Source organism: Sturnus vulgaris, chromosome W (assembly GCF_052056855.1).
Source record: "Sturnus vulgaris isolate bStuVul1 chromosome W, bStuVul1.hap1, whole genome shotgun sequence".
Classification (NCBI taxonomy): Eukaryota; Metazoa; Chordata; class Aves; order Passeriformes; family Sturnidae; genus Sturnus; species Sturnus vulgaris.
Window position 1 is genome coordinate 37908529 of NC_142282.1, and position 72089 is coordinate 37980617.

General features: G+C 45.2%; 1 long non-coding RNA gene and 2 pseudogenes across 1 annotated transcript; all 3 read left to right on the forward strand.

The window, feature by feature from the left end:
• The first annotated feature begins 9711 nt into the window (after positions 1 to 9711).
• On the forward strand, positions 9712 to 34185 carry LOC148220122 (uncharacterized; annotated as a pseudogene).
• A 7176-nt stretch (positions 34186 to 41361) lies between these two features.
• Positions 41362 to 46130, forward strand: LOC148220123 (uncharacterized). Its single transcript, XR_015798969.1, has 2 exons — positions 41362 to 41459; positions 43872 to 46130. It is a non-coding gene; the product is annotated as an uncharacterized LOC148220123 (long non-coding RNA).
• LOC148220124 (endogenous retrovirus group K member 5 Gag polyprotein-like) lies at positions 42039 to 43487 on the forward strand (annotated as a pseudogene).
• Positions 46131 to 72089: the final 25959 nt, after the last annotated feature.

A 72089-nucleotide genomic window follows, 5' to 3' on the forward strand; every position in this document is an offset into this window, starting at 1 on the left:
TTGTGGCCTTTGAATATGTAAAGAGGGTATAAGACAAATGGAGAAAGACTTTTTAGGAAGGTTTGCAGAGACAGGACAAAGGGCCATGCTTTCAAACTGAGACTAGGTTTAGATTGGCTGAAAGGAAAAACTTTTCTACAATGAAGCTGGTGAGACACTCAAACGGGTGTTCCAGAGAAGTTGTGGATGCCCCATCATTGAGAGTGCTCCTTATCAGTTTGGCTAGTCTAGAGCAATTTGATCGACTGTAAGATCTACCTGGCAAGGAAGTTGGACTAGATGATCTTTAATCACAGACTGTTGTATGATTCCGTGAAAGACCGAATGCAATAAAGTTCATATTTCAGATTTTGGCGCAGACATATGTTGGAGGTTGAATTGTTTCCTTTTTCTTTCTGTGGAATCTTCTCCCATTGTTATGCTAAGTAATTGCGGCTACACCTTAAAAAGACATAATGTTCTCTCGTAGGGGGGTGGCTGGAGGGGGAGGGACGGGGGGAACCGGAAAAGGAAAGGTGGAAGGGGGGCTGGAGCAGGGGGCTCTCTCTCGCTTGGCTAGTGGAGTGGGAGGACAGCCTGGGCACCGATCTGGCATCTCCCCTGCCATCCCCAGCACTGAGATCCACACTCCCTGCCATTGGACATCGCTCTGCTGCTCTCCCACCTCACCCTACTACCACCGGGCACTCTGCTGAGCACCACGACCGACACCATGAGGGGGGAGTCAGTTTCCCATCCCTCTCACACCTGGACTGCCGCCATCACCCAGCCCTCTTCAACTGCGCGGGACCTGCCCTGCCCCCACAGCACTGGTAACTGAGCACAGGGAGACGGCCTGCGGCCAAAAGGGACTGGAGATGAGCTATACGGTTCTGTTCTGTTTACAATTTTTACACCTGTTTTTTTTTTTCTGCCTTGTTGTATATCAGTAAAGAACTGTTACCCTTATCCCCACACCTCCTGCCTAAACGCTTCTGACTTGGACCTAAAATGATTAACAGGGACAGGGTTGCACTCTGTATCGCAGGAAAGGGGCTCTTGCCTTTCCTTAGCAGATACCTGTCTTTCAAACCAAGACAGATTTTGGCGCCCGGAACGTGAGGCATTGCCTGAGGGCATTGCGAGAGGGGTAGAAAAGGGGATAACAGTTCTTGAATTACCCAAGCTTGTGGTAGGTGACACCCTGCTGTCCAGCATACCCTGGATTGGCCTCCATGTGGTCACTGCTATATCTCTCCCATTTGCAAGGCCTTTTTTAAACATGAGTGTCATAACCTAGGTTACTGTGGGTATTATCCGGTTCATTTTGTGGGTTGATCAGTTGAGGAATTCATGGATTTTTAATTTTCTCTGGAAGATGGCTACATGGATTCAGAGCTATCACACTCTAAGTGTGTGTTTCTGGGGCTACTTCAATAATGGTACTTACTGTGAGGAAGTGGCAGCAGGTGAAATTTTTCCCCAACCCATCACATAGTTTTTAAAGTTCACCCCACCAGTCTTCAAGGGGTTCCAATCCGCTTTAAATGCTAATGACATTATATTGTGGCTAGTGTTGCTTATATCCCTGTTAAACCTATCTAACATTCAGAGATAAGGGGAGATTGACGTGGATAACAACCCTGATACCTACCCCAGGGATTAGTGATGTAACCCCAGAGCCTGATCCTGTCCCAGAGACTAGGAAGGTTACACCAGAGCCTGATCCTGTCCCAGAGACTAGGGATATTACCCCAGCGTTTGACCCTGCCCCACAGCCCACCTCGGAAAGGAACCACCCAGAATGCGTGGGGTTGCTAGCGAAGGAGATACATGAGATGGGCCATATGCTGAAGGAGTACCTCTCTCCAGCTGGTGAGAAACCCTCCCCCTATCTTAAAGTGGGAGACTCTGATGGTGCAGCAGTGGGACCCACAGCTGTTACATCTGTCCAGGTTCCAGCTGAACTGCAAGGGCACTCAGCAGCAGCAGTTGCCCCTGTGGAAACTAGGAAGTCTAAGATGAAAACAAGGCACCCAGATAATAAGGGTCAGGAAGGGGGCCCCTCACAACCAGCAGGGGAGCCAGAAGTTGAGATCATCACTGAGTCCCTGTCATATGAGAGTCTCCATAACCTGCGAAAAGACATTGTACGATGGGGCCGTGAGCCTTTTACAATCTGGTTACTGTTGGTCTGGACCTTATGGGCACAGGTGTGCAACTGGATGGTACTGAGGCAAGGAATTTGGGAGCCTTGACCCAGGACTCAGGTGTGGACCAAGTACTTGTAAGGGAGACAGGTCTCCTTTCCCTCTGGGTGCGACTTTTAATGAGTGTGAGAGAGAGATTTGTCCACAGGGAAAGAATGCAGGAGCACCACCAGAGAACGCGTTGGAATACCCTTGAGGAAGGGATCCAACAGCTGAGAGAAGTGGCAGTACTGGAGGTGCTCTTTGGGAGGGATGGACAGCATGACAATGACCCTGACAAGGTCAGGTGCACAGGGCAGAGGTTGTGGAATCTGGCAAACCTGGGCCCATCTCAATATACCCCCTTTATTGCAATGATTAATGCTGATACCAACCAAGTGACAGTGGGTTCTCTTGCCAACAGGCTCAGGAATTTTCAGAGTATGATGGCTGGCCCAATGCAGGCTCATGTCTCTGCTGTGGTTAAGGACCTCAGAGAGGAGTTTAAGGAGGAGATGAAGGAGATAAGGGAAGAGGTGAGGAAGATCAATGCAGCACCAGTGCGAGTCATGGACCCCAAAAGTAGAGCCCAACGCCCCCCAGCTAGGGAGAGAGGGTACACCCCACGTGCTGACCTGTGGTTTTTTTCTACGTGACCACGGGGAAGACATGAGAAGGTGGGATGGGAAACCCACTTCTGTCCTGGCAGCATGGGTGCGCCAACTCAGAGAGGGGAACACTAACAGAGGGAACTCCACTAAAGTGAAGGTAGCCTCAGCCTCCCATGACCAAGGTGCAGGGTATTACAGAAGGGAAGATGATCTGACAGATCCCCTTGAAGGAACCTCCACTATGTATGCCCAGGAGAGAAAAAATAACCAGGGCTAGAGGGGCCCTGCCTCTAGCCAGGGACAGGCACGGGAAAACCGGATCTTTTGGACGGTGTGGATCCGATGGCCTGGCACATCAGAGCCACAGGAACACAGTGCATTGGTTGACACTGGTTCACAGTGTACATTAATACCATCGGGGCATGTCAGGAAGGAACCTGTTTCAATTGCCGGGGTTATGGGGGGATCTCAGGAATTGACTTTGCTGGAGGCTGAGGTGAGCCTAACTGGGAAAGAGTGGCAGAAACACCCAGTTATGACTGGCCCAGAGGCACCATGTATCCTAGGCATAGACTTCCTCAGGAGTGGCTATTACAAAGACACAAAGGGACTCAGGTGGGCTTTTGGAATAGCTGCTGTGGCGGCAGAGGACATTAAGAAGTTCAACACCCTGCCTGGGCTATCAGAAAACCCATCTGCAGTGGGACTCCTCAGGGTGAAAGAGCAACAGGTGCCAATTGCTACCTCAACAGTGCACCGCCGGCAGTACCGGACGAATCGAGATGCCGTGATCCCCATCCACAAGATGATCAGTGAGCTGGAGAGTCAAGGGGTGGTCATTAAAACCCACTCACCCTTCAACAGCCCCATCAGGCTTGTGCGTAAATCTGAAGGAGAATGGAGATTAACCGTGGACTATCGTGCATTGAATGAAATGACTCCACCACTGAGCGCTGCTGTGCCGGACATGCTGGAACTCCAGTATGAGCTTGAGTCCAAGGCATCAAAGTGGTACAACACCATTGACATCTCCAGTGCATTTTTCTCCATTCCTCTGGCAGTAGAGTGCAGGCCTCAGTTTGCTTTCACCTGGAGGGGTGTGCAATACACATGGAACCGACTGCCCCGGGGATGGAAACACAGCCCCACCATCTGAAATGGAGGTATTTCAGAAAGGAGAAAAGATCATTGAGATTCTGCTGGGAGCCGGCTTCGCCATTCAAAACAACAAAGTCAAAAAGCCTGCCCAATAGATCCAGTTCCTGGGAGTAAACTGGCAAGATGGACGGCGCCAGATTCACAGTGAGGTCATCAATAAGATCACTGCAATGTCTCCACCAACCAGCAAGAATGAAACACAAGCCTTCGTAGGTGCCATAGGCATTTGGAGAATGCACATTGCTGAGTACAGCCAGATTGTGGGCCCTCTTTACCTGGTCACCCGAAAGAAGAACGATTTCCACTGGGGCCCTGAGCAGCAGCAAGCCTTTGCCCAGATCAAGCAGGACATCACTCATGCAGTAGCCCTTGGCCCAGTCAGGACGGGACCAGATGTGAAGAACGTTCTCTACTCTGCATCCGGGAACCATGGTCTGTCCTGGAGCCTGTGGCAGAAGGTGCCTGGTGAGACGGGAGGCCGACCACTGGGATTCTGGAGTCGAAGCTACAGAGGGTCCGAGGCCAACTATACTCAAACGGAGAGGGAGATCTTGGCCGCCTATGAAGGGGTTCAAGACACCTCAGAGGTGGTTGGCACGGAAACACAACTCCTCCTGGCACCCCGACTGCCCGTGCTGGGGTGGATGTTTAAAGGAAAGGTTCCCTCAACCCACCATGCCACTGACTCCACATGGAGCAAATGGATTTCCCTCATCACACAACACGCCCACATTGGAAACCCGAATCGCCCTGGGATTTTGGAGATAATTGCCAACTGGCCGGAAGGGGAAGACTTTGGTCTTGGCGACAAAGAGGAACAGGAACAAGTGACCCGGGCTGAAGAAGCCCCACCATATAACCAACTGCCAGCAGAGGAAACATGCTATGCTCTTTTCACTGATGGTTCCTGACGCATTGTGGGGATGAACCGGAAGTGGAAAGCAGCCGTATGGAGCCCCACACGACAGGCTGCACAAGCTACCGAAGGAGAAGGTGGATCGAGTCAACTTGCTGAACTCAAAGCTGTTCAGCTGGCCCTGGACATTGCTGAAAGAAAGAAGTGGCCAAAACTCTACCTTTACACTGATTCATGGATGGTAGCCAATGCTCTGTGAGGTTGGCTGGAAAGGTGGAAAAAGGCTAACTGGCAACGTATGGGAAAGCCAATCTCGGCTGCCGATGAATGGAAAGACATTGCCACCCGGGTAGAGAAGCTGCCTGTGAAAGTCCGTCACGTAGATGCCCATGTCCCCAAGAGTCAGGCTAATGAGGAACACCGACACAATGAGCAGGTAGATCAGGCTGCACAGATAGAGGTGTCGAAGATAGATTTAGATTGGCAGCACAAGGGAGAGTTGTTCCTGGCTCGATGGGCCCATGATGCCTCAGGTCATCAGGGCAGAGATGCCACCTACAAGTGGGCACGAGACCGAGGGGTGGATCTAACCATGGACAGTATTTCTCAAGTTATCCATGAGTGTGAGACGTGCGCTGCCATCAAGCAGGCCAAGCGGGTGAAGCCCCTCTGGTATGGGGGGCGATGGGCCAAATATAAGTATGGAGAGGCCTGGCAGATTGACTACATCAAACTGCCTCAAACTCCGCAGGGCAAGCGCTATGTACTGACCATGGTGGAAGCCACCACTGGATGGTTAGAGACCTACCCTGTGCCTCATGCCACTGCTCGGAACACCATCTTGGGCCTGTAAAAAACAAGTTCTTGGGTGGCATGGTACCCCTGAGAGAATTGAGTCAGACAATGGGACTCATTTCAAGAACAGCCTTATACACACCTGGGCTAGAGAACACGGCATTGAGTGGTTGTACCATATCCCCTACCATGCACCAGCTGCATGGAAAGTTGAAAGGTTCAATGGCCTGCTTAAAACCACCTTGAAAGCACTGGGTGGGGGAACTTTGAAGAACTGGGAGATTAATCTACAAAAGGCCACATGGTTAGTGAGCACCCGAGGTTCCACTAATCGAGCAGGCCTTGCCCAATCTGAGCCCTTGGGAATATGAGATGGAGATAAGGTTCCAGTGGTACACATGAGAGGTATGCTAGGAAAAACTGTTTGGGTGAATCCTGCCTCCAGCAAAGACAATCCCATCCGTGGAGTTGTATTCGCTCAGGGACCAGGTTGCACCTGGTGGGTGATGGAAATAGTGGGGAGACCCGATGCATCCCCAAGGAGATGTTGTTTTACGGTGAAATACCTATAGTATTGTGCCTATGTCTCTAACTGCATGTATGTATATATAATGCAACGGTTTAATTTGATATAGCATATTACTATGGGAGAAATTCAGGGGTGGATAATGTTGGGGGTTGAATGCTTCCTTTTTCTTTCTGTGGAATTTCTCCCATTGTTATGCTAAGTGGCTACACCTTAAGGTAATGGTGGGTGGAGGGAGGAGGGGGGGAAACCGGAAAATGAAAGGTGGGACAGGGGGTCTGGAGCGGGGGACGCTCTCTCTCGCTTGGCTACTGGAGTGGGAGGACAGCCCGGGCTCCGGTCTGGCATCTCCCCTGCCATCCCAGCACTGAGATCCACACTCCCTGCCGTTGGACATCGCTCTGGTGCTCTCCCACCTCAGCCTACTACCACCGGACACTCTGCTGAGCACCACGACCTACACCGTGACCGGGAGTCACTTTCCCATCCAGCTCACTCCTGGGCCGCCAGCATCACTCCAGCCCTCTCAGACTGCGCGGGACCTGTCCTGCCTACAGAACTGGTAACTGAGCGCAGGGAGACAGCCTGAGGCCAAAAGGGACTGGAGATGAGCTATACTGTTCTGTTCTGTTGTCAATTTTTATATCTGTTGTTGTTTTCCTGCCTTGTTAGACATAAGTGAAGAACTGTTACCCTTATCCCCACATCTCCTGCCTGAAGGCCTCTGATTTGGACCTAAAATAATTAAAAGGGAGGGGGTTGCATTCTGCATCTCAGGAAGGGGGCTCTTGCCTTTCCTTAGACCACACCTGTCTTTCAAACCATAAGTAGACACTCATTGCAAAAAGGATCAGGGAGATGCCTAGGAAGAGTCTCTGGTGAATCCAGGAGACTATAGTGGAGGACTATTCAGTTTTCCAATCGCTTTCCTTAAAAAACTCTACAAAACCGTAATAAAAAAACAAACAAACAAAAAAAGCAGACCAAACCAACACACAAAAAACCCCAAACAATTATCCCCAAAGGGACAAAAAAAGCCCAAAAAAAGCCCACAAAAAACCCCACCAAAAACTGAAAAAAAACCACAAAACCAACACATCAAAAAATCAGGGTGAAGGTTTTTAGTAATTTTAAAAATAACAAAACAAAACAAAACAAAAAAACCCAGAAAGTCACATTTCCAAAGGTGCTGTCCCAACCTCTTCTCTCAGCAGGGAGGACATCCTGAAGTGGAGCCAGTTGGAAGAAAGCGGGACAGGGCAGCACCTGGGCCATTGTCACAGGACTGCCCTGTGGCTGCCCCATTGCCAAAACCTGGACACATAAATCAAACACAGGTATGCACATGTGCTTAGACACAGCAAAAACATATTTGTCTGAAAAGAACACAGGTCCATTTAAATCACTGGAAAGAGCATAATGCCTCGTCTCAGCTTTCTTTTCAGTCATTACAAATGTTTCGAAAATATAGGTGTGCAGAAAATGGAAATATCCAAGATCAACATGAGGACCAATAAGAAAGATTCCATTTTTGAAACTGCATTGGGAATCCTCTGCAGAAATTGACTCAGAGCTCTAAGATTTATAAAAAAGACCAAGAGTATTGGAGTCAATACAACACAGTGTCTGGAGGCTTCAGCTGGTTGCCTTGATTTCTCAAATATGATGGAGGAAGCACCTTAGCAACTACAGCTGCCAGTTCTCTCAGGACCCTGACATGCCTCTGGGTGGGTCCCATGGTCTTGCATGTTCAGGTTCCTCAAGTGGTCTGAAAGCTGACCTGCTACTATGGCTTAGAATCAAGTCCACCAGTCCAATAACCTGAGACATGTGGAAATGGTTACTGGCAGTAAAAATTGAGACCAACACTTGTTGAGTACCTCAGCCTTCTCCTTGTCTGTTGTCACTAGTCCTGTCTGGCTTATGGGGGTGGGGGGGAATAGGGTAGGTGTGATAGGTTTCTTTTCATCTCCCTCTTCCCACTGAAATACCCGTAGGTGCCTTTATTATTCTTAATTTTGGCATGCTTTTCCAAATTCAACTTCAACTGAGCCTTAGCTATACTGATCCCGTCCTCACACACTCATGTGTCACCACGGTATTTTTCCCATGATTTGTCTCCCTGTGTATTGTCTGCATATTACCTTCTTGCATCACATCTATTAATTTTCAATAACCTTCTGGCTTTAACTTGTTTTCAAAAAACCCTTTTTGAACCTTTTCACCTCAGAAATTCACCTGGGAAACCCAAAGTCCCCAAAATTCACCCCGAAGTCCCCCCTGGGATGCTGAGCACTCACCTGGCAACTCCCAAAATTCCACAAGTTCACCCCAAAATTCACGGGGGACCACCAAATCCCAGGACTTCACCCCAAAATCCCACCTGCAACCCCCAAAATCCCTCAAATCACCCCCAAGACCCAGTCCCCCCAACACCTCCCAAATTCACCCCAAAATGTCTCCAATCCCCCTCAAAACCCACCCAGATCCCCCCAAATACACCAAATTCACTCCAAGACCCAGCTGGGACTCCCAAAAATCACCAAAATTCCCTGAGAACCCTAAAATTCTCATGTATACCCTAAATTTCACCAAATTCCTCCCAAAATTCCACTGAGATCACTAAAATTCCACAAATTCCCCCTACAATTCAACTGGGACTCCCCACATTCTACAAATTCACCCCAGTCCTGGGGTACAATGCAAAAATGTGTATTCTATCATCATCTCTTAAAATGTGGGAGGGGTGGTGATCCATATCTCTGTGTGAGATATACTATGCTGATGTATTGGGAATCCATATCGCCCTGGGATTCTGGAAATAATTACAAACTGGCCTGAAGGTGAGAGTTTTGGATTATCTTCTGAAGAAGAAGAGGAGCAAGTGGCACGTGCTGAGGAAGCCCCACCATATAATGAGCTACCGGAGACTGAAAGACGATATGCCCTCTTCACTGATGGTTCCTGCCGAATTGTAGGCACTAACCGGAAATGGAAAGCTACAGTATGGAGCCCCACACGACAAGTTGCACAAGCTACCGAGGGACAAGGTGGATCGAGTCAGGTTGCAGAGCTAAAAGCCGTCCAGTTGGCTTTGGATATTGCTGAACTAGAGAAGTGGCCGAGGCTTTATCTCTACATTGACTCATGGATGGTAGCTAATGCTCTGTGGGGATGGCTGGATTGCTGGAAAAAGGCCAACTGGCAGGGCAGAGGGAAACCCATCTGGGCAGCTGAGATTTGGCAGGACATTGCTGCCCGAGTAGAGAAATTGACCATAAAGGTTCAACACGTGGATGCACATGCACCCAAAAGCCGGGCTAATGAAGAACATCACAAAAAAGAGCAGGTGGACCGAGCTGCCAAAGTGAAAGTATCACAGGTGGATCTAGACTGGCAGCACAAGGGAGAAGCATTCCTAGCTCTTTGGGCCCATGATGCCTCTGGTCATCAGGGGAGAGATGCAACATACCGATGGGCCCGTGACCGAGGGGTGGACCTTACCATGGACAGCATCTCACAAATCATCCACGACTGCGAGACCTGTGCCGCAATCAAACAGGCCAAGCGGGTGAAGCCTCTGTGGCACGGTGGATGATGGTCAAAGTACAGGTATGGGGAAGCCTGGCAAATTGACTACATCACCCTTCCCCAAACCCACCAGGGCAAGCGCAACGTACTGACCATGGTGGAAGCAACTACAGGATGGTTGGAAACCTACCCTGTGCCTCATGCCACTGCCTGGAACACCATCTTGGGCCTAGAAAAACAAGTCCTTTGGAGGCATGGTACCCCTGAGAGAATTGAATCATACAACGGAACCCATTTCAAGAACGGCCTTATCAACACCTGGGCCAAAGAACATGGTATTGAATGGATATATCATATCCCTTACCACGCGCCAGCGGCCGGGAAAGTTGAACGGTCTAATGGACTCCTTAAGACTACTTTGAAAGCACCAGGTGGTGGAACCTTCAGAAATTGGGAAATGAACTTGGCCAAAGCCACCTGGATGGTTAACACCCGAGGGTCCATCAATCGAGCTGGTCCTGCCCACTCTGAACCCCTGCAGAGAGTGGATGGGGACAAGGTCCCTGTGGTACACATGAAAGGTATTTTAGGAAAGACTGTTTGGATTAATCCCACCACAGGCAAAGGCAAACCAATCCGTGGGATTGTTTTTGCTCAAGGACCTGGTTGCACTTGGTGGGTAATGCAGAAAGATGGGGAAACCCGTTGTGTACCGCAAGGAGACCTAATTTTTAGTGAGAACTGTATGTAAGGTTTCATTTTGTATTATATATCTGTAAGAGGGTATTGGTTTGGGTGTGATGTAGATGGTAATAGAATAAGGGGTAGATTATGTCCTGGGGTACAATGCAAAAATGTGTATTCTATCACCATCTGTTAAAATGTGGGAGGGGTGGTGATCCTTATCTCTGTGGGAGATATCCTCTGCTGATGTGCCATCTGATAAAATCAGGGGGATGATCATCGTTATCTATTCACAACCCATCCTTCCTCCAGAAGATATATTCCGTTGATGGGCCATTAAGTCCTATTGTGTGACTGATAAGATTACATCACCCCATTGGGAGATGCCCCAACCAGGGGCAGGAGCCAAGCCTTTCCTACCTAGATAAAAAAACTGGGGTTTGGGACCCGAGGGCAGACCTTTCTACTGGATCCCAGAGGAAAGTCGGACCTTTTCCACATCATCGCTGGATCTTTGGAGGAAAACTGCACCTTCTACAGGAGCACTGCTTCAACTGAACCACATCTGTCATCCAGGAGGACTGCAGCCACCATTTATACGGACTGCTACCAACACCCTGACTGACAGGGTGTCAGGTTGTATTTCTGACTGTGTTGATGGTTGTTTCTTTTATATTATTGCATGTATTTTATTTTTTCTCTTTTCTCCTATTAAATTGTATTACTGACTTGGAGTCTCGCACTGGTTTTACTTTCAAACCAACACACACGTGTAGATGAAGAAGGAGCTCTTGGCAGAACTCACACATAAAAAAATAAGTATACAGAGGGTAGAAGCTGGGACAGGAAACCTGGGAGTAATAGAGAGATGTTTTGCAGGCAAGGGATGTTGAAGACAAGAAGGGCTTCTATAAGTATATAGGTGACAAAAAGAAGGCTGGGGGAAATATGGGCCCACTGTTGAATGGGACAGGGGCCTTGGTAACACAGGACATGGAAAAGGCTGAGGTACGGAATGCCTTCTTTGCCTCAGTCTTTACAAGCAAGACCAGTCTTCAGGAATCCCAGGTCCCAGAAATCATAAGCAAAGTCTGCAGCAAGGAAGACTTACCTTTGGTGGAAGAGGAGCAGGTCAAGGAATACAAGCTGCATTATGCTGTGCCATTCTGCACTATGGTGTACATACAGTGTGGTCTTCAGGCCTGTGTTATGCTGCACAAATCCCTTGGCCACGAGACAGCAGGCTGAACTCAGCTCATTGTAACAGAGGATCCTGCAGGCAGCTCCCAGTTGGTACTGGTGATTATGCCACTTGTGTGGCTTTGCCTTTATCTACAAGCATAGCAAGAAGTTCTTATGTGAACTCCCTCTTTGCCAGTAGAAATTATAGTTGTTTCCTTATAAGAAAATCCTATAATGGCTTGAAAGACAAAAAGGGGATAATCTCAGATATGGATAGGGTCTACATGGCATGCCACACAGAGGTTGGAGTCCTGTTCAATGCTACGCTGCTCAGGGTTCCCAGCATCTAAAGGGATGATATTCTCTCCTTATATAATTAGTTAAATGACATTTTAAATAAAACCTTACAGATTTTTACAGTCTAAGTGCTTTTCTTACTGGAATCATGACAGACCAGAACCTCACTGTGCAAAACAGGGTGACTAAGACGATTAAAAGACTGAAGCATTCCTGCTATGAGGAAAGGCTGAGACAGCTGGGACTGTTTAGCCTAAAGAGACGACTTGGGAGAAAAGTCCTCAATGAAGGGAGTGTTAGGGAGTGTTTGACTATCCAGAACTTGACAATGGTGATGAAAGGGTTGAGTGTTTATAGATAACAATCAGGCAAACAAGGCAGATATCCTGGTGAAAGTCAGTTATAGATCAACCAACCAGGATGAAGAGGCAGACAAAATATTCTATAATCAGCTGGGAGAACTCTCATGATCATTGCTAGCTCTAGTTCTCATGGGGGACTTCAATTCACCAGATGTCTACTGGAAGTACAAGACAGCCAAAAGGAATCAGTCCAGGAGGTTCCTGGAGTGTGTGGAAGAGAACTTCCTGACACAGTTGGTGACTGAGCCAACTAAGGGTGGTGCTCTGCTAGAGCTGTTGTTTGTGAATGGAGGAGGACTGGTGGGTAATATTATGGTGTCTTACTTTGTGATGCTTGTATCCCCAAATCGTCTGTTCTGTTAGTGCTGAATATTAAGTTCTGCAGATTTAAGACCGGTTCAAAGAGTAAAGAAGAGAAAAAAGAGGTGCAGAGTTTGTTATCAAAGACTGCACCTGCTCCCCCACATCCTTCTCACAGACTGTGTTGTCTGCAGTGAACAGCAAAAAAAACCTCTCTTTTGCTTTTAGTTAATTTTTGTAACTAGCTAAAACAAAATGTTCTCTGAAGTGTTTTTTTTTTTATTCTCCCTTTTTCTTAAAATTGTTCAAACCTGCTCTGAACTGAAAACCCAGAAGAGCACTGGGAGCTCATACCTGTGGCCCACCAGGCCTGGCCTGGACCGCGGCATTTCCCAGCACCAGAAGGACTGAAAATAGAGTAAGCCGGGCTGCAACCCACAGAAGGCACTCCTCTAAATTTGTCACCTCTTCAGAGCAACAAAAAGTTTTGATGTTTAGTATTGTTCATTTTTGTGCTGAGAAGTGTTTTGCCTGTTAAATAAACAGGTTTTTTTCCACTTATCTCCAAGAAAATGTTTTCCCCCTGTCCTGGGGTACAATGCAAAAATGTGTATTCTATCACCATCTGTTAAAATGTGGGAGGGGTGGTGATCCTTATCTCTGTGGGAGATATCCTCTGCTGATGTGCCATCTGATAAGATCGGGGGATGATCATCGTTATCTTTTCACAACCCATCCTTCCTCCAGAAGATAATATTCCGTTAATGGGCCGTTAAGTCCTACTGTATGACTGATAAAATTACATCATCCCATTGGGAGATGCCCCAGCCAGGGGCAGGAGCCAAGCCTTTCCTACCTAGATAAAAAAACTGGGGTTTGGGACGCGAAGGCAGACCTTTCTACTGGATCCCAGAGGAAAGTCGGACCTTTTCCACATCATCGCTGGATCTTTGGAGGAAAACTGCACCTTCTACAGGAGCACTGCTTCAACTGAACCACATCTGTCATCCAGGAGGACTGCAGCCACCATTTATACGGACTGCTACCAACACCCTGACTGACAGGGTGTCAGGTTGTATTTCTGACTGTGTTGATGGTTGTTTCTTTTATATTATTGCATGTATTTTATTTTTTCTCTTTTCTCCTATTAAATTGTATTACTGACTTGGAGTCTCACACTGGTTTTACTTTCAAACCAACACACCCCCAAACCAGTTAAAGAAAAAACTGCTTAAATCTGTTTCCTAAAAGAACCTCATTTAGAGGTTTCCTCCCAAATTTGCCCTAAACCAAGACATGGTCAGAGGCTGTCTTGGGCACAGCAACCACAAAATGATAACGTTTTGCATTTTTGGAGAAGTAAGAAGGAGGGATCAACAGAACTTCTACCTTGGACTTCTGGAGGGCAGACTTTGGCCTGTTTAAGGGACCTGGTTAACAGAAACCCTTGGGAGGCAAGCCTGAATGACAAAGAAGTCCAGGAAAACTGGACATTCTTCAAGAAGGGGATCTTAAAGGTGCAGCCTTATGTGCTGAAAGACGAGCTGTCTTGGTTTGAAAGACAAGTATTTACTAAAAGAGACAGGGGACTCTTTTTGAAAACGAGAGTATAAACCCTCCTCCCTTCACTTTACTACGATTTTGAAATTAAAGGGCTCTCAGGTGAAGATATTGGGGGTAGGAATAATAGTTCTTTACTGATATATATGTAACCAGGGAAACAAAACACAACAATAATAACTGCGAGATCAACAGCAACAGAGCAGAAAACCCAGTTGTACCGGTTTGAAAGCAAAACCAGTGAGAGACTCTAAGTCAATAATACAATTTAATAAGAAAAAAGAGAAAAACATTAAATACATGCAATAATACAAAAGAAAACCACTGACAGAGTCAGAATACAACCTGACACCCTGTCAGTCAGGGTGTTGGTAGCAGTCCGTATAAATGGTGGCTGCAGTCTTCATGTAGAAGGTGCAGTTTTCCTCTGAAGGTCCAGTGATGATGTGGAAAAGGTCCAGCTTTCCTCTGGGATCCAATGGAAAGGGCTGCCTTGGTGTTCCAAATCTCAGTTTTTATTTAGGTAGCAAAGGCTTGGCTCCTGCCCCTGGTTGGGGCATCTCCCAATGGGATGATGTAATTTTATCAGTCATACAGTAGGACTTAATGGCCCATTAACAGAATATATTTTCTGGAGGAAGGATGGGTTGTGAAAAGATAACGATGATCATCCCCCTGATTTTATCAGATGGCTCATCAGCAGAGGATATCTCCCACAGAGATAAGGATCACCACCCTTCCCCCTTTCAAGAGATGGTGATAGAATACACATTTTTGCATTATAACCCAGGACACCAGTAAATAGTTCTCTCGGTTGTGGACACCTTTCCTCTGTGGTGCAGTTACTGTTCTGGCTCTGCGTGCCAGCTCTCGGTGAGCAGGGAAGAGATGTTATGATCTCACGTGTCTGGAGGGGCACTGTGGTGAATGGCATCTGTGTCCCAGATGGGAAGGGCAGAGGGGAGATGCTGCTCAAGGATCCCGATGCTCCAAAAAGATGTCTGAATTCGGCAGGAGATGCAGGAGAGAGAGAGCATCCAAGCAGGGAGGTTGCGGGATCCCACAGCCAAGGAAGGCAATTCCCCCGCGTCGGGATGGCAGAGCGTAGTTTCTAGCGACCATCCTTCTCTGAGCCAGACGAGCGAGAGAGCGCAGCTGCCCCCCTGATCTCTCGGTGTTCCTCCTCTTCCTCCCCCTGCCCCCATCACCAGCCAGGGTGTAGTCCGCAAACCTCTCAACATTACACTGGGGAAAATTCCACTGAGACACCCAACCCCCAACATTATCCACCCCTAATTTTTCCCATACCAACAAGCTGCATCAAATTTAAACCTCTAAATTATATACATACATGCAGTTACAGATACAGGCACAGTATCATAGGTAGTTCACCCTAAAACAAGGTCTCCTTGGGGTATGCATCGGGTCTCTCCATCCTTTTGCATCACCCACCAGGTGCAATCTGGTCCCTGAGTGAATACACGAGCCAACAGGGAAGACTGGCCTGGCTGAACAGAGATCTTTGGCTCAAACTCAGGAAAAAAAGGAATTTGTGACCATTCTGAGAGGAATGTTGAATTTGTCTTTACAAATGAGTTGTGGATCAGCCTATAGATAAGGCTAGCACTGAGAGATAAAAGAAACAATGGGATGGATTCCACTGATTGATGAATGGAAAGAGATATTTGCCTTTACAAACAAACTGTAGGGCTGCTGATAAATGAAATTGGATATCGAAAGATGAAAGAAGCAACGGGGGGGAAACTATGAATTCTGTAAGAATTAAAAATTAAAAGGGAGGGTTATACATTAGAGGGGAATTTCAGGTATCAGGCGTTCCGGGAAGTCTGTGCCTCTCAAGTACCTAAGCCAATGGGGAAAGAGAGAGGGAAATGCGGCCGGGAAAATAGGATAAAAAGGAGGCTGCATCCTCCAAAAATTTGAGAGATCCCAGGGGAATGTCCCATGGCCTCTCCCTTTATTCAAATAAAGCAAAAAGGACTCCTCTGTCTCCTTTTTGGACATAAACCTCTGGTATTTGTGGATTAATTTTCCTGACAATTCGAAGAAGAAGCAGGGTACTCAGGAGAACTACAAGGCTGTCATGAGGTTATGCAGGGAGAAATTTAGAAGGGACAAAGCCCAACTAGTTCAGCTTAATCTGGCTACTGCTGTAGAAGGCAATACAAATTTATCCTAAAAATACATTAGCAACAAAAGCAGGGCCAAGGTGAATCTTCATCCTTTATTGGATGTAAGGGGAAAGATTCAAAGGATGAGTAAATGGCTGAGATACTTAATACCTTCTTTGCCTCAGTCTTTAACAGCCTGACCAATTGTTCTCAGGGTACCCAGACATCTGAGCTGGAAGACAGGGATAGGGAGAAGAAAAAGGTCCTCATAATCGAAAGAAAAATGGTCAGTGTGATATAGGGAACTTACAACTAAACTCAAAACAGACTATAGTATGCTGTGTAATCAAAAACAGATGGTGCTTTGCTATACAACAGGATTTTACCTAATTGTTTAAGATTGATAAGCAGAAAAACTGGTAAAAACAGGATATGTGTTTTGGACTATGGCCAGAAGCCTTGGAGGACTGCCAGATACCAAGAGAGCCTGCACAAGGACCAGGTTCATCCAGAGGATAATATGAGGAAGACTGCTTACTCCTGCTTACTTCATCCAACGACCCCTGCCCAGGACCACCAGAAGACAGTGTGCAAGCGCAGACCGAAGAAGAGCTGATTAAAATACGAAGCAAGAGTAGGCGGGGATAGGTTATGACTATGTATTGGTGATGTTGAAACTTTCATAAATATATATGAGCTTAGGTGTATATAAACAGTGTCTGCTCTGTTTGACACACGCGTGTGGTGGAGCTATCCCCCTGTGTGTCCAGCGCTGAATAAACATACCTACTTTTACAACCCCTTGCTGGTTGTGGAGTTTTTCCTCCACATGTCAAGTGACCTGCTACACCACTGTGATAGGTTGACTTAGGAAGAAGAAACTCAGAGAGAGGTTCTCTCTAAGGGAATTTCCTCTGTGGGGGTTGGGACACCTGCAACAGACAATTAGAGAAAGTTAGTTCGCTCGTGAACACACAATTTGAAGGAAGTAATCCGGAACTGAGTCTCTTTGTCTTTCCAGCGGCTGAGCAGGTAACATCGACCCGAGCTTCCCCCTCCCCCATGCGGGGGGGGAGGCTCAGGAGGCCACTTGGGCCCTGTTTGCAAACGAGAGGACCCAATGGCCGGGGGGAGAAAAAGTTCTGTGATAAGACCTTCACAGCTTCCTCCTCCATGAGCCTGCGGCTCTGGCGTGGGGGGGGGGGGCGGCGCCTGCTGCTGTTGGACGGGCCGGGCCTGCCCGGGTGGCCATGAGCACTGTGGGGCTGCAGCCCAGCCCCAGAAAGGCTGATTAACACCTCAGCTGCCCCCCCCAGCACGGCCTGAGCCTGGCCCAACTTTTGTAGTTGTGTTAAACTTTAACTCTTTAGTGCTCAGATTAGATTTGCAAAGCCTCCAGCCTTTCCTTTGAATATGAAAGGGAATAAGAACATTTCTGAAGTCAGTGACGTAAGAGCTAAGTTTTTGAGATGGAAGGAGAATGAGAAGATGCTGAAATGGCTGAAAATCTTTTTGTAAAATTGTAGGGATGAACTGATGCACTGAATATTCCTATAAACCATGGAAAGAGGCATGGGGGGATGGAAATGTTCCATTTAATGGATAATTTGATCAAAGAGCACCTGTGTTAAGAATGTCTGCCCTGAGAAAAGAAGGGGATTTTAATTTTCTGAAAATGAAGCCTGAGCAGAGAGAAAGAAGACAGAGAGAACCTTTGCTGTCGAACATTTCATTCTTAAAAGTAATACCCCATGAGACAGACATGGTCCACATCTACAGCTTTGGGACGGCTGTGGAATTGGGAGGAGTGCCACGGTTGCAGGTTCCCGGGCGGATGCAAATCGTGAAAGATAAAACCACAAGAGGACTGTCTTCTTCTTCTTGTGGAAAAAAATCCCTACAGCTTTCAACAAAAGGAGGCTTCTGTCTCCAGAAGTGAACTGAAAAAGACTAAATTGGGGACTGACCAAAGTATTTGTTCTATGTTTGTTTTGTTGTTATGAAGACTGGGAGAGGGAGGGAAGGAGTGATCTGAAAAATCTTATTCTAAATTTTTTTTCCTTTCTCTTTGTTTGTGTAGTTAATAAATTTTCTTTTATACTCTCTCAAGTTTTAGGCCTGCCTTGCTGTTTTGCTCCTGGTTCTGTCTCACAACAGGAAAAATAAGTTTATTTAAATTGGCAACTCAAAACAAAAACATTAATTTGGTGCGTTGGCCAGGAAATCGAAATTAAACCAAGACAACCACTTAGACATGCACAAGTCTATGGGACCAAATAGGATACACCCAAGGGTACTGAGGGAGCTCGTGTAAGTGCTCATCAAGCCACTTTCCATAATTTATCAGCAGTCCTGGCTAACTGGGGGGTCCCAGGTGACTGGAGGTTAGCAAATGCCATGCCATCTAAAAGAAGGGATGGAAGGAGGATCCAAGGGACTACAGGCCTGTCAGTCTGACCTCAATGCCTGGGAAGGTTATGGAGCAGACTATCTTGAGTGCCATCACAGGACATATACAGGATAACCAGGAGATCAGGCCCAGCCAGCATGGATTTATGAAATACAGGTCTTACTTGATGAATCTTATCTCCTTCTACAACAAGATGACCCACTTGGCGGATAAGGGAGAGGTTGTGGATGTGGTTTACCTGGGCTTCAGTAAAGCCTTTGATACCATTTCTCACAGCATTCTCCTGGAGAAGCTGGCTGCTCATGGCTTATTTGGCTGTACTGTTCACTGTGTAAAAAGTTATCTGGATGACTGAACCTAAAGGGTTGTGGTGCATGGAGTTAAATCCAGCTGGTGGCTAATCACAAGTAGTGTTCCCAGGGGTCAGTTTTGGGGACAGTTCTGTTTAGTATCTTCATAAAAAATCTGAATGAGGAGATGGACTGCACCCTCAATAAATTTGCAGATTACACCAAGCTGGGTGTGAGCACTGATCTGCTGGAGGGTAGGAAGGCTGTGCAGAGGGATCTGGACAAGCTGGATCAATGGCCTGAGGTCAACTGTATGAGGTTCAATAATGCAAAATACCAGATCCTGCACTTGGGTCTCAACAACCCCATGCATCACTAAAGACTGGGGATGAGTGGCTGGAAAGCAGCACAGTGGAAAAGGACCTGGGGTGTTGCTCGACAGCTGACTGAACATGAGCCAGCAGTGTGCCCAGGGGGTCAAGAAGGCCAATGGCATTCTGGCTTGTATCATCAATGGTGTGGCCAGCAGGACCAGGGAAGCAATTGTCCTCCTGTACTGGGTACTGGTGAGGCTACACATCGAATCCTGTGTTCAGTTCTGGGCCCCTCACGACAAGAAAGGTGTTGAAGTGCTGGAGCATGTCCAGAGAAGGGTAATGAAGCTGGGGAAGTGTCTAGAGACTAAATCAAATGAAGAATGGCTGAGGGAGCTGAGGTTGTTTAGCCTGGAGAGAAGGAGACTCAGAGGAGACCTTATCACTCTCTACATCTCCCTGACAGGAGGTTGTAGCCAGGTGGGGGTCAGCTTCTTCTCCCAGGCAACTAGTGACAGGAAAAAAGTACATAGCCTCAAGCTGTGCCAGGGGAGGTTCAGGTTGGACATCAGGAGGAATTTCTTCACAGAAAGTGTTAAACATTGGAATGAACTGCCCAGGGAGGTTATGGAGTTGCCATCCCTGGAGGTGTTCAAGAAACGACTGGACTTGGCACTTAGTGCCATGGTCTAGTTGACAAGGTGGTGATCAATCAAAGGTTGGACTTGATGATCTCAGAGGTCTTTTCCAACCTAAGTGATTCTGTGATTCTGTGAAAGTAAATGTCACTCTTATCTTCAAGAAGGCTGAGAACAGTTGTGGTGAATGGAGTTAAATCCAGCTGGCAGGTTGTCACTAGTGGTGTTTCCCAGGGCTCTGTATTGGGGCGAGTTCTGTTTAATATCTTTATCAATAATCTGGATGAGAGGATCCAGGGCCCCTAACCACAAGATAGACAATGGTGTGCTGGAGCATGTCCAGAGAAGGGCAATGAAGCTGGTGAAAGGAGTAGAGCACGTCTTATGAGGTGTGAATGAGGAGACTGGGGTTGTTTAGCCTGGAGGAAAGGAGGTTTGGTGGGGACCTCCAACTATCTGAAAGAAGGTTGTAGTGAGGTGGGAGCTGGTCTCTTCTCCCAGGTAACAAGTGGCAGGATGAAAGGAAATGGCTTCAAGTTGCACCAGGGGAGGTTTAGATTGTATATTAGGAAAAATTTCTTCACTGAAAGGGTTGCCAAGAAGTGGCACAGGTTTCCCAGGGAAGTGGTAGAATCACCATCCCTGGAAGTGTTCAAAAAAGGTCTAGAAGTGGCACTTGGGGACATGGTTTAGTGGTGAAGATGTCAGGTTAATGTTGGTACTGTTCGCCAGAAAATGCACAACCCATTCTGATGCCCAAAATAAGGAGTAAGAGACAAAAGAGACTCGGGGTAGAACTCACAACCCTCAGAGTCACCGCACAAATGCTACGCCACCTTCTGGCTTTAGATAAGAGGTGCTGCAATTTAATCCACAGACCCTCCTAGCACCTAACCCAGATGCTAAACCCTTTTATTCGGTCACTCACGTGTCTCTGTCCCCAGGGTTCTTGGCTCTGATACCTCTGGACCTCTGCTGGGCCTTTTCGGGGCTGCTGGCAGAACTTCAGTCCAGGGGGTTTTCCAGATGCCTCCACTGTCCCATCTGGGGTGCCAGCTCTGATGCCTTGAGGAGCTGGAACACAGATTGCACACAGAGTTAAGGGGAACAAATGGGTATTTATTGTGAGGCCCACGAAAGGCCTACAAAAGCCACACCCCAGCAATACAAGTGCCACAGTCGTGGCCCCTTGCCCGGATGGCTCCAAGATGGAAGGAAAGGAGGGGTTGGTCACGAGTTCTCACACCTTTATAGGTTTCAGTCCATTTGCATGCAGGAGTCAACTGTCCAATTAATAGTCTCAAATAGGGAAGTTTCATCCTCCTGCTTGCTTGTGTGTCCGCCCTCCTCTTTTCACGTTGTTTATGCTTAGGGCTTGAAGTTTAAAGATACTGTCCTTGAGTCCCTGGGTAGAATCAGACTGTTTTGTCTTCATCACCCAAGCAGAACAGAAAAGCACATCCAAGCAGAACAGAACAGAAAACTTAAACTTAGAGGTATTCCAAGGGATAGCCCCTTGGGGTTAATATTGAAAAATTGGGCGAATCTAATCGGGGAAGAGTCTATACTTTCGAAACCTAAACTTATCAGACTCTCGGAGAAAATCTGGCCAATATATGAACTAGATGATGGAGAAACGTGGCCTAAAGTTGGTAGTTTAGACCGAAAATTAATATCAAGTTTAATATCCCGAATACACGGAGATAGATTCTTTGAAGAATTAGAGTATGCCCGACTTTTTATGGTATTAGCATGTGAGCAGGACCAAGATAAAAAGAAAGTACATATATTAGTCTTAAAAGACGAAAAGAAAGAGCTACCTTTCAGTAGTACCTATAAAACCCTAGAGGAGGCAGAGACAGATCTGGTCGCTCCTGCCATGAGGACAGGATCGGTCCCGGCTGCGCTGGGCGCGGGCTCAGGCCGGGGCACTGCCGCAAAGGGGGGCTGGGGCCGACACAGCTCAGGCGGGGCCCTGGTCAGTGAAGAAGGAGGAAGGCGGGCCGTGGCAGCAATGGACACTGCCCCCGCCGCCACCTCCGGCAGCAGCCCGAGGGGTGGGGAAGGGGGGAGGAGATAGCCAGTGGGTGCAGCCTCCGGCACCCTCCCGAGGGGAGAGGCTGGGGGACAGGGCCTTTTACAGGGAAGGCGGAGAGGGAACCTCCCATGGGGGGAGCGGTGCCCCCTCCGTTCTCAGGCCTGTGAGGTTCCATGGCAACGCCGAAGGTCAAGAAGCTGCCTCGGAAGGTGACATCATCAAAGATCGCAGACACACAGCCCGGCAGCAGAGTCGCAACAGGTCCTGTATGATGCTTTCTAGGATTGGGACCAGCCGAGATCGACTCTTGGTTACAACAGAAACAGACAGCTCTTGCTCGAATGAGTCCGAGGAGGAAGAGGAGGATGAGGAAATGGACGAGATTATTGCTGCCTTAAACAGGCGGAGAAGTGGAAAGATAGCCAAAAAGGTCCTCAGAGAGCGTAGCCCAATTGCCCACCGCACTAGATCAAAAAGAGAGAGAGACAGAGAACCAGTTTTGCAAGCCCCTTTATGACAGGCAGTTGGTAATCAGGGGCCAGTATATGTGAAAGTACCGTACTCCCTTATAGAGTTAGAACAGTGGAAAACTACTGTATAGGAAAATAAAGGGGTTGCCTCAGTCTTCAACAGAAAGAAGGTTTATCCTCAGGGCAACCAGCCACCTGAACTGATAGAAAGGGATGGGGAGCAGAATAGACCCCTGAAATCCAGGAGGAGGTAGTTACTGACCTGCTGTGCCACTTAGATGCTCAGAAGTTTATGGGTCTGGATGGGATTCATCCTAGGGTGATGAGGAAGTGTTGGGGGTTGAATTGTTCCCTTTTCTTTCTGTGGAATTTTTCCCATTGTTATGCTAAGTATTTGTGGCTACACCTTAGTAGCAATAGTTTTCTCTCGCAGGGGGGTGGGGGATAGGAGGACACTGGAAAAGGAAAGGTGGGACAGGGGTCTGGGGCGGGCTCTCGCTCTCTCGCTTGGCTTGTGGAGTGAGAGGAGGATGGCCCGTGCTCCGATCTAGCATCTTCCCCGCCATCCCAGCTCCGAGAGCCGCGTTCCCTGCCGTCGAACACCACTCTGCTCCTCTCACACTTCGTCCTACTACCTCTGGACACTCTGCAGAGCACCACGACCGACACCATGAGGGGGGAGTCGCTCCTCCATCCCTCTCACACCTGGGCCGCTGCTGCCATCACTCCAGCCCTGTTCGACTGCGTGGGACCTGCCCTGCCCACAGCACCAGTAACTGAGCACAGGAAGAGGGAGCCTGTGGCCAGAAAGGGACTGGAACTGAGCTATACTGTTCTGTTTCGTTGACAATTTTTATAGCTGTTGTTGTTTCTAATATTTTGCCTTGTTAGATATCAGTAAAGAACTGTTATTCCTATCCCCATATCTTCTGCCTGAAAGCCTTTGATTTGAAACTATAATAATTAGAAGGGAGGGGGTTGCACTCTGCATCTCAGGAAAGGGGTTCTCGCCTTTCCTTAGCAAAATACCTGTCTTTCAAACTGAGACAGGAAACTGGCAGAACAGCTCACCAAGCCATTTTCCATCATTTATCATCAGTACTGGCTAACTGGGGAGATCCCAGGTGACTGGAGGTTGGCAAATGTGATGTCCATCCATAGGAATGGCCAGAAGGAGGATCTGGGAAACTACATGACCAGGTGACCCACCTAGTGGATGAGGGAAAGGCTGTGGATGTGTCTACCTGGACTTCAAAGCCTTTGACACTGTGTCCCACAGCATTCTTCTGGAAAAGCTGGCAGCCCACAGCTTAGATGAGTGTACTCTTTGCTAGGTTAAGAACTGGCTGGATGGCCAAGTCCAGAGAATGGTGGGGAATGGTGATGCATCCAGTTGGCAGCCAGTCACTAGTTGTATCCCCCAAGGATCAGTGTTGGGCTCAGTCCTGTTTAATATCTTTATTGATGATCTGGATGAGGGGATCGAGTCTGACATTAGCAAATTTGCAGACGATACCAAGTTGGGTTGGATTGTCAATCTGCTGGAGGGTAGGAAGACTGCAGAGGGATCTGGACAGGCTGGATTGATGGCGTGAGACCAATGGCATGAGGTTCAACAAGACCAAGTGCCAGATCCTGCGCTTTGGCCACAACCACCCCCTGCAGGGCTACAGGTTTGGGGATGAGTGGCTGGAAAGCAGCATAGTGGAAAAGGACCTGGGGTACTGTTTGACAGCTGACTGAACATGAGCCAGCAGTGTGCCCAGGTGGCCAAGAAGGCCAATGGCATCCTGGCTTGTATCATCAACGGTGTGGCCAGCAGGACCAGGGAAGTGATTCTTCTCCTGCACTCAGCACTGGTAAGGCTCCACCTTGAGTGCTGTGTCCATTTCTGAGCCTCTCAGTTCAGGAAGAAGATTGAGACGTGCTGAAGCAAGTCCAGAGAAGGGCAAAGAAGCTGGTGAAGGGTCTGGAGCACAAGTCTTATGAGGAACAGCTGAGGGGGCTAGGGGTGTTTAGCCTGGAGGAGGCTCAGGGGTGACCTTATCATTCTCTTCAACTACCAGAAAGGAGGTTATAGACAGATGGAGGTAGGTCTCTTCTCATAGGCAAGTAGGTGTGAGAACCTGAAGAGAAAGGCTTCAAAAAGTGCTTTGTCATTACATCTGCTTATCATAATCTTTTTTGAACACTTGAAAACTATGTGGGGGATGGACGGATGGATGGCCCATAAAAAGGAAGTCAAAACCTGTGCAAATATGTGCGGAGGGGAAAGAGAAGGGCAGAATCCCTGACCTTTGCCTCCCCCCCCCCTCCCCCCCCGGCCAATGCCTGATACGAGACACCCTAGGGCCTCCTAGAGCCGATGCTGCCAGCTTGAGGAGAACCCCCCAATCCCGCATCCTTGGACTGAAGTCACGAGTGAGTTGTGGAAACTCCCCTACCCCTGCTCCTGCGTTCCATGGTGAGAACACCTCGAGTGGACAGAGGTTCAGGCACCACACCTGCATTTCAGAGGAGGGGCAGTTGCATTCCAGCCAAACTGCTCCCGAGATCGGAAAAGGCAGATAAGAAACTTCAAAGGACAGAAAAAAGAAAAAGGTACTAACTGCTTTGCCCCCCCCAGCAGCAACTAAGGTAGCACAGTGTAGTGGTGGCCTATCCTATGCTCCTATCCTTTTTAAGGTAACTGTAGCTTTTTCTAACTTTTCTCTTTTTTAAATCTTTCTTTCTCCTTGCCTCTTTTGCTATTAAATAATATATATAAACATTTTAATATCAACATCCAACGTCTATTGGTTTTTATCTTGTTTCGGGGAATACTTTGAACCTTCAGGGTTCTTTCTGTCTTATTCACAGAGAGCTCTCTTTGCTCCTCTGTGATTAGAGCTGATTGCAACAGTAGTGATAGGACAAGAGGACAGTCTTAAGCTCTACCGGGGGAAGTTGAGGTTGTACACTAGGAAGAATTTCTTTACAGAAAGGGTGATGAGACACTGGAATGGTCTGGCCAGGGAGGTAGTAGAGTCACTGTCCCTGGAGGTGTTTAAGGAAAGACTGGACATGGCATTTAGTGCCATGGTCTAGTTGAAATGGTGGTGTTTGGTCATAGGTTGGACTCAATCTCAGAGGTCTTTTCGAACCTAATTGATTCTGATTCTATGATACAATGATGAAATGACTGGTCTGGTAGATGAGGGGAGAAAAGTTAAACATTTTCTACCTCAATTCCAGTAAGGTCTTCAACAGTCTTCCAGAAGATACTCATAGAGGAGCTGCTGAAGTTTGGACTGGATGTACAGATAACTGGCCAAACAGCTGGGCCCAGAGGGTAGTGACTGGAGGCAGGAAGTCTAGTTAGAGGCTAGTAACTAGCAGGGTATCCCAGGGGTCAATACTGGGTCTGATCCTATTCAAAACCTTCATTATTGGTCTGGATGATGGAGCAGAGTGTACCCTCAGCTAGTTTGCAAATGCTGGTGACTAATATACTAGAGGGTCATGTTGCCATCCAGCGGGACCTCATCAGGCTGCAGAAGTGGGCTGACAGAAACCTCATGCAGTTCAACAAGGGTGTCTTGGTTTAGGGCAAATTCGGGAGGAAACTTTTGAATGGGGTTTTTCTAGGAAACAGACTCAAGCGGTCTTTTTTTTAACTGGTTTGGGAAAAAATATTTTCTCAGACAGAAGTGGATAAAGCTGTTTATTTAACAAGTAACACACTCTTCAGCACAAAATTGAACAATATTAAACAGTAAAACTTCTCACCATTTTGAAGAGATGACAGATTTAGAAGAGTTCTTTTTGTGGGTTGCAGCCCAGCTTACTTAGTCTGTTTTTAGTCCCTCTGGTACTGGGAAATGCTGCAGCCTAGGCCAGACCTGGTTGGCCATGAGTGTGGGCTGGTGCCCCCCTGGGTTTTTAGTCTAGGGTAGGTTTGAACAATTTTAAGAAAAAGGAGGGAATTGAGGGAACTTCTTTGCTTTAATTGGTTAGGAAATAAAACTAATTTAAAAAAACTAAAAGAGGGCTTTCTTCAGCTGTCTACTGCAGACAAACACAGTTTGAGAGCAGGAATGCGGGGGAGCCAGCTATCTCTGATAACAAAACTCTGCACCTCTTCTTTCTCCTTTCACTTCTGAATTAGTCTGTCTTAAAGCTGCAGAATTCAATATTTAATATAATATTCAACGCCAACAGAACAGATGAACAGACGATTTGGGGATACAAGCATCATATAGGCACCCTAAGACAAAGGAGAAGTGCCAAATCCTGCACCTGGGGAGAAACAACCAGTATATGCTGGGGGCTGCCCAGCTGGAAAGCAGTTGTACATAAAAAGCCCTGGGGTTTATGGTGGACACCCAGTTGAACATGGGACAGCAGTCTGTCCTCGTGGCAAAGGTAGATAATGGTATCCTGGGCTGCATTCGACAGAATAATGACAGCATGTTGAAGGAGGTGATCCTTCCTCTTGAGAGAAATGACGGATTTGTCTTTACAAACAAGCTGTGGGTCTGCTGGTAGATAAAACTAGCACTGAGAGATAAAAGAAACAATGGGAAGGATTCCACTGATTGATGAATGGAAAAAAAAAAAAGATATTTGCCTTTACAAACAAACTGTGGGTTTGCTGATAAATGAAATTGGATATTGAAAGATGAAAGAAACAATGGGGAAAAACCATAAATTCCATAGGAATTAAAAAATAAAAGGCAAGGTTATACATTAGAGGGGAATCTTAGTTATCAGGCATTCTGGGAAGTCTGTACCTCTCAAGTACCTCAGCCAATGGGGAAAGAGAGAGGGAAATGTGGCCGGGAAATTAGAATAAAAAGGGAGGCTGCATCCTCAAAAAATTCGAGACACCCCAGGGGAATGCCCCATGGCCTCTCTCTTTATTCGAATAAAGTAAAAGGACTCCTCTGTCTCCTTTTTGGACATAAACCTCTGGTGTTTGTGGCTTCATTTTCCTGACACCCTGTACTTAGCACTGGTGAGACCACATCTGGGGTCCTGTGTCCAGTTCTGAGTTCAAGCCTATGCTATGCTTCAACTGGCTAGCTATGCTGTGCTTAATGCACCCCAGGTGTCCCGTCCCGCTGTAAAAGAGGGAGTCAGGGAGGATTCTTTTTGATAGATTTCTCGGACGAAAATCAAGCGCAAACGCGGAAATATTATAGCTGAGAACCGTTTATTGATAAAGAAGAGTAAGTGTTCCTACCTACGGGGGATAGAAAAGAGATCAGAGCGGGAAAAAGAGAGATGGAGAGAGAAACAGAAGACAGGGACAGCGTTACTGCAAGAGCCCCAGGCACTCTATCGCCATCAGCTCAGCAGACGGAGCGTGCGTACTGTGAACCCCTGTGTGTCTGCGTGGCTCCCATGGAGGGTAGGCGCGACTTCCAAACAGCAGCAGGCTGCGTGTCTCTTCCGTTGCCGAAGAACCGTTGCTGTGGCTATGGGCGCGCTCCTGCAGTAGCTGCGGGCTGTCAGGGTCGGGACGCCGCGACTGCGGGCGGCGGCGGCTGCGGCTTTTGGCTGGGTGCCGCTGGCTTGTGCTGCAGGCTGTTGCCGGGCAACGCGAGGAACACGGCGGCAGCGGCAGTCGTGGACAAAGTCGGGGGCAACACTGGAAACACGGCGGCGGCAACGAGCTGCCTCGCGGGAGCGGCTAAGCCAGGCAGGACGGGTGCGGACAAGGAAGCAGGATCGCAGAGAGGAAAAGGAGAGGGAGGGAGGAGGGCCTAACCTACCATACAGGCGAGCCCCTGCTCCCTCCAAGAAACTCAATGAAAATGGCTTCCATTGTGTCGCAGTTAACTGCTTTTATCTACTAACGCCCCTCCCATTTCTCAGGAATTTTCCCCCGGGCATCCGGGGCATCTGCCCCACCGGCAAGTCGCTCACAGCCCGATCCCGGAAGCTTTTTCTGCCCTGATTGGCTGCCAGGCGAAGCCTTCCCGGGGACAGGGCTGCCAGCACATGTACAGATGTACACCCCGTATAGGAATAGAACATGTGTTGAGGCATAAATAAAAATCAGATTGGTCCCTCTCACCAGGACACAGTTGTCCCTCCTGGCTGCCAGGGTGCACTGCTGACTCATATTCAACTATGCCTAGTCCTTTCATTAGTCGAAGTCTCTCTGCAGGGCCTCACTGCCTTCGAGGGAGTCAACAGCTCCCCACAATTTACTATCATAGGCAAACTTCATCTTCCTTCCAGCCCCGTGTCCACGTCGTTTATGAAGATGGTGCCCAGTGGCAGGACAAGATGCAATGGACACAAAATGAAACGCAGGAGGTTTCAGGTAAACATCAGGAAAAACTTTCACTGTGAGGCTGACTGAGCACTGGAACAGGTTGTCCAGGTTGTGGAGTCTCCCTCATTGGAGGGCAATGAGGTGCTGGAGCATGTTCAAAGAAGGGCAACAAAGCTCGTGAAGGGTCTAGAGCGCATCTTAAGAGGAGCAACTGAAAGAACCAGTGTAGCCAACAGGTCAAGGGAAGTAATTCTACCCCTCTACTCCACTCTAATGAGACCCCACTCAGTGCTGTGTCCAGCTCTGGGGTTCTCATCACAAGAAGGAGATAGACCTGTTGAAGCAAGTCCACACGAGGGTCACCAAGATGATTAGAGGGCTGGAGCACCTCTCCTATGAGGAAAGGCTGAGACAGCTGGGGCTGTTCAGCCTGGAGAAGAGAAGGGTCTGGAGTGACCTTATAGTAGCCTTCCAATAACTAAAGAGTGCCTACAACAGAGCTGGAGAGGGACTTTTTACAAGGGCCTGCAGTGATAGGACAAGGGTGTTATAGATAAGTAATGTGATGGATTGGGTCTCGGAATTAAAGGATGAATATTGTGTATATGTTAAGAGAAGCTTTATTGATGTATAGTTATGTTATTGTGATTTGTTGTTTAGACATCCTCTGTTCTCCCCATAGTTCCCTTTCCCCTCCCCCTTGTATTGTTGCCACTGGATGGCCTTAGTAGTTGGAACATGTGTGAGAGGGGAGTGTACCTGTGCCCCTTGCATGGGGTATCTGGGTAGAGGGCAGGCCTGTTACTAGGAGGCGCGGCATGACAACACCTGACTTCCAATCAAGTTGCAAGTGAAACATTAATTTTAGAAAAATTAAGATTTTAATTAAAAGTTAGTTTTTTACTAGAATTAATTAAAAAGCAAATGGATAGATAGGCCTTGCTGAAAATAATTTAAAGTTAGACGTTACCAAAAACCAGGCTTGAGATAGTTATCTGAAACTTAAATAATTGATTGCCTGTCATTTTATGTTTGCTCAGCTGTGCTTTCAATGGGAAAAGATGAAACTAGTAAGTAGATCCAAAGAAACACGAACAATGCAACCAGAAACTTATTCTTCTAAACACTGGACTTCCCCCAAAAGCCATTTGTATTGTCATCGATAAAAACAGTCGAGAGTTCAGGGCGAGGAAGACTCGCCTTACTTCCTCTTTTTAAGACCCTTCCCCACAAAAACGACCCCAGACTTAATTCAAAAAGCCAACCACGCATGCGTAATAGCTATTCAAGTTAATTACCATAGGAAGTGGAGAATGAGAGGTACTGTTATTATGAATATGTATTTGTTTGAAGTTTTTGTCAATAATTGACTCTGTGATCACCTGTAATTTTCCAGTGCGTATTGGAGGGTTACCTAAACATACACTTTCTAACTTTAAATTGTTAGAGAGTCTTTTGTCTGTCACAGTTGAGTATGGGTATTAGACCAATACTCATATTTTGGTAAATCACAAGAAAGCAGTCTCCACCAATGGACGGTGAAGAAGAGTTGACGGAAAGACTTTGGGAGGGGTCAGAATTGGCTGACGCAACTCTAGGGGTATAAAAGGTGGAGCAGCCATTTTGTAGACGAACACATGGCAGATGGTCATATGCTCCCAGCGCAGTGTCTCTTTCCTTATTCAGTCCTTCTGTTGTATTTTGTTAAGGTTTAATAAACCTTTGAAAATTTTAAAAGGTCAGTGTAATTTCTCACAAGGGGGAATGGCTTCTAACTGAGAGTAGGTTTAGATAAGATATTAGGAAAACATTTCTTACTGTGAGGGTGGTAAGGCACTGGCAAGGGTTGCCCAGAGAAGGTTGTGAATTCTCCACCCCTGGAAGTGTTAAAGGCCAGGTTGGATCAGGCTCTGAGCTACCTGGTCCACTGGAAGGTGCCCCTGCCAATGGTGAGGGGTTTGGAATGAGATGATCTTTAAGGTCCCTTCTAACCCAAGCCATTCTCTGATTCTATGATTCTATAAACTTGGGTTGTTTAGTCTGGAGAAAAGGAGGCTGAGGGAAGACCTTATTGCTCTCTATTACTACCTGAAAGGAGGGTGTTGGTATCTTCTCCCAAGTAACAAGTGATAGGACAAGAGGAAATGGGCTCAAGTTGTACCAGTGGAAGTTTAGAAAAATTTAAGAAAAAATTTCTCCACTGAAATGGTTGTCAAGCATTGGAACAGGCTGCCCAGGGAAGTGGTTGAGTTACAATCCCTGGTGGTATTGAAAAGACTTGTTGGTGTCATCGCCACTTCCAGAGGGCAGACTTTGGCCTGTTTAGGGGCTTGGTTGGCAGAATCCTTGTCCTAGGGTGATGTTATGGTGTTTGTATCTCCAATCGTGTGTCCTGATTATGTTTGGTATTATGTCCTGTGCTTCCAGGACTGACTCTGAGAGTGAAGCTTTGTTTTGTCTTGTTATCAACCGGCTCACCTCCCCCATGGTCTATGTTTAGGAGAGGTTTTAGCTCGGCTTGCTTGCTTGCTTGCCTGCTTGCTTGCCTGCTTGCTCGCTTCTGCCTCTTTTTCTTTCCTTCGCTTTGCCCTTGCTTTTTGCTTATTAGTTAGTTCAGCTAGGCAGTCCAACTTTTTCCCTGGACTGTTTTCTCTTCCACCCCGTTCCCTCCCTCTCCTGGATACCATCTGAACCTGTTCCGGGCGGGGACCTGGGAAACCCCAAGAAACACCGGGAGTCTACACTCTGTCACCTGCAGCAGTCATCCCCAGCGCCAGAGACTGATAACTGAGCGACCACTCGCCAGAGAGACTGAACTTGTCATCCCTTCAGAACGGTGAAAGAGTTTTTTTGTCAGCTGGTGTTGTCTTTTTCCCTATGCTGGGGAGTGTCTTGCTTGTTAAATAAACAGTTTTTTTCTCCCACTCTTCTCTGAGGAAATTCTTCCCGAACCCGGTGGTGGGGGGGAGGAGTTGTGGGGTTTGCTGTCTGGGGGCTCCTTCTGGAGGTTTTCCCCCAAATTTGCCCAAAACCAGAACAATCCCTTAGGAGGCAAGCCTCTAGGGCAAAGGAGTACAGGAAGGCTGAACATTCTTCTAGAAGGAGATCTTAAAGGCACTAGAGCATTTCGACCCTATCTGCCAAAGGACAACTTGACAAGGAAGAATTCGTGCCTGGCTGAACACAGAGCTTTGGCTTGAACTCAGGAAAAAAAAGAGTTATGAAATTTTGTGTTGGTTTTACGTGGCCTGGTTTTTGGTAGCAGGGGGGCCACGGAAGTGGCTTCTGTGAAAAGCTGCTAGAAGCTTCCACCATGTCCAGCAGAGCCAATCCTTGATGACTCTGAAGATGGACATGCTGCTGGCCAATGCTGAGCCAATTAGAGATGTTGGTAATGCCTCTGTGATTAAATATTTATGAAGAAAATCAAAACAAAAGCAGCAGTTTTTTCCTAGCCAGAGCAGGGGAGGTGAAAACATGAGGGAAACAACATGGAGACACCAAGGTCAGTGGAGAAGGAGGGGAAGAGGTGCTCTAGGTGCTGGAACTGACATTCCTTTGCAGGCCATGGTAATGACCATGGTGAAGCACATTGCCCCCTGGTAGCCCATGAAGGTGCATGGGGGATAGAGACATCCACCCGCAGCCCATGGGGGAAGTGCTCACGCTGGAGTGGGTGGATGCCTGGAGGAGACTGGTCCAGTGGAAGACCCAGTGGAGAGAGAGGAACCTTGCTTCCAGGCTGGAGCAGGCTGTCCTTGGAGGACTGCACCCCGTGGAAGTGACCCACGCTGCAACAGTTTTGGGAGAACTGTCTGCCAGTGAGAGGGACTCATGTTACAGCAGTTTTGAGAGGACTGCTGCTCATGAGATTGGAACCACGCTAGAGAAGTTAACGGAGAACTGTGTCCTGTGGGAGGAACCTCACGTTCTCACAGGGGAATGACTTGTCTCCACGCACAGTGGAAGAAGCCCTCAGGTGATGAACTGACCAAAGCCCCCATGCCTTGTCTCCCTGCACTGTTGGTGGGAAGGAGGGAGGGATTGGGGGAAAAAAGGTGTTTTTAAGGACTTATTTTACTTCTCATTATCCTCCTCTGACTTTGTTAGTAATAAACTCACTTTGTACCTCTAAGTTGAGCTTTTTTTTGCCCTTGGAGTCCTTAGCTCATGAACCCTTCATTAATTTTTTCTCTCCTCTGTCCAGCTGTGGCAGGGGAGGGTGAGTGAGCGGCTTTTGTGGGTGCCTGGTATTTGGCCAGTGTTAAACCATGACATAGTCTTGGGTGACAATGTGAGTTGTAACCAAAAGTAGGTATTCTAATACCATCTACATGAGCTGTTAAAATGGATGGAGCAATGTTCTCCATAACTCAGCCCTGATAACTCCCTCTGGGGAAGCAGCAGCCACCCTGAGGGGGCATCTCCGCTAATGGGCCGTCAGGGTCTCATAGAATTACATCATCCCATTGTAAGGTGCCCTGCTCAGGGGGAGGAACCGAACATTTCTACCTGTATATAATCTGAGGCTTGGAACACGATAGCACCACCACTGGATTCCCAGAGGACAGGACCTCTCAATAACCACCACTGGACATCCAGAGAAGGATCAGACCTTTCTACAGGATCACTGCTTTGATAAGACCACATCCATCACTCCAATGGGACTGCAACCACCATTTAATCGGACTGCTACCACCACCCTGACCAACAGGGTCTCAGGTTGTATTCTAACTTTGTCAGTTTAAGCCAGTTTTTCCGTACTACTGACTTTAATGTAATTTTCTTATTCAATTGTAGTTCTGACTTGGAATGTCTCAAGATATTTGTGTGGAGTTAATTTCTCTGCTGGTTTGCCCTCAAACCAGCACATTTTTTGGCTCCCAATGTGGAGCACTGAGAGGAGTCAGAACTACAATTTTGCATTATGGAAACTGCCTATTCACCATGATGCTTAGCATGTTTACATGGGTATTGTACCTTGCTCTCTACGTTTTTCTGCACATGGGGCACTATTTGCCAGTCATGATGCTCCTGTTGAGACCAGGGAATGGCATGAAAATTGCTTTGTTGGTTTATTATGTCTGTTGCATGACAACCTCTGAGGCAATGAATGTCATTCAGAATATATATTCAATTTTATTTGCCTGTCCTAGTCTGGGCTGATACCTCTGAGGCCTCCTTAATAATTGCACACAACCCCTTGGGAGAAGAATAGAGAATGTTTTCCAGCTGCTCAGGCCAGACACAGCAGTTTTTGAAAATACTGAGTTCCCTCTGGATGTCAGGGACAGCATAATCTTGTTAGTTCTGCTTGGAGTCAGGACAGTGCTTGGTGTGGTACAGCATCTTCAAGAGGAGCAGGAGAAGAAAAGAAGCAAATCAGCAGACACCATGTCTACACAAAACATCATCTAGTCAGTAGCTGTTACCTCCATTCAGAAAAAGAAATTGAAGACCAAATCAGCCTGCATACTGACTTATGAGAAGGCAGTGGGACCTTCGCACCCAGCAGAAGAGCTGGAAGCCATGGTGCAGCAGCAAAGCTATGATGTAGTCGCCATCACAGAAACATGGTGGGACAACTCGCATGACTAGAACGCTGCACTGGATGGCTACAAGCTCTTCAGAAGAGAAAGGGAAGGGAGAGGAGGTAGAGGAGTGGCCCTTTATATTAGGGAGGCTTTTGATGCCATGGGTATTGAAACTAGTGACAATGAGGTTGAATGCCTATGGGCAAGAATTAAGGGCAAGTCTAACAAGGCTGACATCCTACTCGGAGCCTGTTATTGACCACCGAACCATGAAGAAGAGGTGGACAACTTATTCTATAAGCAGCTAGATAATGTTTCAGGATCACCAGCCCTTGTTCTTATAGGTGACTTTAACTTACCAGACATCTGCTGGGAGCTTAACAGCAGAAAATATGAAGTCCAGGAGGTTCTTAGAGTGTGTGGTGGACAACTTTTTGTCACAGCTGGTGAGGGACCCGACAAGAGGAGGGACTATGCTAGACCTGCTGTTTACAAATAGAGATGGGCTGGTGGGAGATGTGGTGGTTGGAGGCTGTTTGGGGCATAGTGATCATGAAATTATAGAATACTCGATATTTGGGGAAATAAGGAGGAGCATCAATAAAACTTTCAGACTGCACTTCCGGAGGTCAGACTTTGGCCTATTTAAGACTTATTTGGAGAGTTCCTTGGGAAGCAGCCCTTAAAAACAAAGGAGTCCAGGAAAGGTGGGCGTGCTTCAAAAAAGATCTTGAGGGCACAGGAACAGATTATCCCTGTGTGACGAAAGGTGAGTTGATGAGGCAAACTGCAAACAGCCTCTGTATGGGCAAGGAGGTTTTGAAAGAACTTAGGAATAAAAAGAGGGTGTATCTCTTTGGAAGGGAGGTCAAGTGTCTTAGGAAATATTTAAGGGGGTTGCTAGGGCATGTAGAAAAAAAAGAGAGGCCAAAGCTCAGTTCGAACTTAATGTCTTGGTTTAATTTAATTTCCTTTAAAAATGCCTTCATTTAATTTGAATTTCCTGGTCAACACACCAAATAATGTCATGGTTTTGATTTGCCAATTTAAATATACTCATTTTCTGTTGTGAGACATAACTAGGAGCAGAAGCAAGACAGGCCTAAAACTTAAAAGGGTATAAAAAGAAATTTATTAACTACATAAAGAAGGGGGGAAAAAATGAATTCAGAATAAGATTTTCAGACCACTCCTTCCTTCCCTCTCCCAACCCTCATAACAACAAAACAAACATAAAAAAAACCTACTTCATTCAGTTCCTAACTTAAATAGTCCTTTTTTCAGTTCACTTTGGAGACAGAAGCTTCCTCTTGTTGAGCCATAGGGATTTTTTCCACAAGAAGAAAGAAAACAGTCCTCTCATGGTTTCATTTTCACGATTTGCATCTGCCCGGGAACCTGCAATCGTGGCACTACTCCCAACTCCACAGCCTTCCCAGAGCTGCACATGTGGGCCATGTCGAATTCATGGGGTATTACTTTTAAGAATGAAATGTTCCAAAACAAAGGTTCTCTTCATCTCTTTTCTCTCTGTTCATGCTTCATCCTCAGAAAACCAAGATCCCCTTCTTTCCTCAGGGCAAAATATTCTCAACACAGGTGCTTTCTGGTCAAATGATCTATCAAATGGAACATCTCTTACCCCCCATATCTTTCTCCATGGTTTATAGGAATATTCAGTACATCAGTTCATCCCTACAATTTTACAAAAGGACATTTCAGCCATCTTCACAGCATCTCCTCATTCTCCTTTCATCTAAAAAAACTTAGCTCTTGCTTCACTGACTTCAGAATATCATGCAGCACTTACAGGATGGTCAGGGTATCAGACCTAGCCAGCATAGATTTAGGAGGGGTAGATCATGTTTGACCAACCTGATCTCCTTTTATGATGAGGTGATCCACCTGGTGGATGCGGGAAAGGCTGTGGATGTTGTCTATTTGGACTTCAGCAAGGCCTTTCACACTGTCTCCCACAGCATACTCCTGGAAAAGCTGGCAGCCCGTGGCTTGGACAGGAGCACTCTTTGCTGGATTAAGAACTGGCTGGAGGGCCAGGCCCAGAAAGTGATGGTGAATGGTGCTGCATCCAGCTAGGGGCCAGTCACTAGTGGTGTCCCTCAGGGGTCTGTGCTGGGGCCAGTTATGTTCAATATTTTTATTGATGACATGGATGAAGTTATTGAGTCTTTCATTAGTAAATTTGTAGATGACGCTAAGCTCAGAGTGTGTGCCAATCTGGTGGAAGGTAGGAGGGCTCTGCAGAGAGACCTGGAAAGGTTGGATAGATGGGCAGAGTCCAATAAGATGAAATTTACTAAGTTCAAGTGCCAAGTCCTGCATTTTGGCCACAATAACCCCCTGCAATGTTATAGGCTGGGGACAGTGTGGCTGGAGAGTGCCCAGGCAGAAAGGGACCTGGAGGTACTTGGTCGACAGCCAACTGAACGTGAGCCAGCAGTGTGCCCTGGTGGCCAAGAAGGCCAATGGCATCCTGGCCTGTATCAGGAATAGTGTGGCCAGCAGGAGCAGGGAGGTAATTTTTCCTCTGTGCTTGGCACTGGTGAGGCCACATCTTGAGTACTGGGTTGAGTTCTCGGCCCCCCAGTTTAGGAAGGACATTGAGATGCTCCAACGTGTCCAGAGGAGGACAACAAGGCTGATGAGGGGCTTGGAACACAACAAGCCCTATGAGGAACGACTGAGGGAGCTGGGGTTGTTTAGCCTGGAGAAAAGGAGACTCAGAGGTGTCCTTATCACTCTCTACAACTACCTGAAATGTGGTTGTAGTCAGGTGGGGGTTGGTCTCTTTTTCCAAGCAGCAACTAACAGAATGAGAGGATACAGTCTTAAGCTGCTCCAAGGGAAATTTAGGTTGGATGTTTGGAAAAAGTTTTTTTATGGAAAGAGTGATAAAATATTGGAATTGTCTGCTCAAGGAGGTGGTGGAGTCACCATCCCTGCATGTGTTTAGAAAAAGATTGGATGTGGCACTCAGTGCCATGGTTTAGTTGAGCTGTTAGGGCATGGGTTGAACTCGATGATCTTGAAGGTCTCTTCCAACCTTGTGATTCTGTGATTCTGTGGTTGTGTGATCATCACTCAGTCTCTATCCCTGGGTGAGCTCCGTAAGCTGTGGAGGTAGTTCACCTATCAGGCAAATGAGTCCATCCTGATGTGGCTGCTCTGCATCTGGGACACTGCAGCTAATGAGACCATTGTGGATGAAAGTGAGGCCAGGCAACTGCAATCTCTGTCCTGAGATGTGGTCATTGACCAAGGGATTGGAAGAACCCAGGAAACTCTCAGTGACTGCTGGCAAGCGTAAGGGATAGATACCTTTGTAAAAAGACCTCCATGTGAAACAAGGAAAATGGAACACAATGGAGCAAGGTATCAGATGCCTAAGTGTGGATATGGAGCCTGAGAAAGCAGTTTTCCCAGGCGTTTGAAAGAAAACAGAAAGGAAAGAATTAATAAACAAAAGGTTGATCCTGCTATTGTTGACATTGTATGCGTGTGAGAAAAGCATGTTTTGTAAGAGGTGTTGCTTTTCTTGGACCAATGGGCTGATCCTGTTCTTGGATCAGAGGAGCAGTCTATAAAATGTGTGTAGATGTGTGTGTTTCTATGATTTCATGAATAAAGTGCTTCTTCTACCTCTGAGAGGAAGCCGTGTCGCTGTACCTTTCTTTGCTGCTCCTACAGCAATAGCGACACCTAAGGGAATTGGCTGTGCTGGAGATCATTTTTTTGGAGGAAAAGATTCCCTAAGAGCCCAGATGGTGCCCAGTGCATGTCACAAATGTGGTTGAAATTCACACGGCTTGGACCAGAGATATACTCCCGTTGCCTAACGACACTGCAATGGAGAGGAGAGGACAAGGTCAGTGCGTTGGTCAACAAACTGAGAATTTGTGAGGACAATGTCACCGCCCTGCTACACACACATATCTCATCTATGGAAACAAAGCTGACTGAACATGTATGGAGATTGGAAGACAAAATTGAAGAGGGCCACCAGAAACTCAGAAAGGATCTAAAGGAAAGAATTTACATGTCGCCAGAACCAATGTCCTGGTTTAGGGCAAATTTGGGGGAAAACCTCTGGAAGGAGCCCCCAGACAGCAAACCCCACGACTCCTCCCCCCCACCACCAGGTTCGGGAAAAATTTCCAGAGAGAAGAGTGGGAAAAAAACCTGTTTATTTAACAAGCAAAACACTCCCCAGCACAGGAAAAAAAACCAACACCAGTTGACAAAAAAAACCTCTTTCACCGTTCTGAAGGGATGACAAACTCAGAGAGTCTCTCCGGCGAGTGGTCGCCCAGTTATCAGTCTCCGGTGCTGGGAATGACTGCTGCGGGTGACAGAATGCAGACTCCCGGTGTTTCTTGGTGTTTCCCAGGTCCCCGTCCAGAACAGGTTCAGATGGTATCCAGGAGAGGGAGGGGACGAGGTGGAAAAAAAACAGTCCAGGGAAAAAGTTGGACTGCCTAGCTGAACTAACTAATAAGCAAAAGCAAGGGCAAAGCGAAGGAAAGAGGCAGAAGCGAGCAAGCAGGCAAGCAAGCAAGCAGGGAAGCGGAGCTAAAACTTCTCCTAAACATAGACCATGGGGGAGGTGAGCTGGCTGATAACAAGACAAAACAAAGCTTCACTTTCAGAGTCAGTCCTGAAAGCACAGGACATAATACCAAACATAATCAGAACACATGATTAGAGATACAAACACCATAACATCACCCTAGGACAACCAAGAATCTCTGCCATTAGGAGCACACATTCCCCAGCAGAGGAGAGAGGATGCACTCCACAAAGTAACCTATGGATTTTCCTTCAGGAGCATGGAGAAGAGATGAGAAAGTGTGATGGAAAACCCAGCTCCTCCATAGCAGCCCAGGTTCATGAACTGAAAAGAGGAACAATAGCAAAAAGCTCATCTAGGGTGAGCTCTGCTCCAGTCTTTTATGGCCAGTACTCCAGACGGTATAGGGATGATAGCATGACCAATTCTCTTGAAGGGACCCCAGGAACATATCTACAGGAGGAGAGCAATGTATACTATGAACAGAATTAGAGGGGCCTTGCCTCTAGCCAGGTAGAGGAAAGGGACTGTAGAAGCAGCAGCCTGCTTGGGCCATCCTGACCTTGACTAACAGCCCTTTTCCCATGGGAAAGTGCTTACCAAAGGATCATCTCCAGCCATAATCACCTATGGGAAATGTTTTGATGCACAACTGTCTAGGAGTGACTATATGATGCCTGTATCCCCAAATCGTCTGTTTGGTTGGTGTTGAATATTGAATTCTGCAGCTTTAAGACTGGTTCCAGGAGTGAAGGGGGGGAAAGAAGAAGTGCAGAGTTTGTTATCAGAGACTGCACTGGCTCCCCCACATTCCTGCTCACAGACTCTGTTGTCTGCAGTGGACAGCAGCAAAGAGCTCTCCTTTGTTTTTGGTTGGTTTTTCTGGCTAGCTGAGGTAAAGAAGCTCCCTGGACTGTGGTTTTTTCCTTTTTCTTGAAACTGTTTAAACCTGCTCTGGACTGAAAACCCAAAAGAGCACCAGGAGCTCACATCTCTGGCCCACCAGGCCTGGTCTGGGCCATGGCATTTCCCAGCATCAGAGGGACTGAGAACAAACTGAGTGAGCCGGACAACCCACAGAAAAAACTTCTAAATCTGTCATCTCTTCAGAGCAGCGAGAGGTTTTGCTGTTTAGTATTGTTCATTTTTGTGCTGGGAAGTGTTTTGCCTGTTAAATAAAGAGTTTTTCCACTTCTGTCCGAGGAAATATTTTCCCCAAAACAATTGAAAGAAGGACTGCTTGAATCTGTTTTTCATAAAAGAACCCCAATCAGAGATTTCCTCCCAAATTTGCCCTAAACCAGGACCACAACCCAGAAAACTGGGCTATTAATGTGTGGGATGGATGACTGTTTCTTGATAAGAGCTAGAAACATTGACTTTACTCTTCTTTTTTTTGTGTGGTTGCTTTCTCTTTCCTACTGGCTGGATGTGTAGTTTATCCTAAAACTTGTACACAGAAGAAATATATAAATCCTCAAGTGTATTTAATGAAAACAATCCTGCTAGATGACAAAGTGGTTGTCCATTATCTTCAATTGCTACAAATGGTGCCTGCAGTGGGACTCAGAGTGAATCTCTGGTAGCAACATTGTGTTCAAACCGAGCTGTGTGGCACTGTGTGTAGCTTCCTGCTACAGCTCAGGTGTTAGCTAATTCTTATCTCCCCCCTCCACTACCCCCTACCCGATTTACTGCTGCAATCTCATTCACTCCCAACATTAATGGAGAAATGCAAGGAAGGGCCCTAAAAAGGGGAGATATTTCCACGTTCCTGGCCATGCCTATCAATTATCAGCATAAGAAATCTGCTCAGTATGTACAACCTCAGTTTGAATTAATAAAAGAACTTCGTAATGCTGTCCAAGATTATGGACTGCAAACACTATATACTATGGGATGGATCAACTCTATTAACCATGGGTACACTATAGCTCCTAATGATTGACGAATGCTTTTTAAACTTATACTAAGGTCAGCACAATATAGAGTATGTCTGTCAGAATGGAAAGATCTTGCTACTGTACAAACTATGGATAATATTGTGAATTTAGAAGCAGATGTTCTCAAAGAAATGCTGGGATTAGGTGCATATGCTGCCCACATGGCCCAAACTAATTTGTCTCACACAATACTACAGCAGAGCTCCAAAATAGCCATAAAGGCTCTTAAAAGAGTCCCAGAGATCCGACAAAAGGACTTTGCATCCATTTGGCAAGGATCTCAAGAATAATACGTAACATTCATTGTTAGATCGCAGACAACTGTTGAAGGGGCTGTCAGCTGGTCTGTGAGCCAGAGAGAATTAACTTATAAGGTTTACTTCTAAAGGAATTTTACCAAGGCTGTTGGCATGGAGACCGAGAAGAAGGAGAAAAAGATAAGCAAGAAGAAATCTGCAGCTGGAAAAAGTATTTTTAGAAAAGTTTTGTGAAAGTTAGTTGAAAACAGTGGTGGAGACTGCACCAATAAACGTTGTGTTGATCTATTGTAGCCAATGAATAAAGTGTAAACTTTTTAGAGTGTATAAGAGACAGCATGCTGTTGTAATAAACAGAAAGTAGACGTCTTATGTGTACTGCCGCCCTTCGTGTGTCATGTCCATCTCAACAGCGACATCTGGTGACGCCGAACGTGCTCTGCAATTGGGCTGTAGGGTGACGTACAGCCAGAGTTGGAGCCCAGCATAGCTGAGAGCAGCAGGGAAGCTGCTGGTCCGGACCTAATTGACTTTGACACCTGGAGTACAGGTGAGCTGCTGGGGACAAAATGGGAAATAATTTATCAAGTGACGAAAATATTGTTTTATCTACATGGAAAGCTTGGTTGAAAAGAAAAGGTACGGAGACCTCTGACTATGGCCTTCGTAGTGTGTTATTCTGGGCTAAGTCACAAGATTTTGAGACTGATGCAAGCACTGCCTTTAGTGTCAGAGCTTGGAAAGATGTTGGAAAAAGCTATGGGACGTGATATCTAAAGGGGACAAGTCAGTTGCAGATTTGGCTGCTACTTGGACACTGCTTTATGAAACCTTAAAAGACTGTAAAACAGAGCAGGATGAGAGAGAGTGGGAGGTGGGGGAAGAATCAGAGCAAGAAACTGAAGTTGATGGGGAAGAAGGGAAAAGCGAAGTTCCTTCTGAGGCTGTCCCTGAAGTAGAGCCTGCTGGAGCTGCTTCTGTGGAGGTTTCTCCAGGGTCTGTTGGGGGAAACAAGCGACAAACTGATAACATCTCTCGGTATCTGTCCCCAAAAGACTATGTTAAACCTGTGTATCCCTCTCCTGCCCAGCACTTAGATGAATTAAGTGCTATGTCAAAATGTATTACTCCAGTACAGCAGTTAGCTGAAACAACTTTACAGGAGAAACAAATTGAAGAACAAGTCGAGCCATCTGACCCCCACTTCCCTCTGAACTGTACAAGCAAATGAGATCATTAATGCTATATCCCCCACTGCCTGATAGTGATAGTGAGGATGATGAAGTGCTGGTGATAAGAAAATCTGAACTGGTCTGTGGATCTGTTTGTGGCAAATCCCGTAATACATCTAAGCCTGCTGCTCCTTGGACTTTGCCCCCCTGCCAAGTGACTGTGATGGCTCGACACCCTTTACAATTTTGGGAGCATGTTAAAAAGAAAGCAGCTGAAGTGAGGGATTAGGATTTGATAGAAAAAAATAGGTCCATCAAAAATATTGGATATGCAGAGTGTTGATATGAATGTTGCTTGTAAGGAGCCTATGTCTTTTCCTGTTTTCAAAGCAGTCCCTAATTCAGGGAAAAATGATAGTCATCAAGTTTTTCCAAGGAAAGTTGTACAAGACCTCCAAACAAAGGTGGCCAAATTTGGTATTAATTCTCAAGAAGTAATGCAATTAATTTGTGTTATTAATGCTGATGTACTTGCTCCTTATGATATTATGCATCTTGCTACAATTCTGTTTCAACCAGTACAATATAGTGTATTTCAGAACACCTGGAGGCAGTTAGCTGAGAGAAAGGCTTTAGAGAACATGCAACTTCCCCAGCAGGACCATCGTCATGCTTTGGGGGTTGATGCTTTACTGGGTACTGGACCTTTTACTAACCCAGATTTACAGGCAAGGTGGGATCCTTTAGTTTTGGCACAGGCTCAACAATTAGGTATGAGTGCTTTAATTAAAATGATGGAAATGGCAGCTCTGAAACAGAGATATGTTACTATACAACAAGGTAACAAGGAACCTTTTTTGCAGTTTGTGGAAAAGGTTGCTGCAGCTGCTGAGAAACAAGTAGATGATGAAAATTTGAGACAAATTCTATGCAAACAATTGGCTAGAGACAATGGGAATGAGGATTGCCAAAAAATTATTGAGTCTTTGCCAGGAGATCCCTCACTAGCTGATATTGTAACTGCTTGCTCAAAAGTTGGCACAGTCATGCATAAAATGGCTGCTTTGGCAGCAATCCTAAGGCCTTCACAAAAATGCTTCTCTTGTGGAGAGCCAGGACATTTAAAGGCACAATGCCCACACAATTATGAACAAAAAGTAAAGTCTAAGATAAACCCAAGCAATAAACTGAATTGTAATTGTTGTGGTAAACCTGGATATTTTAGTAAATCATGGAGATAAAAGTATCATGCAAATGGACAGCAATTGCAGGGAAACAGAAAGAAGAACATGAAGGGGCATGTGAGGACACAAATACCCCAACAACAACCACGAGCCTCCAGTCCCTGCAAAGCCATCCATTTGCGAACAATACTCAGGAGCCACAAGAGGCTCCGCAGGGATTGATATACCCATAGCAGACACAGTAACTATTTTGACAAGACAAATATGTAAGGTGCCCCTTGGTGCCTATGGTCCTTTAGGACAGGATTTGAGTGCTTTTTTAGTGGGGAGATCTAGTAGTACCAATCAAGGTATTAATGTACATTTAGGTGTTATTTATTCTGATTATTTGGGACAAATTTATGCTATGGTATCAGTTTGTGAGCCCCCTGTTGTTATTCAAAAAGGAACTTGTATTGCTCAACTTATTCCTTTTGTGAGTTGTGTTCCAAATGTAGTGGACCAGTGTCACAGAATGACACAGAAGGAAAGACACTCATACTCAGTGACTCCAAGGAATCAAGCAGGAAAAGAACCACTTTATTTACATTTCATGTCTATTTATAGAATTCCAACAATGACCATGGATTGGACATTGAGGATAATACCTCCTGACCCCATAGGTCCCATCAACAGTCCATCAATTCTCTCTTCCTCCAAAGAGGAATGCAAAACATTCATTATTTACAAGATCAGTGTGTGAGAAACTGCAAAAAGAATATGTCAACAATCAGAAGGCTGAAACACAAGGGCAACAGAACGGAGTCATGGCACAGGAGGTTTTGGATCTACAGGAGAACCTCAAGTAGTTTGGACTCAAAAAGTGACAGATCATCATCCAGAAGAACAGCGCATTGTCACGGCCAAGGGACATTATCCAGAGACCATAACAATAACAGGTTTGATTGACACAGGAGTAGATCTAACTATAATTTCATAGCTTTTTTTGCCTCCATCATGGCCCCTCACTCGAGCAGATTTTGGAGTCATAGGGTTGGGTGGTGCAACTGTAGGTGGTCTATCTGCTATTGAAATTAATGTGAAACATCCTGAAGGCCAACAAGCTAACATCAGGCCTTATGTTACCACTGTCCTATATAATTTATGGGGATGAGATTGTTTATCTCAATGGAGTGTCAAAATTACTATAGGTTTTTAGCAGGGGCCACTGTGCTGCAGGGCCTTAAGCATCCAGTTGTAACCTTTACATGGTTAACAGATAAACCTGTCTGGATTGATCATAGCCCCTCTCTATTGAAAAGCTTACTGCCCTGCAAAAATGAATAGCAGAACAGCTGCAAGCTGGGCATATTGAAGAATGATTCAGCCCATGGAATACCCCTGGTTTTGTGATAAAAAAGAAATCAGGAAAATGGAGAATTTTGCATGATTTATGGCAGATAAATGCTGTGATGGCCACAATGGGAGCTTTACAACCAGGTCTTCCAACACCCACAATGATTCCATAGGGATGGGAAAAAATTATTATTGATTTAAAAGATTGCTTTTTACTATTCCATTGGCTGAACAAGATAAGGGAAAATTAGTTTTTACTATGCCCTCTTTAAATCATGCTGAACCTAACAAAAGATATCAGTGGAAAGTTCTTCCTCGGGGAATGAAAAATTCTCCAACTATTTGTCAATGGTTTGTGGCACAGGCCTTATCAAAGGTGCGAGAGCAATTTAGAAATTGCTATTACTATCATTATATGGATGATATCTTGTTGGCTTCCAAAAATAAACAATTGTCAGCCCCTTCCACAAACAACCATTACTAGGCAAATAGAAAATGAAGAAGCAGTCACTGTAGTGTTATATTACAAGTAGCCTTTGAAAATGCTAATGCAGATTGTCAGAAAGCACTACTCTGTAAGAAATGAGCATGCTAATTTATCCACCTGCATCAAAGCCTGTCAGAATGTGGGGACAGAGGAGCACAGAGCATGTGTTTTAGCTGATGCCTTACAGCAAGCCTCTAATACACATAAGAAAACATCCCCTCACTGTTTTAATTGCCAACAAAGGCGTTTGCATATAAATTGTTCCACTCGAATAAAAGGACAGAACAGCTCCCGCCCTGCTGCTTCCCTCCCTTCCCATGTCCACGATGTACAAAAAAGGGTTACTACTGCAGTGAAGCATGTAGGTCAAAATTTGATAAAGACGGTAACCCTCTCACCCCATGGCAGGAAAACAGGAAGAGGGGCACAGGACCCGGTGCCCCTCAAACCAACAGGGTCTTTGCAATCCAAACCCAGGAGTCTCAATCTCCTGTTTCCTCATCAGCACCCACGGGAGTGCAGGTTTGGACTTACCCCTCTCAGATGATGCCATAATTACAGATTCAGCTATTCATGTTGAGAGGAATGTTGAATTTGTCTTTACAAATGAGTTGTGGATCAGCCTGTAGATAAGGCTAGCACTGAGAGATAAAAGAAACAATGGGATGGATTCCACTGATTGATGAATGGAAAAAGATGTTTGCCTTTACAAACAAACTGTAGGGCTGCTGATAAATGAAATTGGATATCGAAAGATGAAAGAAGCACCGGGGGGAAAACTATGAATTCTATAAGAATTAAAAATTAAAAGGGAGGGTTATACATTAGAGGGGAATTTCAGGTATCAGGCGTTCCGGGAAGTCTGTGCCTCTCAAGTACCTCAGCCAATGGGGAAAGAGAGAGGGAAATGCGGCCGGGAAAATAGGATAAAAAGGAGGCTGCGTCCTCCGAAAATTTGAGAGATCCCAGGGGAATGTCCCATGGCCTCTCCCTTTATTCGAATAAAGCAAAAAGGACTCCTCTGTCTCCTTTTTGGACATAAACCTCTGGTGTTTGTGGATTAATTTTCCTGACAATTTGGGGGCTCGTCCGGGATCTTTCCACCGTCCGGGGCGGCGGGCGGCGAGCGGAGCTGAAGGCGCGCCTCACCCAGTTTCGGTGATCAGCTCCCCTTGGTGCCGGCCGGCACCGGGCGATTGATTGGGTTCCCGAGACTGTCCAGGAGACAGACGAGTGGCGGACCAGGGGGGTCCATGAAGAGTCCGCAGGGAAGGACCACTGAAAATCTCACCGGTGAGTAAAATGGGATCTTCGGGGAGCAAACCTGGGAGGGCACCCATGGAGGGTAGCACAGGTAAAACGGGGCATCCAGAGCAAAGGGGCCCCGGCAAATGGGATGACGATCCCATAATACCCCCGGAGAGTCCCTTGGGGTGAATGCTGAGGTCTTGGGAAAGATTGTATATTCACCCAGAAGTAACTATGGAAATTATGGTAAAATATTGTTATTTTGTGTGGCCAGAGTATAAGTTGGCAAGGGGACTTATATGGCTACTTATGGAACAGATAAAATTCATTTGTGTCGAATTTTGTGAAGGTATTTAGAGGAAAGTGGTGAGGATTAGAATGTTTTTCAGCACCTTCCCCCGTCTTATCCTCCAGTTGCCAGCTGCAGGTCGTCTGTATCCTCAACTTTCAGAGCAAGGGGATCAGGAAAATGTTATTCCTACAGCCCCACCTGAGAAGGATAATGGTGTAGGGGGAGGGGAGCAGCATGTTGTATCACCCCCCAGAACTAGAAGAGGAACTCAGTTTAGGGCATCAGAAGCCCCCCAAGAGACAGGGGTACACCAGATGCCACTCCGTCAAGTTCCTTTGGGGGGTCAAGGGGGAGGATTTGGGTTTGTAATTGTACCACTCACTACCCAGGATATAAGAGGGTTGAAAAAAGAATTACCCCCATATTTGGATGATCCCATAGGGGTGGGGGAAAAGATAGAGGAATATTTGGGAAATGCGGATTATACATGGAAGGATTGGGATTTTCTTTTGGGAATTTTGTTTGGGTCATCAGAGAAACGAATGATTTTGCAGAAAGCTCGGCAGCTGTGGGAGGATGAACATCCACAAGCAGCAGGGGGGGCTGGACCCAATGCACCTACGGTGGATGATGCCATCCCCCAGGCAGACCCCCAGTGGGACCCAAATAACCAGGCCAGTCTGGCTCGCCTTTTCGATTACCGTGCTTATTTGATCAGGGCAATCAAGTCTGCGGCTCCCAGAACTAACAACATAGCTAAGGCTCTGTCGTTAGAACAGGAGAAACAGGAAAGCCCCCATTGGTTGGAGAGGATTAGGGATGCCTTGAGGAAGCACGGGGGGATGGATCCTGAAGGGCCAGCCTTCAACACATTGCTTAAAGTACAATTTGTTACTAAGGCCTGGCCTGATATAAGGAAAGGGGTACAAAAAGATAAAAAGTGGCAAAATAAGCCTCTAAAGGAATTGGTTAGAAAACCGCAGCAGATATGTGTAAGAAGGGATGAGGAAAAGGCAGAAGCTAAAGCAAAGATGATGGCAGAGTTTTTGCAGCCCCAGAGGAATAAACCGCAGGGTCCAAGGGGTCCCCAGGGACAGAGGGGACGGGGTCGGTCACAAGGAAGTGGCAGAGGGATTCCCTCCTCGGCAGGGGACAGCCGACCCAAACAGCTGCTGGGGAAGAACCAGTGTGCTGTCTGCAGGGCAGAAGGGTATTGGAAAAACGAGTGTCTGCAGAAACAACTGGACCCTCAGGAGGAGGAAGTCCAGAGAATAATAGAAATGGATTGTTAGGGGTGTCAGGGGCTCCTATTATACCAAAGACCCACCACTCAAGAGCCCTTGATAACTTTTAAGGTGGGTCCGGATCGAGAGGAGGTGTGTTTTCTGGTAGACACGGGGGCCTCTCGGTCCAACTTAAATTTTATACCTAAGGGGGGGAAATTGTCAAAAAGATCCTTGGTTATTCAAGGAGTAAGCGGGAAGGATGAGCGAGTGCATTTTATTCAACCGCTGTTAATAGATGTGGGGGACAGATTTGAACTGCATGAATTCTTGTTTGTTCCTAATTGTGATTGTAATTTACTGGGAAGAGATTTGATGGCTAGAATGGGAATGCAAATTAGCATTGTAAGAAGTGACACGGAGTCCGAAACTGTAATATCTTTGTGTAAAATGTCTGAAAAGGCTTATGCTAAAATAAATCCAGAAGTATGGGCAGCTCCAGGGAAATATGGGAAACTGGACATAGAGCCTCTCCAAATTACTTTGAAGCAACCAGGACAAGTGGTGTCTAAAAAGCAATACCCTCTTTCAAGGGAGGGAAAGAAGGGGTTACAGCCTGTTATTGAGTCCCTGCTAAAAGCAGGTCTTTTAGAGCCGTGTATGTCTCCCTATAACACTCCTATCCTGCCGGTTAAGAAACCAGATGGAACCTACAGAATGGTGCAGGATTTAAGAATAATAAATGAGATTGTCAAACCAAGGCATCCCACAGTTCCAGATCCATGCACAATCCTAAATCAAATCCCTTCTTCACATCAGTATTATTCTGTACTGGATTTGAAGGATGCTTTCTGGGGGTGTCCAATCACAGAAGATGGTGGGCGGTGTTTTGCTTTTGAGTGGGAACAAGAGAAAGGAGCGAAAATGATGGAACAGCAATTGCCATGGACGGTGTTCCCTCAGGGATATACAGAGTCGCCGGTTCTGTTTGGGCAAGCTTTGCAGAAAATATTAAGAGAGTTTACTCCACCCTTGGGAGTCGGGTTGTTGCAGTGTGTAGGTGATTTGCTCTTGTCGGGGGAGCAGGAAGGGGTGGTTGAAGAGGCTACTGTAAAGCTGCTTGGTTTTCTTGCAAAAAAGGGATTTTGCAGGTGCCGTTGCCCCAGACTGAAAAGGAGTTGCAGCGGTTTTTGGGGTTGGTGGGGTGCTGTGGAGCGTGGATCGAGGGTTTTTCTGTGGTGGCCAGACCTTTATGTGGCTTTTTGGCTCGGGGCAGTCCTGGTGTCGTGGTGTGGACACCAGAGGGAGAGAAGAGCTTTGGGAAATTGGGAGACAAATTGGTTGGGGCCCCGGTCTTGGCTCTTCCAGATGCAGAGGGGGAATTTCGGCTATGTGTGGATGTCGAGCAGGGTCATGCTGGAGGAGTTTTGGTGCGGGAGCATGGAGGAACGCGGGGGCCTGTTGCCTATTTTTCTGAATTGTTGGACCCGGTGGCCAGAGGCTGGCCCCATTGTCTGCAGAGCTGTGCAGCCACAGCTCTGATGGTGGCTGAGGCCCGAAAGCTGACAAGGGGAGGGTATCTCATTGTTAAAGTCCCACATCAGATTAAAGCTTTGCTAACTGAGAGAGCCTCTAAGTGGATGACGAGTGCTCGATTATTACAGTATGAATCTTGTTTAATGGAACAGGAGGATTTAAAATTTAAAGGTGGGGAAATTTTTAATCCAGCCTCTTATTTAAATGGCCCTGGAGAAAAGGGGGGGCAGAAGAAATCCATGATTGTATCCAGGTTATAGACCTCCAGACACGGGTTAGGGAAGATCTACGGGATATTCCCTGGCCTGAGGGAGAGAATGTGTTCATTGATGGGTCCTCCAAGGTGGTAGAAGAGAAACGATTTACAGGATACTCTATCGTGAATGGGAAGCAATTAAAGGAAGGGGGGAGGTTACCACACACCTGATCAGCTCAGACAGCAGAGCTGTACGCGCTTGTGAGAGCCTGTGAATTATACCAGGACAAGACAGTAAATATCTTTACTGATTCTAAATATGCATATGGGGTAATACATGCATTTGGAAAACTATGAGAAGAAAGAGGTTTATTAAGCTGCAAAGGAACGACATTAGCTCACGAGAACTTAATCTCTTGCCTATTGGAGGCAGTGAATTTACCAAAAAAAAAGGTGGCGATAATCCACATTAAGGGGCATCAGGCAGGATGGTCGGAGGAGGCAATAGGAAACCGACTGGCTGATGAAGAAGCTCTCAAAGCTGCATTGTTGCCAGAAGTCTCTAAGATCCTGCCTATGCTCCCAGTAACTGCACCGCTGCCAGAAAAACTCTCTTTTCCACCAGAAGAACTTGAAATAATTAAAAAGAGTGGGGCAGAAGAAAGAGAAAATAATTGGTTTACAAGGGATGGTAAGCAGTGGATACCAAAAGCTCTAGCCTTACAGTTGTTAAAACAGCTTCATGAAGGGAGTCATTGGGGCTCCCGAGGACTGGCAGAAGCCTTCCTCAAAATGAACGCTGCTGTTGGTCTCTTTAGTCTGGCAAAGCGAGCCACTGAAGGCTGTTTGACTTGTGCTAAAACCAACAACAAAGTTACAAAGAAACTGGCCAGGGGAGGGAGGCGTTGGGCAGTACGTCCCTTCCAGAGATGCCAGGTGGATTTTACTGAAATGCCTCGAGTGGCAAGATTTAAATATCTTCTGGTAATAGTATGTCAATTAACCGGGTGGCCAGAAGCATTTCCAACTGTGTCAGCAACTACAGGATCAGTTGTTAAAATATTGTTGGAACAAAAAAATTCCAAGATATGGGATGGTGGAAGCGATAGATTCAGATAGGGAAACTCATTTTACAGGAAAAATTCTTCAAGGAGTTATGACTGCTTTAGGAATACGGTGGAACCTCCATACCCCCTGGCACCCACAGAGTTCGGGCCAGGTTGAGAGGATGAATAGAGAAATAAAGAAACATCTCCTGAAGCTGGTGATAGAAACTAAAATGCCATGGGTACGGCTCCTGCCCCTGGCTTTAGCAAGGATAAGAGCCAGACCCAGGGGAGATATTCAATTATCTCCCTTTGAATTGATGTTTGGAATTCCTTACCCTTGTAATTCTCAGCCGAGTGGGGGGATAGAGATAAGTGATGTGTATTTGAAACAATATGTGGCTCGGATACTGTCTCCTGTGAAATCTCTTCGACAGGAAGCTCAGCTGGCACAGACCCTACCTTTGGACTTTGCTGTTCACAACATCCAACCGGGACACTGGGTCCTAGTTAAGGAGTGGGAAGAAGCACCACTGGTGGCGAAGTGGCGTGGACCTTTCCAGGTGTTGCTGACCACAGAAACAGCCGTCAAGACAGCTGAACACGGGTGGACCCATCACACTCCGGTCAAGGTCTCTGCAGCCTCAGAGATTTGGACATCTCAGCTGGAGGAGAAGGACGGGAAGCCGCGACTGACACTCGGCAGGAGTGGACTGGAGCAGCAGCCAGTGCGTCGACATCGGGGGAAGCCTCGTGTGCCCACCCACAGACTGCCTGCTGAAATAGTCTGTGTGGGCATCCCTCCTCTCAGATCTCCAGTCACTGGGGGCCAACCCTTGCTGTCATTGTTTTCTTTATGTTAAGCTGTTTTTGTGCCTTCACTCGCCACAAGTGGTGTGAAAGACAACGTGAAAGTAAAAATTAAGTTAGGAAATTAGATTACACAATCAGAATGTTTCTCTTAATAATGTTACCTTTATATTATCAGTTAGGTTGGAGCCAAAAATGGGAAAATAATTGTTTTGACCTTAGGAGAAAAAGTAGCAAAAACCTTTATGGGAATGGGACATGTTTTCTTGGCTACCTGGTGGACTATAGGTTAAACAATTACTTTTTTCCTCTTATGTGCTGTAGCAACTCTAATCTTTTTACCATGCACGATCCCTTGCTTAGTACAACTTATTCAACATGTGATCAAAGGGATGCAGGTAATAGCCACGCCTACTAATCCAGAAATGGTTACAAAAGGGTAGAAATTGATGTCACTCCAAATAATTACAAAACCAAAAAAAAAAAAAAAAAAAAAAAAAAAAAAAGACTCAGGAACAAAAAATTAAGTAAATGATAGCTAAAGTTTGTAAAGACAATTATTAAAAATAAAAGAGGAGGGATTGAGAGGAATGTTGAATTTGTCTTTACAAATGAGTTGTGGATCAGCCTGTAGATAAGGCTAGCACTGAGAGATAAAAGAAACAATGGGATGGATTCCACTGATTGATGAATGGAAAGAGATATTTGCCTTTACAAACAAACTGTAGGGCTGCTGATAAATGAAATTGGATATCGGAAGATGAAAGAAGCACCGGGGGGAAAACTATGAATTCTATAAGAATTAAAAATTAAAAGGGAGGGTTATACATTAGAGGGGAATTTCAGGTATCAGGCATTCCGGGAAGTCTGTGCCTCTCAAGTACCTCAGCCAATGGGGAAAGAGAGAGGGAAATGCGGCCGGGAAAATAGGATAAAAAGGAGGCTGCGTCCTCCGAAAATTTGAGAGATCCCAGGGGAATGTCCCATGGCCTCTCCCTTTATTCGAATAAAGCAAAAAGGACTCCTCTGTCTCCTTTTTGGACATAAACCTCTGGTGTTTGTGGATTAATTTTCCTGACAATGTGCTAAATACGCAGTTTATAGACCTTTACCATAAGGATTGTTTGGATTTTTAATTGGTAGATCGTCCACCACAATGAGTGGTCTCATAATATATGTTGGTGTGATGGATTCAGACTATTTAGGGGAAATTAAAGTGATGGTTTCAACTAACACCCCACCTTGTTTTATCTCAAAAACTGAAAAAATTGCACAGTTACTATTGCTTTCTTTTTTTCTTCAGGCAGTGAAAGACACAGTCCGAGGGGCTGGTGGGTTCAGCAGCACCAATGTCCACATTCACTGGCTTTGACATATTACAAGTGAAAAGTGTTGTATTGCGTTATTTTATTGTTATTAGATGGTTTGTTCCATTGTTTGTACCCCCCCCCCCTTATAAATCAGTTGCCCTAATTCCCGCCTTCCCTTGATCAATCAACCCATGTCCCAACCCACCTTCCAGAACCTTCCCTGTCCCTCACTCTAGTCCCTGCCCCGGAGATTGTCAATCCCTCCTAGCCCCTCCTATCCTTCTAGTATCTTCTGTATCAGTCATCCCCTTCTTAGCATATGATTTGATGTTACATGTATTTCCCCGCCTATGTTTCCCCCTATTGGTTGTATGTATAATCAGCCTCGCCTTATGTTACACCCCCAAACTGTAGTGATTGGTTGCTGTATTGTACCCTCCCTTGGGGGAGGGCCCCTATTTAAGTTGCTGCACACCTGTGTTCCCTGCCTTTTGTGGTTCCCTTCCCTCGATCCCAGTTGTCCTTCCTCCCTCAATAAATCCTGCTTCCCCGGAACCTCAGAAGGACTCTCTCTCGATCCTTTGCTCCTCTCCGGATGCGTGTACGGCCGTTAGGGTTCAGAGCCCTACCCACATTCCGGGTTCCCCTGAATCCTGGAAGTGGGCCACTCACGGCGCTGGTCTTGCCTTCAGGAGCTAGCTGGGCGAGTTGGTGCAGGGTGGAGAAGGCGGGCCGCGTCAAAAAGCGCTTACTAACTTCAAAATTAAATGACAAATCTTTTACAGGCTTACTCAACAATGGTGCAGATGTTTCCATCATTTTGGCATCTTCATGCCTCCCACACTGGCTTAGTAAAACAACAGATGCCTTAATGGAAAGCATCAGGGGCTATAAAGCCCCTAAACAAAGTGCACTTATTCTTACAGTCACAGGGCCAAACAGATGCCGAGTAACTTTTCAAGTTTGTTTTGCATTCTCAGTTTATGGTGTGGGGTCGTGATTTGCTTTCTCAGTGGAATATTACTCTTGTGGAAAATGTGGCAAACAGGTCACTGATGTAAATCCCCTGCTCAAACTGTGATGGAAGACAGACACACCTGTTGTGGGAGATAAGAAATCCTGTTCACTTCTGTTCACTCGTGCTCACCAGAAAGCACTCTGGAAAAGGTTCAGCTAATAGCAAGGTAAAGAACAGGTTATATAACCAGACAACAAATTGTATGGCTGGCATGTGGTCACCTCGTGCATGAGGCAGTGATTGATTGGGGAGATGCGTGGGCACTGTGTGATCAAAAAGGTGGTTGGGTAAAGGGACGCATGAACAGTGACACCACAGTGGCAAGCAGCCAATGAATGCTTGTTTTGCTTAAGTCTAGAGTATAAAAAGGCCTGGGTTTGTTTTTTTTTTTGCAATAAACTATTTTCTTTGGAACAAGCAAGAAGGAGGTCTGTGTGCTTTTATTCCTCATTGCTACAAATGGCAGTCCAAACAGGGGCATCTCACAGGTGGTGAAAGATGTGGGCTGCACTGATAGCAACCTCCACTGAACCACATGAGTCTGTCGACCAGAAAAATTCGACAAAGGGACCAAAAACCCATCGCCTACCAGGTGAGCAGTGGGGGAATTATGGGAGGAAAAATGTCCCTGGAAAAAAGACAGAGCCTAGACCTTCTACAGAGGCTCTTGCATTGGCAAAATACAGACATTTCTGATGCTAAGTACCTTGCTGGACTGGGTGTCCATGCATGTGAAAGACTTCCCTTCTACTGGGACTTTGCAATTGGAAGCCTGGCAGGCAGTAGGACAGAAATTTTTGATAATGCCAGGAATGGCGAAGCCAATGCTTGAAAGCACCTTGCCACATGGGGGATTATTATGGTGAATCTTAAAGAAACCCACATGGAGGTCTGCTATTACATATAGGTAAAACCTTATAAAAGAAAGGCCTTATAAAATCAGACCTTGCTCAGCTGAACTAACAGCTAACCTGTTGAGTTCCCAAGAGGAATGAATTCTAAGAATGAAAATCAGTTTGCATAACAATCTATTCTTGTGAGAAAAACAGGTTGCACCTGCAAAACCAAGAATTCTATCTCATGCGAATCCACAAAGAAAAAATGTAAACATCTGTGTAAAGAGAGTCTTAGCACATACACACACAAGCACCTTCTAAACAATGAATTGATTGGTAAGAAAGTTACTAACCAGTTGGTGTTAAACACTGTTATAAATGAGAGACAAAAGTCTCGATATTCAGCAAAATTTTGGATTGCTTTATTTGATATAGAAAGAGCAAGCAGCGCGCTGGGGAACGCGAGGGGTCACTGCCCACTCCACGCTCCACCGAACCTTGGTTTGCAGCCTCTTTTTATACTGTGGGTTCTCGTTGTTCACAAATTCACAAAGCCTTTGGGTGATAATTAGTCACAGATAGCCATCCGGTCCTTGTAGATGACCACCAGAGAAGTTCTGGGAGTCTGGTTTTTGGGATAGGCAGTATTGATTAGACAAAGGTAGGAAGGGCTTTTTTGGGAAGTCCGATTTCGCAAGCTGGTAGCCGATACAACTTATTTGAAAAACATAACATAATATAACGTAATGTAACATAATACAACATAATATAACATAACAAGGTGATTTTAAACAGAATTATTTAATCATATAATTTCCTTTATCTAGTGTCCATGCTTCGCTTCAGAGCTTAGTATTCTGGTTTATGCAAACCCCAATGCTTTTGTGATTAACATGAATCTTTTATCAATTGTCACAACACGATGTATTTGAAAACCATATAAAAATGGGCTGTAACATTAAAGTGGGGTTTTTGCCACTGGAACCTTGAAGTGTTGTGCCTGTCTTTATTTGCCACCATTGTTATAGTCCGCCATTTCGTGACTTCAGAAACTGATTCCCCTGAGCCCTTGGCCCTGCCTGCATCCACTTCCAACACACCAGACGATTCTGAGGTCAGCCCATCCCCTACGGTGCTGCTTGACCTTGATGATAATCCTTATCCAGGCGGTCCTTTCAACCCTGGACCCATAGACCCCGAGCAGAAGTCAGAGCTCAGACCCTGATACAGTGACGGGGGACTTTATTTGTGAACCACAATCTGACAGAGGGCAAATTGCAGGCACAGCCTATAACATTAGGTCAGTGGTATTCGCTGGATGAAGAATGACGGGATTGTTACTATCTTGGGACCAGGGGTGTCCCAGAAGTGTCGGTGCAGCTTAAAGTTATTGCAATAGATTCTCCACAATGGAGCAACTTTTGTTATGGGTTAAGGAACCTTGTAACTGTTTTCTAAATGAGACGTGCTTTGATGTTAAAACCCCTGTGCATAGCTGAGGCAGGGAGTGCTAAGAAGTATACTGTTATAGATGGGTAATATGATGATTGGCTCTCGCATATAAGGGATGAATATATTGTCTATATGTTATGACAAGTTTTGTTGATGTATGGTTATGTTATTGTAGTTTGTTGTTTGGACACTCTCTGTTCTCCCCATAGTCCCCTTTCCCCCCTCTGTATTGCCACCGGACAGCCTTGGTTATCAGGGTTGTCAGGGACATGTGGAAGGAGGGCGTGTACATATGCCCCTTGCATGGGGCAGTTGGGAATGGGGAAAGCTTGTTTCTGGGAAAGCTTGGCACAACACCTCACCTCCAATCAAGTTTCCAGAAGGTCTCCACCAATGGATGGCAAAGAAGAGTTGACTGGCAGACTTTGGGAGGGGCCAGCATTGGCTGATGCAACACCAGGGGTATAAAAGGCAGAGCAGCCATTTTGTGGATGAGCCTCTGGGAGTCAGCCACACTCCCAGCATTTTTCTTTTTTCCTTATTCAGTCCTTTGTTCTGTTTGTTGAGGTTTAATAAACCTTTGAAATTTTAAAGTGAGCGGTCGTTTCTCACATATACTGATAGTGAACCAGAGAAGGATGTATTGCCATCAGCTCCTGTTATTCTTGGAAAGAAGCCAGACCTGTACTTGCCCTTGAAACTACCCTTATCCCTGTCTCTAGAACCCTCTGATACTCCCGTGCTTAGTGGTGAAACGTCTGCACCTTGGGTTGGAGCCGCTTCGGAGGGGCCACTGCTTCCCCCCTAACCCCCCTGTTATAGATGGGCAATGTGATGATTTGCCCTCACAATTAAGAGATTAATATTATGTGTATCTTAAGAGAAGTTTTGTAGATGTATAGTTATATGTCCTCCCATAGTCCTCTTTCCCCTCCCCCTTGTATAGCCTTGGTAATCGGGGCACTTGGGGAGGGCTGGTTTGTTACTAGGAGGCACAGCATAATGACACCTGATCTCCAATCAAGATATAAGAAAGTAATGTCCACCAATGGATGGCAGAGAAAGAGTTGACTGACAAGACTTTGGGAGGGGCTAGGGGTATAAAAAGCAAAGCATCCATTTTGTAAATGACCACGTGGCTACGAGCCACAGAGACTCCCAGTGCTGCTTTTTCTCCTTATTCAGTCTTCTGTTGTATTTTGTTAAGGTTTAATAAACCTTTGAAATTTTAAAAAGTGAGCGCAGTTTCTCCCACCCCCCCCCCCCCTCTCCGGCACAGGCAGCAGCTCCATCCCGGCACAGGTGGCTCCATGGCCCGTGGCACCAGGACCACACAAAGCAGCGAGGGTCTGTGCCTTCCCTCCACCAGTCCAGCAGCAGCCGTGCCCGAGGCATGGCCGCAGGCGCAGGGCAACCCTGCCGGGCTGGCCTCCTCCCCATCCCTCATAGCTTTGTTCTCACTGTGTATCATCCAGCTGCAGAAGGTGGCAGCGGGGTCAGGCAGGCCCTGGCGGGGAGACTCGGACACCTACACCGCGCAAGGGGGGCCAGGGGCCCATCACCTGTCCAGAGCTACACAGCTCAATCCGTGAATGTTTTTTCAAAATACCTTTTAAACTACTGAAACTGAGTTGCAGAGACATTGTCTCACTCGAAGGAAAGGACAGAACGGCTCCTGTCCTGCTGCTTCCCTCCCTCCCCATGTCTGTGATGTGGAAAAGATTACCACTGTAGTGAAGCCTGTAAATCGAAATTTGACAAAGATGGTAACCCTCTCACGCCGCAGCAAGCTGTAACTCAGTGCCTTTTAACAACTTAAACACATTAATACTATTCTTCAGCACATCTTGGAGAATGCTACAGATTTAATAACTGTACAGTGCCTTGATGGAACTACTGAATGCGCATCAGCCATGGAGTCTTCACAGAATGCAAGTATTTTTTGAAACCAGTTAATGAGTTACTGTAAATATACTTGTAATGGCAGGCCTGGATTTATAAACTTGTATATACTTCCTGTAAAGAAAAATTGGCAAATTAAGGAATTGTTAAGCTTTCTGAAAGTTATTTAATTGCTGCACTGGTCATGAGGGCCTGAAGGGCATAATATTAAAATTTACAGAAACAACCTTTGTGTCAAAGACAGATGAGAAAATTTTCTGTATGCCACATTTTGTGAGAGAGAAATAACCTACAAGAAATCAGTAGGTTTGCATGCTATTTCACAGTTAAGAAAACTTCTGTCTCATTTTGAGCTTTTGAGAAATACTTTGTCCCAAACTTAGTGTCTTTGCGAATGCAAACTATTAATGTTAGAAAATAGGTTTTACAGAATCACAGAAATATTTTTTTGCTTTTGTTATAAATGAGAGACAAAAGTCTCGAGATTCAGCAAAATTTAGATTGCTTTATTTGATATAGAAAGAGCAAGCAGCGCACTGGGGAACGTGAGAGGTCACTGCCCATTCCACGCTCCACCGAACCTTGGTTTGCAGCCTCTTTTTATACTGTGGGTTCTCGTTGTAATCAATAATTTTGGGGGGGGGGGTTTGGCTGTCATAATTTTGCCAGGTAAGCAGTGGTGGTCGAATAAACATCCTTACACAAATTCACAAAGCCTCTGGGTGATAATCAGTCACACATAGCCATCTGGTCCTTGTAGATAACCATCAGAGAAGTTCTGGAAGTCTGGTCCTTGAGATAAGCAGTATTGATCAGACAAAGGCAGGAAGGGCTATTGGGAAGTCTGATTTTGCAAGCTGGTAGCTGATACAACTTATTTGGAAAACATAACATAATGTAATGTAACATAATACAACATAATATAACATAACAAGGTGATTTTAAACATAATGATTTTATCATATAATTTCCTTTATCTAGTGTCCATGCTTCACTTCAGAGCTTAGTATTCTGGTTTATGCAAACCCCAATGCTTTTGTGATTAACACGAATCTTTTATCAATTATCACACTTTTATTAAACCTAACTTTGTATTTTCAGTAAACTGTAGATTTTGATGGGACTGTTTATTAAAAAAAAAAAATTAAGGTTACCTGTGGAGGGAGCAGAAAACACAGAAGAAAGTTTCTCTGCATCCTCAGAACAAGCTCCTTGGAAAAACATAGCTTAGAGATAAGAAATGGATTGTGAAATGACGAATACAAAAGGAATTAAGCTTTCCCCCTTTGGGAGACCCTCTTATCTATCTTCAGTATTAGTGGTTCATTTTCTTCTAGTATCCATAGGCCAGCTTTGAATGTAAAATCCCTCAGGGATTGGTTAGAAAGTAGAATTCCCTTGGTAATTGGTGCAAATTGTAAAACCCTCAAAAGATAAAAACCCCTGTAAAACAATAGCCGTTGGTATATGCTAGATAGGATACCTTCATAGAATAAACTATGGATTTGTGCCTCTCTGCATATGCTGGTCTCTTTTCCCCGCTGGTCTGAGAGCTCACCGCGAGCCAGAATTCTATCTGGGCAAGGCTCGGGAATTTGCTCTGTCACTGAGGGCTGCAGAAGCAGTCTCAGGGATCCCAAAGGGACCCCGAAACCCCACCAGTGACAGTTACCTGTTTGAATGTAGTGTATTTATGCCTGCAGATAGTATTATATAATTCCTTGCTTTAACATTGCTTAGCAAGGTCTAAACTCTTCAGAGGAAATATGCATGTATTGTATGGTTACTAAAACTTGTCATGTAAGATGTATACTGTCACAGCACAAGCTGGCTTGTAGCTAGACAATTCAGCCATAGATAAGAAATTCTGTTCGATTAGCCTGGTTCGATAAACAGGTCCCTAGGTGAACAATGATAAGATAAACCCAAACAGATTTCACCCAATGACATTCCATCCTAAGCTGCAGACACATACTGGTCAGAGAGCTGGGCAGTCCGAACTCCCAACCAAATGGCTGTCATGAGCCGGGGAATTCAAACCCTCTATTGAAGATGGGTTCAGAACAATAAAGAAGGCTTTTGTCACATGAACCTCAAGTGGGTCATGTCTCTGTCTCCAACCATGACACCATTTAATGTTATAGTATACTGCCTTTTCAGGAACTTTGATTTAAAAGTATGATTTTAAAGTATGATTGGACTGAATTAATACTGATTTTTTGCTTATTAGTAATTGAAAGGAATGAGAAGGAGGTGTCTTTACAAATAAACTGTGGGCCTGCTGGTAGATAAAGGCAGATAGTGAAAGGTGAAAGAAGCAATGGGTGGAACCATAAATTCCATAGGAATTCCACTAATTGACACAGGCTGTTACTCACTCAAGACTGTGTTAAATCCCTGGACTTAGAGAAAAAGAACAGAGACACAAGGAAAAACGGAAAAGGGGGGGGATTATACATTAGAAGGGGGTCTGTATGAGGCGATTCGGGAAGTCTGTACCTCTCAAGTACCTCAGCCAGTGGGGAAACTGAGAGGGAAATGCAGCTGGGAAATTAGGATAAAAAGCAGGCTGTTTCCTCTAACAATTTGAGAGACCCCATGGGAAATGCCCCATGATCTCTCCCTTTATTCGAATAAAGTTACAGGACTCCTCTGTTTCCTTTTTGAACATAAACCTCTGGTGTTTTCCTGACAGTAATGATGTTAGATGTTACCACAAAATTAGAAAATTGTATAACTGAAAAGATATTTGCAAACTTGGTACCCTTGAGGACAGAATGATTCACATTTGCAAGATACTATTTGACATCTTAACCTTACTCAGCATGGGTTTCAGGTGGCCCCTTAGAAACATCAGTAGATCACTTCCTGGAAATATTTAGGGTGAATATTAACTAACCAAAATGTGAAACCAAGCAATTAAAAAACATGTGACAGCATTTCAGACAGATTAGGACATGCAGTGAAGGCGGTCATTACATGGCAAGATCATGAATGGAAATATGCAATAACTCCAGGTCAGACAAAGGGAAGAGTCAGGTTCCAGATGAGGGGAGGAGGAGAGTCGTGGACTGAAATTTCTCTTTTTTTTATGCTATGGAGAAGAGACTCTTGTTTCCCTATAACACATAAAGATATATTATGGGATGGGTTTGAATGTTTTAACTGAAGATATGAGCAGAGGCACTGGTGTTAGAGTAAGCAGATGTTGAAATGGTTGTGATCCCATAAGTTTGAATAGAGAGGAGATGAAGATCCCTGCTGCCCCCCAGGGAAGAAGAAGAAAGATCTCTGTTTTCAAAGATGAGGAAAGTTTTTGTTTTAACTGTTATAATCCTTAAAGTGTGCCCCATAAGTTGATATGGTCCTGAATAATAGTTGTGGGAAAACTGTAAGTCGAGGAAGGAATTTTTACATAGGGATCAGATTTCCATTCTCCCAGGCAGCTGATCACTGTGACATCAAGGCCACGAGAAAACTGTTTCTTGTGTAGAAATCTCTGTAGACTGAAGAGACAAGTCTCCTCTCCCGAGTAAATTGGTGAAATACTTCTTTTTTTTAAAGAGATGATGAACTGACTGAGTTGTTTCTGTACATTGTCAGTGTGGAAAAAAAAAAAGTTGTGGGGGAAGAAGGAGTGTTCTAAAAGTTTTATTTTGAATTTCTGTGGATGCACAGTAGCCTGGGAAAGCTGTGTGAAAGCAGAAAGCTTTCCCAGGGACTGGCCTGGGAGGGGGCAGAGGTTTTCCCAGGAACAAACAAAGGCACCTGCTACTGTTTACAGAGTGTGTATTTTGAGAACTCTGTTGTTTATAATGAAAACATCTGAGCAAGAGGTGTTGCTCACTCTGACCAATGAGCTCTATTCTGTTCTTGGTTTAGCGATCGAGTGTACTTAAGGAAAGTAGTGTTACAATAAAGTGTATTTTTCCTCTATCTGGACAAGAGACATGTTGCTGTGCTTCCTTTCGCCATTCCAACAGCTAATCTGATATTAACAGCAACAAATTTTATTCTTTTTTCTTATAGTTTCTAGTAATAAAGTTTTTCTTTGTACCCTTAAAAGTTTGAGCCTGTTTTGCCTTCCTCCTAATTCTATCTCACAGCAAAAAGGAGCACATAATTCTAGTGGGTGCACTGACAATTTGGCCAATGCTAAAATGGCGACATAAATTGGTGCATTGGCCGGGAAATCTCAAATTGCAAACCAGAACCACTACACCTAGTCAAACCTTAATGATGGGTCAGCACCCTAAGTGAGGTCCATAATGGGATGGGATTTTGGGATGAAGAAGGAAGTAAATTTCTGGGAAAGGTCCTTATTGCCTAAATAGGACAAGGGAAGGAGGTGTGTATGTGGGGCAGAACACTTGTAAATACACACTATCTCCTGGATATGATTGTACAATTCCATCCTGCAGGACACTCAACTCTTCCAGGTGCAAGAGGAAATTGAATCAGACCCATGTACAGAAGTCTATGGGCAATTGGTTAAAATGTTCCTATGCCAGGTTTCAAGGCACAGCTTGTGAAAGATTGAGCTTGGACAGAAAGTTCAATACTGCTATTCTGACTTGCCAACAAGATAACGCTACCAAAGCAAAACACATAGCACAGGTATTTTGTTGGGCCTGGCAGCACCAAAATGAGGCCAGGTCTTATTTCCAAGAAATTAGGTCTATCACCAACCAAATGAGGTATAATTGTGTTTGGCAACTAAATGCAGGACCATGGAGGTGTGAATACAGAATTGGGGGTCATATCGTGCTAATGGGACCTCTGGAGAATTAAGATACCTTGTGCTATCATGCCCCATCACATTAAAAAAAAAAAATTGGGATGACCCCTTCCCAAACGGAACTTGGGCTTTGAAGGGTCATTATTGGATTTGTGGACAGCACGCATATAGGAGGTTACCTCCAAATTGGTCAGGAATATGTTTTGTGGGATAAATTAGGCCCTTGTTTTTCTTATTATCACAAATTCAAGGAAATACTTGAGGAATTAAGAGTATATGATGATTTAATAAGGGGAAAGCAGTCAATGGATGCATTCCCAGCTGGAGGAAGTGCTCAAAAATGTGAAAAGGATTAATGGCTACCAAAACGAATCATACAACACTATGGACCAGCAACTTGGAACCCTCATGAAGTAATTTATGGAGTGAGGGAGCCAAACTATAATCTAAATTGAATAATTAGGTTACAGGCTGTTTTGGAAATTTTAACTAATCAGACTGCTGGGGCCCTTGACCTTCTTGTTGACCGGGCTACCCAGATATTTCAACATAGGATGGTGTTAGAGTATCTGTTAGCAAAAGAAGGGGGAGCATGTGGAAAACTAAATTACTCAAATTGCTGTTTGCAAATAGATGACAACAGACAAGTGGTAAAACAAATAAAGAAAATTAGAAATTTAGCTCATGTACCAATCCAAACGTGTAAGGGACGGGAATGGGACGTTTTCATGATTACCTGGCGGACCATAGGCTAAACGAATGCTATTTTTCCTCTTATGTGCTGTAGCAACTCTCATCTTTTTAGCATGCATGATACCTTGCTTCATGCAGCTCATTCAGCCTGTGACCAAGGGGGTGCAAGTGGTAGCCATGCTTACAAACCCAGAAATGGCTACAAAAGGACAGGGAATGATGTCACTGCAAATAATTGCAAAACCAAAGAAGACCCAAGAAGAAGAGATTAAGTCGATGTCAATTAAAGTTTGTAAAGACAATTACTGAGATAATGAGAAGGGACTGACAGGGATAGATGAATTTCTCTTTACAGACTGTGTGAATCTGCTTGTAGATAAGGCCAGAGACTTGTAGATAAGGAAATAATGAGAGAAGCCATTAATTTTAGAAAGTTTTACTAATTGACACAGACTGCTACTCAGCCAAGGTTGAGCTAAACTCCTGAACTTTGGGAAGAAGAACAAAGACTTAATAGGGTTATGAATATTACCTTCTCCACTCAGGGCTGACTTAAAGCTACTTTTAATGATCATGTATCATGTGTTATACAGAGGGGTACATATTAAAGGAGACATGTAGTAGACAGATTGGGAAGTCTGTACCTTCCAAGTATCTCAGCCAATGGGGAAAAGGAGAGGGTATAATGCGGCCGGGAAATTAGTATAAAAGAAGGCTACTTGCTTCAATTAATTGAGACCCCACTAGACATATATCTGATGGGCTCTTTCCCTCTGTTCATGAATAACGTTACTTTTACTGGGCTCCTCTGTCTCCTTTGTGGACATTAATCTCTAGCAACATGAATTTTCCACACACACTGCAGGGCCAGACCTGCCACAGACAACACCAGTACCCCCATTCTGTCACCAGCACTTCTTCGTAAACTCCCACCTTCCTGGGGTTTTTTTTATTCCAGGGAAAAACTTGAACTGAGAGGGACTTCTCTGACGTCTTTGTTCTCTGAGCCACATGGGCTGCTATGGTGGCCACCATCTTGGGAGGATGGGGCTTCTCTGCCACCTCACTTTCTCTTTTCCTGGGGGGGGGGGCATGGGAGTCAGCACCTTTGTATATAGTGGTTATTACTGTTATCTTGGTGATTGCTGTTTTTCTTTTTAGTGAACTGTTATTTTTTCACTTATATCTTCTCACATTTGTCTCTCCTTATTGGTTTGTATTGGTTTTCACAGCCTGGTTTTGCTGGGGGGGGGGGGGGGGGTAACAGAGGTGGCTTCTGTGAGAAGCTGCTAGAAGCTTCTTCCATGTCTGGCAGAGCCAATTCCTGGTGGTTCCAAAGATGGACGTGCCGCTGGTGAGTCTGGGCCAATTAAAAATGTTGGTAATGCCTCTGTGATAACATGTAAGAAGAAATCAAAACAAAATTTTTTGGGGCAGCTGTAATTGCTGTCAGAGAAGAGTGGAGTGAGAAAATGTGAGAGGAGTACAACACGCAGGCACCGAGGTCAGTGAAGGGGGGGAAGAGGCACTCCAGGCACTGGAGCTGTGATTCCTCCACAGTCTGTGGTGAAGACCAACGTGAAGCAGGCTGTCCCCCTGCAGCCCGTGGAGATGCATGGGGCTGCAGAGATTTACCTGCAGCTCAGGGAGGAGCCCCACGATAGAGCGGGTGGATGCCTAGAGGAGGCTGTGGCCCCGTCGGAGACCTGTGGAGAGAGGGGCCCTGCTCCCATGCTGGAGCAACCTGTCCTTGAAGGACTGCACCCCATGGAGGAGTGACCCATGCTACAGCAGTTTGAGGGGTACTGTTGCCTGTGGGATGAACTCACATTGCAGCAGTTCATGGAGAACTTTGTCCGGTGGGAGAGACCCTATGGTGCAGCAGGGGAACGACTCTGTGGAAGAAGCCACGGATGCTGAACTGGCCATAACTCCCATTTGAAATGAATAATGGCAAGGAGACCAGCTCCCGTTTAATGCCTTTAATGAGAAATCAGGTCTGGGTGGGAGCCCGTCGGGTCACGTGCACCACCGCTGCTCCCGATGGACGATCCAGAGGAGGAGGAATTCAGCTTTGCTGTGCAGCAGAGCTGGGCCTTCTGTCCTCACAAGAGTCCCGCAGAAGACCCTGGTTGGCTCGTAGTCCAGGGGTGTCACGTCGATCGGGTGCTGTTGAAGTCATGGTGACAAGGCAGGAGGGTCCTGGTTGGTGATTTCATCTTCTTCACTGTTTTTCTTACTTGGGAGTACCGTTCTTGGTTTTCGATGTTATATTGGCTCGTTGTTTTTAGGGTTTTTTTATTACTGAGTTGTGTCCCATAAGTACTTGCGGTCTTCTCATTTGTTAGGCATAATTTGGGAGCAGCAAAGGCGTTACCCGACGGGGAGGGAAAGGGCACAATGACAAGACAATTCCAGGGAGTGGGAATCAGAACAGAACACCAGCAACAATTAACATAAAAACAGTGTGTTTTCCACAGTTAACAGAACATTAACAGAACAAACAGGAGCTTGTTCTTAACACCATTTACCGTCTCCTTGTGCTGCTGGGGGAGGAGGTAGAGCTGGGAAAGAGGGAGCAGTGAGAAGGGCTTGTTTTACTTCTCATTATCCTGCTCTGTTGTTTTTAGTAATAAATTCACTTCATATCTCTAAGTTGAGCCTGTTTTGCCCATGATGGTATTTGATGAGCAATCTGTCCCGGTCCTTATCTCAACCCGTGAACCCTTTGTTAAACTTTTTCTCCTCTGTCCAGATGAAGAGGGGAGTGAGTGAGTAGTTTTGGTGGGTGCCTGGCATTCGGCCCAGGTCAACCCATGACATGGTGAAAGGGGAGTGGTTAAAACTAAGGGGAGGTAGCTCATTTTGGAGTCTCCACCCTGTTTATTGTCTTAAACTAAGACAACTATTAAACTCCTGTCACAACCCAGGAATTTCTACAGCCTACCTGCACATCCTATCAAGATTTACTGTCCACATCCATTGGAATGAACCTTGCACTGGTGAAAAACTTACTGCAGCATGATGATATGTATCAACTGCTGGAACGCGTCCAAAACAATGAACACTGAACTCTTATTATTGTTCATCATGACACAGAAGACATACACCATGTCTTAGAAAAAGTGATGAGAGATGGAGAACATCACTGGTGGGGCATTTTCTTCAGGTGGTCACCAACCACAACAGGAGTTCTAGATCTAGTGTTGCACTCTACTGTAATCTTGCTCATTTTTGTCATAATATGCTTATTGTTGAATATTGTTCTATTTCTTAGAGTGTGGATACTGGCTAGACAAGTAACACTGCCGCTCAGATCTCCTCACATAGATGATATTGTTCCATCATTTTCAAAGAAGCCATAAAAAATATATACTTATATATATATATATTTAGGTAACCTGATTTAAAATTTCCCCAATTTATAATTGGAACATAATTAAATCTGTTTATAGGCATAGACGCAAGAGGCAACCACACTACCAGTCTGTGGGGCAAAAGAAGTTGACTTCAGTAGTCATAGGGTGGATTGTGATGGTGGTGGTTCCCCCCTACCCCCCCTCATTTTTCATGCCACACTGCAATCTGAGAATTGCTTGTTAGACCTCGGCCTTGATGAACAGCCCCTGGGCTGAGTTCCTCTTGAACTTATCAGAAACACACTTTGCTCCGAGGAACTAGTGCTGACAAAACTTTTTTTTCCTGAATAACTGATACCAAAAAGATCAAATTCAATTTCTACTGTGACTGGGAGCTTTTAGCAGAGAAGATACGGTGTCTACAGACCTTTAGCAGAGAGGCAAGGCATGTAGAAATTGCCCTTCAAGAAAGGATGTTGGACAATAAGGAGGAGACATCTGGCTTAGGAACGCAGCTACAGCCAAAACAAGGACTGAGTTTAGGAATTTGGGGAACATGGGGAGGGTTTTTATTGTAATGGCAAATTATAATAGGCATGTAGTGACTGTTTATTAGCAAGACACTTGTAGAAATCAGGGGGTATGTTAGGAGGAGTTATCCCCCATGCCCTTCCAGGAGCCTGAATAAATGATGCCCTCTTTAACACTAAAAATTGGTGTCAAGGAGTTTTATTTTACCCAGTTTTTGGTCATTTGGTGACATAACCACCCAAGTGGGATAATATTTTTTTTCTCAAATTTTCAAAGTGTGCTGATCTGAAATGCAGCCAGGATAAAACACTGTTATGACTAAAGCCCACTGTCTTGCAACCCTATAAACAATGGTCCAAAGTGAGACCCTTTGAGCTCTCCTCCTCTGCAGCAGCTGCAACAAGCCACCTCCCTCTGAGTGGGGCCTCTCAGAACCAGCAAACTCTCAAGTTTGCTATACTCAAAGGATCACCAAATGATGATGGATCCTGGGCTAATATCATCACTCCTCAAGGCTCTGACCCTTCACCCATTGAGAAGATGCAAAGGCATTCAAAATGAGAATTTTACTGAATTCAAGGGGAATTTTTCACCAGTACCTTGTACAGACTATGTACGTTTGCATGCATAGAAGTGTGAATACGCTATAGCAAATGTGGGAGAAATGCTGCTCTCCTGGATTCTTAAGTACTTGAGATTTGTAAGTTAGCCCTGTAAGTTACTGTTGTAATCTACTTGCTAATTTGGAGGCTAGGGAATTAACATTTTCATCTTGAAACCACATCTTTTCCACAATAACTATGAATTGGTTACTTTAAAAGTTTTAGCAGCACACCTGTGTTGCTGTTGAGACAGACACGACTGACACCATCATCAGTCCCTTATTATCTTAAAAACTTTTCATGCCTTCTCTCTGCTTACTTCCCACAGGCAGCTCCACACAGCACTGAGTCCTTTCCTCCTCCTCTCTGCTAGTTTCCTTCTTACTTCTACACGACTGGCTAACTCCATCCTGTCCCTTACACAGCCACCTAACCCTGTCTGTCCCTCACACAGCATCTTACCTTATCTGTCCCTTGCACGACCACATATCCCTTCATCCTCACAGCACAACCAACAGATACCATCTCCAACTAACTCATGACCAGCTAACCCACTCTTTTATAACACCCATTCTCATTGGATGGGTATGGCTGTTTTCACTCCTCGGTAATCAGTACAGCTGTAATTCATTGGGGAAGACTGCCTTCAGCACTATCCTTACAAACCATCCTCCCATATACCCGTTTTTAAAGAATCCAATTTAGGAGCTATGAACTTTTTGGTCTTGGAGTTTAGGCAGAAGGATATATTCATTAATACGTTCACTGTTTCACACTTTGTATCTTTCAGATCTTTAGCCAAAGAAAAAGTAATTTCAACTTCTAAATTTCTCTCATTGCTGCATAATTTTCTTCTCAAATGTCAGCTTGCCAAAGCTATATTGCTGACATCCTTTAAAATTTCATTATGGGTCAGATTTTTATTACTGTTTTAACTACTATCACACACTTTCTACCTGACTCCTTTTTTTGTTAAAAATGTTCTCTCTAGAGGTATTTAGCCCAAACTCCTCATGCGATCCTGACTATGTAAGTACTACCTAGTGTTGGAGCCTTACTGCTTCAAATGTAACTGCAGAATTTTTATTCTTAAAAAACAATCAACGGCATGAAGGTGAAGATCATCTGTACCTTTTACGAACCTAATTTTCAAAGGGATCTTGTTTCAGTTGTGAAAAATAAATGCTATGTGTGCAATTGGTATATATTAACCCCTCCTGTAGCTTTTCACTAAAGTAATGGAAACAGATGCTGTAAATAATTTTATACCTAATTCCAAATGGTGCTGTCATATGCAAAATGAAAAGTACAACTCAGAATTTCACCTTCTGTGTAGTTCATTCATGAGCACATAGAAAATCATGCAATAATCTGGAGAATGTTTCTGATATTTTATTTTTACCTTGTTTTCATCATAATAAAATTGTACAGTCAACCCACATCCATTAAAATTTTAAGACCAGTTGAGATGCTGCTGTCATTTGCATCAATATAAATCCAACAGCAGTGTGAAACTCATGGTATCAATATGATTAGCATCAATACTAACATTTTCATTGCTCTTCTGCAGGGCTTGGAAATTCCAAGATTTCTGTTACAGCAATTTATTTCATACTGTAAAAGCCAGGAATGATGAACAATTTGTTTTGAATAAATATTCAAGGCAAGTTAACCTAGAATTTACCTGTTGTCAAGGATGTAGTCAGAGTTGATAATGAGGAGGGATAATGATCTAAATGATCTAATACCTGCAGCTTTAATAATTTGTTTCTTATTTCTGAAGTGTTTGGAAAGAAGGAAAGCATTATAGCAGGGTTCTGCACATCCCTGTGGCAATATATGCTGTATGTTCTCTCCCTAATTAACTTATGGTCACTTTTTATTCTATCAAGCATCAAATTCCAGCTCGGAATGAAGAACAAAGACAAACATCCCAGAAGACAGCAGATATGAGTTTAGTCAACAGCCTTTAAAAAAGCCTTCTGAGTCATCCCTGTCCTTTCCACCTGTATTTTCACCAGATTGCAAACTCTGTATTTAAAGATATATTCATTTGACACTACCAAATTTTACTGGAAGGCTTTTTCAATAAAGGTCAATGACCTGAAACCTGTCAGATGTTAAACAATAAAAAAGAAGCATTTAGAAAACAAGTCTTCACCATTACAAAAATGTTTTACTATCTAACCATAAAATATGTACTTTTATAAACAACAGATATACTAAAACACCTGCTCAAAAAGAGAAACTTCTTGCTACCATTTTCTTCAGCCATAATTCTGATACCCATGTTTTAATAGAAGGTACATATTGAAGCTGCATTACTTTTATGATCAATGGATCTTATAGTCACATATATTATATATGATGTCCATACTGAACTTCTTACTCACAGGGAAATTTACATGGGGGCTTGATACAAATAAAAGTGGAAGAATCAGGAGGTTTTCTCACATTGTCCTCCCAATGAATAGCTTGGGGGAGAAGGGGTTGCACAATAGGCTGTGAGGGAATACAACTGGGCAGATGACCTGAACTAACCAGAGATATTCCATATCATATAATGTCATGTTCAGCAATAAAAGGGAAAAGAAGGGACTTTAAGGGGGTTAGACATCTTTTACTCAGGAACTGGCTGGGCATCAGTATACCCACAGGAAGTGGTGCATGATTTCTTTTGTACTGCTTCTTTATTTTCTTCCCTCTTCTTCCACTTATCATTCACTTATTGTTTGGTTTATCTTAACCCCCCAAGTTTCCTTGGTTTTATTTTTCCTTTCCTCCCCTGTCCCACTGTGGGGGAGAAGTGAGCAAGCAACTGTGTGGTGCTTATCTGTCTACTGGGGTTAACCCACAACAACATAACAGTTTTTTCTGCCACTTCTTCCTTCTCACACTTTTCCCCTGCTCCAGTGTATGACCTCTCCAAGGACTGCAGGGGAATACCTGATCGGTCATGATCTCTTACACAGGTTTCAGGGGAATCTCTGCTCTGGTGCCTGGAGCCCCTTCTCTCTTTTTCCTCCTTCTCTGACCTTGGTGTTTGCACTGCTGTTTCTCATTCTCTTTTTTCTCTTCTCCTCTGCCTGTGCAGTGTTTTCTGCCCTTTCTTAAATGCATTTTCACCCAGGCAACACCAACTTCGCTGATTGGCTCAGATTTGGCCTGTGGTGGGTCCATTGCTAAGCCAGCTGGAATTGGTTGTATTCAGCACATGTGCCATACCTGCAGTCCTCCCCATTCCCCAAATCTTGCCATATATACCTAATACATTGGTGATAAAGTTATTCTTGCAATCTAGTTATTTCTTTTTACAAGCACATATGATTATATAAAACTCAAATACAATTACATCAACAGTAAAGAAACAGAAGATACAACAACAGCCTAAGTAGTACAGATATTAATGCTATTTTATGTGAAGAAACAACAGGCTTGATGCTGCAGAAAAGCCCTGAGAAGAATGGGAGAAAGCAGATCACACACAATCTAAGAACAAGAAAGACTCCCTGTTTCCTCGAAGCCTGCAAACCTTGAGAAAAAAAACAGACTGGCAGGCCTACAGATTTATTACAGGCCTGCAATCGGGTTGTGTGTGAAGAACTGAACGGAGATTCTCACACTAAGAGTATAAGTACTGTCATAATTCTGCAATAAACAGATTCATTTGCTCTCAGCTTGTGAGTCTCGCATTCATACATCACAATTTTATATTTTAGTATTCTGTTATTGTTATTCAAATAGCGGAAACCTCTTGTTTTGTAAGAGAATCTTTTCACAGGGATATGTCCTGTTGATCCTCTGCAGTTGTATAAGACATCAGTCTACTACAGTTGCTCCAGTCCGAAGCATATACAGAAGCCAGAAATGGATGTGTTGACGAGCAGAGAGCAGATCAAATCTCTGTCTCCTTGGCCTAAATTTAAATCTGTAATCAGTAATTTAATAATGAACTGTCACGCTTATTGAACAACCCAGGATCTTCCCTCTCCTTCAACATATTTAAAATAAATAGAACTGTATGCCACTGTATTCCTCATCATCACAACATCTTCACTCTAAGAGAACCTCCCTTTTGTGTTAAAGTCAACTACTAAATGTAATTTCCTAATGTGCTATTTTTTGTCTTATTTTTACCATTTTACTGGAACGTGTTCCTTTTTTCCTTTAAGGAAAACAAGCTTAGATGAATAACCTAGTCTTCACATTA